This window comes from Rutidosis leptorrhynchoides, chromosome 3, assembly GCF_046630445.1.
Source record: "Rutidosis leptorrhynchoides isolate AG116_Rl617_1_P2 chromosome 3, CSIRO_AGI_Rlap_v1, whole genome shotgun sequence".
Taxonomy (NCBI): Eukaryota; Viridiplantae; Streptophyta; class Magnoliopsida; order Asterales; family Asteraceae; genus Rutidosis; species Rutidosis leptorrhynchoides.
The window spans coordinates 115066777-115138865 of NC_092335.1; the positions used below are offsets into that span (position 1 = coordinate 115066777).

The following is a 72089-nucleotide window of genomic DNA, read 5'->3' on the forward strand; positions in this document are numbered from 1 at the left end:
AGTCCAATATATATTCGACTCTTCGTTATTATTAGGTGAGTCAATGGGATTTGTGCTAGAGGTAGACATCTATCACACAATATCAAACATGTTAAGAGATTAATATATCACATAATATATACATGTTAATAATATATAGTTTCCAACAAAAATGTTAAGCAATCATTTTTAAAGAAAACACGGTCGAAGTCCAGACTCACTAATGCATCCTAACAAACTCGATAAGACACACTAATACAAATTTTCTGGTTCTCTAAGACCAACGCTCGGATACCAACTGAAATGTCCCGTTCTTATTGATTAAAACCGTTCCATTTTAATTGATTTCGTTGCGAGGTTTTGACCTCTATATGAGACATTTTTCAAAGACTGCATTCATTTTAAAATAAACCATAACCTTTATTTCATAAATAAAGGTTTAAAAAGCTTTACGTAGATTATCAAATAATGATAATCTAAAATATCCTGTTTACACACGACCATTACATAATGGTTTACAATACAAATATGTTACATCGAAATCAATTTCTTGAATGCAGTTTTTACACAATATCATACAAACATGGACTCCAAATCTTGTCCTTATTTTAGTATGCAACAGCGGAAGCTCTTAGTATTCACCTGAGAATAAACATGCTTTAAACGTCAACAAAAATGTTGGTGAGTTATAGGTTTAACCTATATATATCAAATCATAACAATAGACCACAAGATTTCATATTTCAATACACATCCCATACATAGAGATAAAAATCATTCATATGGTGAACACCTGGTAACCGACATTAACAAGATGCATATATAAGAATATCCCCATCATTCCGGGACACCCTTCGGATATGATATAAATTTCGAAGTACTAAAGCATCCGGTACTTTGGATGGGGTTTGTTAGGCCCAATAGATCTATCTTTAGGATTCGCGTCAATTAGGGTGTCTGTTCCCTAATTCTTAGATTACCAGACTTAATAAAAAGGGGCATATTCGATTTCGATAATTCAACCATAGAATGTAGTTTCACGTACTTGTGTCTATTTTGTAAATCATTTATAAAACCTGCATGTATTCTCATCCCAAAAATATTAGATTTTAAAAGTGGGACTATAACTCACTTTCACATATTTTTACTTCGTCGGGAAGTAAGACTTGGCCACTGGTTGATTCACGAACCTATAACAATATATACATATATATCAAAGTATGTTCAAAATATATTTACAATACTTTTAATATATTTTGATGTTTTAAGTTTATTAAGTCAGCTGTCCTCGTTAGTAACCTACAACTAGTTGTCCACAGTTAGATGTACAGAAATAAATCGATAAATATTATCTTGAATCAATACACAACCCAATGTATACGTATCTCAGTATTGATCACAACTCAAACTATATATATTTTGGAATCAACCTCAACCCTGTATAGCTAACTCCAACATTCACATATAGAGTGTCTATGGTTGTTCCGAAATATATATAGATGTGTCGACATGATAGGTCGAAACATTGTATACGTGTCTATGGTATCTCAAGATTACATAATATACAATACAAGTTGATTAAGTTATGATTGGAATAGATTTGTTACCAATTTTCACGTAGCTAAAATGAGAAAAATTATCCAATCTTGTTTTACCCATAACTTCTTCATTTTAAATCCGTTTTGAGTGAATCAAATTGCTATGGTTTCATATTGAACTCTATTTTATGAATCTAAACAGAAAAAGTATAGGTTTATAGTCGGAAAAATAAGTTACAAGCCGTTTTTGTAAAGGTAGTCATTTCAGTCGAAAGAACGACGTCTAGATGACCATTTTAGAAAACATACTTCCACTTTGAGTTTAACCATAATTTTTGGATATAGTTTCATGTTCATAATAAAAATCATTTTCCCAGAATAACAACTTTTAAATCAAAGTTTATCATAGTTTTTAATTAACTAACCCAAAACAGCCCGCGGTGTTACTACGACGGCGTAAATCCGATTTTACGGTGTTTTTCGTGTTTCCAGGTTTTAAATCATTAAGTTAGCATATCATATAGATATAGAACATGTGTTTAGTTGATTTTAAAAGTCAAGTTAGAAGTATTAACTTTTATTTGCGAACAAGTTTAGAATTAACTAAACTATGTTCTAGTGATTACAAGTTTAAACCTTCGAATAAGATAGCTTTATATGTATGAATCGAATGATGTTATGAACATCATTACTACCTCAAGTTCCTTGGATAAACCTATTGGAAATGAGAAAAATAGATCTAGCTTCAAAGGATCCTTGGATGGCTTGAAAGTTCTTGAAGCAGAATCATGACACGAAAACAATTTCAAGTAAGATTTCCACTCGAAATAAGATTGTTATAGTTATAGAAATTGAATTAAAGTTTGAATATGATTATTACCTTGTATTAGAAAGATAACCTACTGTAAGTAACAAAGGTTTCTTGATCTTGGATGATTACTTGGAATGGATTTAGAAAACTTGGAAGTAAACTTGCAATCTTGGAAGTATTCTTGATTTTATGAAACTATAACTTTTGGAATTTATGAAGAACACTTAGAACTTGAAGATAGAACTTGAGAGAGATCAATTAGATGAAGAAAATTGAAGAATGAAAGTGTTTGTAGGTGTTTTTGGTCGTTGGTGTATGGATTAGATATAAAGGATATGTAATTTTGTTTTCATGTAAATAAGTCATGAATGATTACTCATATTTTTGTAATTTTATGAGATATTTCATGCTAGTTGCCAAATGATGGTTCCCACATGTGTTAGGTGACTCACATGGGCTGCTAAGAGCTGATCATTGGAGTGTATATACCAATAGTACATACATCTAAAAGCTGTGTATTGTACGAGTACGAATACGGGTGCATACGAGTAGAATTGTTGATGAAACTGAACGAGGATGTAATTGTAAGCATTTTTGTTAAGTAGAAGTATTTTGATAAGTGTCTTGAAGTCTTTCAAAAGTGTATGAATACATATTAAAACACTACATGTATATACATTTTAACTGAGTCGTTAAGTCATCGTTAGTCGTTACATGTAAATGTTGTTTTGAAACCTTTAGGTTAACGATCTTGTTGAATGTTGTTAACCCATTGTTTATTATAACAAATGAGATGTTAAATTGTTATATTATCATGATATTATGATATATAATATATCTTAGTATGATATATATACAGTTAAATGTCGTTACAACGATAATCGTTACATATATGTCTCGTTTCGAAATCATTAAGTTAGTAGTCTTATTTTTACATATGTATTTCATTGTTAATACACTTAATAATATATTTACTTATCATTTAACATAATTAACCAAGTGTATCAATATCTTAATATGATTCATATGTACCTAGTAAGACGTTGTTATAACGATAATCGTTATATATATCGTTTTCGAGTTTCTTAAATTAATAGTCTCATTTTTATGTATATAACTCATTGTTAAAATACCTAATGAGATACATACTTATAATAAAATCATGTTAACTATATATATAACCATATATATGTCATCGTATAGTTTTTACAAGTTTTAACGTTCGTGAATCACCGGTCAACTTGGGTGGTCAATTGTCTATATGAAACCTATTTCAATTAATCAAGTCTTAACAAGTTTGATTGCTTAACATGTTGGAAACACTTAATCATGTAAATAACAATTTCATTTAATATATATATAAACATGGAAAAGTTCGGGTCACTACACCGCGGAGAATCGGGGTCGCGCCGCGACCATACTGGCGATCTGATTCGTTTTTCTGATTTAAAAAGGGGTGGCCTAAGGGTATTTTCGTCTTTTCGCGTATGGATCAGATTGTGGCTCAAATACCATCCACTTATCTCATTTCTTCATTTTCTTTTCTCTTTTCTTTCTCTATTTTCTCTCAAAACACAAAACCCATTTAGATTCAAAGTGAGATTTGAGGGTGAAGATTTGTGATTCGATCTTAGGAGCAAGAAGAAAAATTGTTCTCCTCGTTCTTAGCTACGATTTGATAGTGTTGGTAAGTCTTAACTCCGTGTTTTGAGTTTTAGTTGATTTATGGCTAGGGTTTGTTCATTTGAGACTTGTAAGACCCATTTGGGGTGTTAAATGGGTGAATTTGAGTTAAATTGATGTAAGGAAACCCTAATAGCTATAATCTAGGGTTTGGTCATGTAAATTGAGGTTTGTAAGTGTTAATTGTGTTGTTAGTCACTAATACACTTGTAAAATGATGAAAGATTTGTAAATGGGTTAAGTTTGACCAAAATTGTAAGTATAAGTGTTAAAATGGGTCAAATGGGCAATTGTTGACCTAGTTGGGTAGGATGGGTATGAAATACCCATAATTTGTGTTAGTTGGTGTTAGTAGACTTTAATCACTAGCTTTTGGTGATTGATGATGAGTCTTGGCCTTTAATGGGCGGTTTTGGTGTAAATTGGTCATTTAATGCATTGGGTCATTAAATGCTCAAGAGTTAAGTGTTAGTGGTTGGTTCCACTAGTTTGTTTATTGATTTGGGTACTTAATGTATTAGGTACTTCGTTTGAAGCTTTCGAAAGTGTTTAATCACCACCGACGTGATAAAGTGAGTGGAATAATTATATGCGTGCATATATAATGTATTTATTTGTGTAGCATGAGTTGTGAAGTGTCGACGTGTTAAGACACCACATCTCACGTGGCGAGTGAAGTGTCGACATGTTAAGACACCACTCGGGGGTGAAGTATCGACGTGTTAAGATGCCACTCCAAGAGATATAATGGATGAAGTTTCGACGTGTTAAGACACCACCAGGGGTGAAGTATCGACGTGTTAAGATGCCACCCGTGGGGTTAGTGTACGACGTGTTAAGTACCCTAACGGTTGTTATGAACACCGATGGGAAATTCGAGTACCATTCCTTTGTACTATTGGTTAACCATGGTTGGGCGTTGTAATGTAGCATATTATATTGTTCGAGTTATATGCTATTGTTATGCTAGCTTGTGTGGTCGAAGGTTTAGCATTATACTTATGATGGTATGATTAATTGTATTGCTAGCATGTATGCGGTAAATGTGTAAGTGATTGCAGGTAAGTAGGTTATATATGTAAACATATAATTATTGCATTCACTAAGCATTAGCTTACCCCTCTCGTTGTTTACTTTTTAGATGCAGGTGCGGAGAAAGGGAAAGGGGTTGTTGGGCACTAGTTTCCCCTTGTTGGATGCTTGTTGAAGCTTTTGGAAGCCGACCTAGCGTTTTGGGTAGTTTAGCCCCAAACCATGCTCGGGTGTCGTTTGGATTAAAACTATCATGTTAATAGGTCGAACTTACATTACATTTGATTTAGGGCCTTCGTGCCTTCTTTGTAAACATTAAACTTGTTGTATTGTTTTGAACGTGTTGTATGGAACGGTTTACATTATGTAACCATTTAATTGGGCGTTAATGGTTTATTAATTTAAAAAAAAAAATTTGTCGTGTTGAATACGGGTTGGGTTGTTTCAAGTGGTATCAGAGCATGGTCTAAGGGATTTAGGCGACTTGAGATAGGTTCCTAGACTTAGACTTTATTGTGTGTGCGCTTATGCGGGACTTGTAGGACTTCGGGTTGGATCGGGATTTGTTAGTGCTTAGGTTTATGTGAACTAACCTTGCGCTAATTGTTTTGTGTTGTGGTTGTAATCATCAAGCGAGATAGACGTTGTACTAGCAAGTTAATGCGACGTGCTCGCGTAACAATGACTAGCTACCATTGTTACGGGTTCAAGTCGTGTCAAACAAGCGATGTACGACGAGTATTGAGCAAGATGGGACAGTGTGATAAATATGTGTCGTTTCTTTTCGTTTCGTTGTTTAACCTATTTCGTTTTATAGAATGAAGACAAGAAACGGACCCGATAACGAAAATGGGGGCACGAGTGAGGACCCCGAGTTTACGGCCAAGGTTGAGGCCATTATGCAAAGGCGTCATGCGGCCTTTTTAGAGGATGTTAAGAAGATGTTCTTAGATTCGATTGACGAGCAAGTAGTCAATCTAGTCAAGGAACAAATTAAGGTTGTCCTTCATGAGGATAATGTTGGAAGACGAGACTTTTTCTACAAGAATTTCAAAGATGCTCAATCTCCCACTTTTGAGGGCGAATGGGACCCACTTAAGAGTGCCCGTTGGATCTCCGATATGGAGGGGGCCTTTCGTACTTGTGAATGCCCTCTCGATAAGAAGACAAGTTATGGTCGTAGCATGTTAAGGGGTGATGCCAAGTTGTGGTGGGAAGCGAAAATCCAACTTTATGGTGAAGAGCAATGTATGGAATTCACGTGGGATGAATTCAAGGCGGAATTTTTCAAAGAGTACCGAACTTCGGCCGATCTTTCAAGGCTTAAAGACGAGTTGCGTACTTTGAGGCAAGGGTCGATGGACTTGAACAGGTCCACTTTCTTGGCAAAGACCCAATTTTGCCCGGAGTATGTCGGTAATGATCATATGTTGAAGGAGGACTTTTATCGAACCTTGAACGATAGCTATCAAGAGAAGATTAGTGTAAACGTGGTGAAAAGTTTTGATGAGTTGTTCGACATGGCCAAGGGTTTTGAGTCGCTCGTTTTGAGAAAGAGTGGCTTTACTTTTGGCAAAAGAAAGTTTGAAGCTACTAGTCATTCAAACAAAAAGAGTAAAGGTGCAACCGAGAGTGTTGGTAGTGTGAAGAAAGATGCTTCCGAAGGTTTTACTTATACGTGCTACAATTGTGGACAAAAGGGTCATATGGCTCGTGATTGCCCGAAACCATCATCTACAACCAATCTCACTTGTTTTAATTGTGGTAAAGATAGACACCGAAGGACGGAGTGTCCCGAGTTGCGGGGTGATCATGTTAAGAAGTTGGAGAAAGCGGCGGGTACGGCTCGGGGGCGAAATTATTTAATGACCAATGATGAGGCCAAGCAATCCAATGAAGTCCTCTCAGGTACTTTCATGGTTAACTCTAATCCGGCAAGGATATTATTTGATAGCGGTGCTAATTTGTCTTTTGTGTCGCCTCGATTTGTGTCTAAGCTTAACAAACCGCTAGCTAAGTCATCCGGTAGAAGTCGAAATAGCGGATGGCAAGACGGTGCTAGGGGTTGATGTGTGTGAGGATTATAATGTTGTGTTTAGTACCGAAACGTTTAAAATTGATCTCATTCCGATGACTTTGGGTGAGTTTGATATTGTTGTTGGTACGGATTGGCTCGATCGTTATAGGGTCGATATTGCATGCCACGAAAAGTTCATTCGCGTAAAGACCCCAAGTGGGGGAGAGTTGATTATTCATGGCGATAAGCGAAGAAGACTCGTACCATTATGCACTTATTCACGGGCGCAACGTTTTCTTAAGAGTGGTGGTATGGTTTTTCTTGCCCATGTGTTGATACTCGTGATGAGCCACCATCCATTCGTGAAATTCTGGTGGTTAATGAATTTGAAGATGTTTATCCGGATGAGTTACCGGGTGATCCGGCGGAAAGACAAGTTGAATTTTGCATTGAGTTGGTTCCGGGAGCTACTCCCATTGCTAACACTCCTTATCATTTAGCACCGACGGAAATGCAAGAGTTGTTAAATCAAACCCAAGAGTTGCTTGAAAAGGGTTTTATCCGACCGAGTGCTTCGCCTTGGGGAACTCCGGTTTTATTTGTGAAGAAGAAAGATGGTAGTATGCGGATGTGCATCGATTATCGGGAGTTGAACAAAGTGACGATCAAGAATCGTTATCCATTGCCTCGGATTGACGATTTGTTTGACCAACTCCAAGGTGCAACGTATTTTTCTAAGATTGACTTACGGTCCGGCTATCACCAAGTGCGGGTCCGTGAGGAAGACATAGAGTAAACGACTTTTCGAACACGTTACGGGCATTTTTAGTTTGTGGTTATGCCTTTTGGTCTTACGAATGCACCGGCGGCATTCATGGATCTCATGAACCGAGTGTGCCAACCTATGTTGGACAAGTTGTGATGCCCTGTACAAAACCATCGTGTACGGATCATCAACAACAGGTCCATTACAAGGTTACAACACTATATGCTGTTTTAAAACAAGTTTGCATTCATGGAAGGATAACGTTTTACAAAAGATAGCGTGCTTCTATGAATAGAAAGCGTTAACACAAGTACGTGACAATAAGGTCATTACAAGCCATTGTTCAAATGTAACATAAGTTTGAATACAAAGTAAAAAGTTTCGTAATTGAGACATCTCTAAGCATAGCAGCGGAAATCTAACACTGAGAGTCTAGTACTGCGGAAGCAACATACGTCTAAGCACCTAAGACATAACATGCTAAAAAGTCAACACAAATGTTGGTGAGCTATAGTTTAATTGTAACAGTAATGTAATGTAGGCCACGAGATTTCGTATTCAAAACAGTATGAAAAGTATATGTTTAACCGTAGGCACTTGGTAAATAACTTAACGTAAATATCACCCCCTAAAAGTACACTTGACGAGTGCGTATGTTTACGAAGTATTAAACACCCGTTAAATGCTAGCGCGACTAGCCCGAGTGGGGATGTCAAACCCTATGGATCCATATCTAAGATTCGCGTTCACCGGTTCAAAAATCAATGACTAAACGTTACCGAGCTAAGGGGAAAGTTTATGCCGTTATATAACCCACACATATAAAAGTTTAAGTACTCGTGCCTAGTAAGTAAAACATAAAAAGCGCATGTATTCTCAGTCTCAAAAATAGTTGAAGTAAAAAGGGAGCTATAACTCACAGTGGTAAATGCAGTAAAAGTCGATACGAGATAAGTAAGCAAGTAAGTCAATCTGAAAGGTCCTCAACCTAAGTCAAAAGCTACTAAGTTCCCAAAGGTTTGAAAGTACGTAAATTAAGTCTTAAGTATCATCATCATCAACATCATACGTAAAAAGTAAAGTAAGTTTTCAATCAAGAATAGAGACCAAAACAAAGGCTGACTTCGTTCAGCTTCTACGACCTCTATACAAACTAAAATGACGTGAGGCTAGTGGCCATGGCTCCGTATGTGAGTCCTCTAACGGCTGACCAATTTTCAGAACCTAACTCGTCTTCGTTTGACCGTGGCGACGGTTTAAGTGCGAGTAGGTCAGAATTTTCAGCACAACGTTACAAGGGCGTAGTGACTTTCGGAAGGCTATAAATCCTAAACCGTAAATCGGATTAAAACGAGTCTTAAACGAAAAGTCATCTACTAGAACCGAAATATCTGGAAATCAACTTTTCCAGTAGCCCAGGGTCATGATCAGACCTTGAAAACAGTAAACAAGTGCTCCGGTGGAATTCTTGGTGCTTGATGCTCATCACGGTTCTCATCCTTGATGCTTGTAACTTCAAGTGTACAACTCATTGATGTGTTAGCATCACTTTGACCAAGGTTTTACCATCAACACACAAGAGTCAAGACTAAGAATTTAAAACACAACTCATGTGAGAGTTTGAGCAAGGTGATGAACCAAAGTTACATCAATTTTCTTAGTTTCAACTCAAATGCAAGTCTTATTAAGCTATAAACTTAGAATCAAACTAAATAAGCAAGACCTTAAGCTAGAGAGCTTAGATCTTAACTAAGTATTAAAGATCTTAGACTAAAAAGTCTAGATCTCATGTTCTTGGTGAAACCCTAAGTCAAAACACTTAGACTTTCAACTTTACACTACCATAAGTTATGAAACTTAGATTTTCTAAAGTAAAGTGAACACAAATTAATGAACTCTTGTTTTAACAAGTTAGATGACCATAAGTTATAAAACTTAGATCAATATTTGATGAGTGAAAGTTATAAATTAGTAAGCTTAAACTTTCTTGTTCTTGAACTTTCAAAGTTAGACTTTGGTTACAAGATTTATGAGATCAAAGTTAACAAGTAATCTTTGACCAAGTAACTTATATAAATCGAATTCTATATACATAAATGATAAATTTAAAGTTAAAAATAAACAAGTTCAAGTTTTGATCCTTTATACAAAAAGATATCAAGTCACAAGCTTGAATCTTCATGAAATGAACTTTAAAGTTTCAATACTTGAACATAAAGAGGATCTTAAAGTATTTGATCCTTAGATTTGTTACAAGTTTCATGTAGAACCAAAAGCTACAAAGCTTTGATCCTTGTTCTTGCTTCTTTATCATAAAAGTGATTAAAGATTGCAAGATAACATGAGGATTTGAGTTATAAGAACCAAAATCCAAAAATAAATGAAGATGATGATGATTATTACGGTTTTGAAAGAAGAAAAAGAAGAGGGAAAAGTGTTTAAACCTTCAAGTTCTTCAAGAAAAGTTGAGAGAAAAGTTAGAGAGAAATTTGAGAGAAAAGAAGTGTGTGTTTTTGAAATGAAATGAGAGTGTTTGAAATGAAATGGTGGTGTGGTGGGTGCCCTTGTAGGCCGACGGTTTCATGGGGTGGTGGGGGGGACCATTTGCTTGCTATTGGGTGGTAGTACATGGTGGTGGATGTACATGTTGGGTGGCATGGAACAAAATGCTAAAACATGTAAGTAGTAGTACCAAGCATGCCTAACTTTGTCTTACACTCTAATTGGGTTTGTCTTATGCTTCATGGGCTAATTTAGTCCATTAACTAGTCCATTTAGTGAGTCCATCAAGTAAGTAGGTTGGGCCTTGGAAGTCCACTAAGGTATAGTCCATTAAGGTAACTAGTAAGCATTAGTAACCACTAAGCATAATTAAATAAGCCCTTAAGCTAAGTAATTGTTATAATAAATAACAATTAAGTTTACGTAGTCATAATATCCCAATTATGACAAAAGTTTACCGTGTACCAAGTACGTTTTAAACGATAAGTGGCACTAACGGTCGTAAACGCATTCAAGGATCACGTTAAGCAACTAAATACTTAAAAGCACGTTGTAAGGCATTAACGAAGGTAATTAACATAATTAATAATCCCAGAATAAAATCTAAATTAGTACGCACAAATACGCAGTTTTGTGAAAGTAATAAATATAAATAAAAGTTGAAAAGGTCGGGTCGTTACATTACCCACCTGTTAAAGAAAATTTCGTCCCAAAATTTAAGCTGAGGTAGATGGTGGAGTCGGGAAAAGGTGAGGATACTTCTACATCATTTGATCCTCTCGTTCCAAAGTAAACTCAGGTCCTCATTTTGCATTCCATCAGACTCGGACGATTGGAATCTTGTTACATTTCAAGGTCTTGACCTCACGGTCCATAATTTTAACGGGTTCTTCCACGAAGTGGAGTTTGTCATCAATCGTAAGCTCGTCAAGAGGGATGACAAGTTCTGGTTCAGCAAGACACTTCTTCATTTTTGACACATGAAAAGTAGGATGAACGGAACTCAATTGTGTCGGAAGATCCAAACGGTACGCGACGGGTCCAATACGCTCCAAGATTTCAAAAGGACCAATGTATCGCGGATTTAACTTTCCACGCTTTCCGAAATGGATTACACCTTTCCAAGGTGCTACTTTCAACATTACGCAGTCACCCACTTGGAATTCGAAATCTTTACGTTTAAGGTCGGCATAGCTCTTTTTTCGATCACAGGCCGTCTTGAGCCTCACTTGAATTTGGACAATCTTCTCAGTTGTTTCATGGACGAGTTCAGGTCCGGTGATTTGCTTTTCGCCTACTTCGGCCCAACAAATAGGAGAACTGCACTTACGGCCATACAATGCTTCGAAAGGTGCGGCATTAATACTCGAATGATAGCTGTTGTTGTAAGAAAATTCGGCTAGCGGTAAATGCTTCTCCCAAGCTTTCCCGAAATCAATAACACAAGCACTCAACATGTCCTCCAAAGTTTGAATCATGCGTTCGCTTTGTCCCTCGGTCTGCGGGTGATGTGCAGTACTCATGTCGAGACGTGTTCCCAAGGCTTCTTGCAAGGATCGCCAAAATCTAGAAGCGAAACGGGCATCTCGGTCTGAAATAATCGATAAGGGCACACCATGACGAGATACAATTTCCTTTATGTATAGTTGAGCGAGTTTTTCCATCGTATCCGTTTCTATCATGGCTAGGAAGTGAGCAGATTTGGTAAAACGGTCAATGATAACCCAGATGGTATCGTATCCGCCTACCGTGATGAAGTCCATCGTTATCCTTTCCCATTTCCATTGCGGGATTTCTGGTTGCTGAAGTAACCCTGATGGCCTTTGATGTTCGGCCTTAACTTTTGAACAAGTCAAACACTTCCAAACATAAGTAGCAACGTCCTTCTTAAGATTAGGCCACCAATACTGTTCCTTGAGATCGTGGTACATCTTACCGGCTCCTGGATGAATCGAATATCTTGACTTGTGGGCTTCGTCCAGAATAAGACTTCGTAAATCCCCATAACTAGGCACCCAAATCCTTCCGGCAAAATATCGGAGTCCAGTCTCCTTAACCTCGAATCAAGAGACGAGAATGTTCAAGTGTTCATGAGAAATATTCTCCTCTTTGAGAGCCTCATCTTGGGCTACTTGGATTTGGCTATTGAGATTCGAATGGATGGTGATGTTCAAGGCTCGGACACGAAGCGGTACCATTCTTTCCTTTCGGCTCAAAGCATCGGCTACAACATTTGCCTTGCCAGGATGGTAACGAAGTTCACAATCATAGTCGTTCAGCGTCTCGATCCACCGTCGCTGTCTCATGTTCAGTTGTTTCTGATCGAATATGTGTTGGAGGCTCTTGTGATCGGTGAAGATAGTACTTTTGGTTCCATAAAGATAGTGTCTCCACAGTTTGAGCGCAAAGACGACAGCACCAAGTTCGAGATCGTGAGTAGTGTAGTTTCGCTCGTGAATCTTCAGTTGGCGGGAGGCGAAGCAATAACCTTTGTTCGTTGCATCAACACACAACCAAAACCATGTTTCGAGGCATCGCAGTACACAATGAAGTCATCACTGCCTTCGGGAAGTGATAAGATAGGTGCGGATGTTAACTTTTGCTTCAGGGTTTGAAATGCAGACTCTTGTTCTATTGCCCAAAAGAACTTCTTCCCTTTGTGAGTCAATGCAGTTAATGGACGTGCAATCAGAGAGAAACCTTCAATGAATCTGCGGTAATAACCGGCGAGACCTAAAAATTGACGAATATGAGTAGGAGTAGTGGGGGTTTCCCACTTGCTGATGGCTTCGATCTTTGCGGGATCGACCTTGATACCTTGATCACTTACGACATGACCAAGAAATTGGACTTCCTTCAACCAAAATTCACACTTGGAGAATTTGGCATAGAGTTGCTCTTGTCTCAAGAGTTCAAGCATGAGTCGGAGATATTGTTCGTGTTCTTCTTCGCTTTTAGAGTAGATGAGGATATCATCTATGAAGACAATAACGAACTTGTCCAGGTACGGCTTGCATACGCGATTCATGAGATCCATAAACACGGCAGGTGCGTTGGTTAAACCGAATGGCATCACGAGAAACTCATAATGACCATAACAAGTTCGGAATGTAGTCTTAAATGCATCGCTCTCCTTCACCCTCAACTGATGATAACCTGATCGCAAATCGATCTTAGAGTAAACGCTGGATCCTTGCAGCTGATCGAAAAGATCGTCAATTCTGCGAAGGGGATACCGATTCTTGATCGTCAACTTGTTCAGTTCACGGTAATCAATACACATGCGGAAAGATCTGTCCTTCTTCTTTACAAATAACACAGGTGCGCCCCAAGGCGAAGAGCTTGGTTGGATGAATCCACGGTCTAGCAGTTCTTGCAGTTGACTCTGCAACTCTTGCGTTTCGGAAGGTGCAAGTCAATAAGGTGCGCGGGCTACAGGTGCAGCTCCTGGTACTAGATCAATCTGAAACTCTACTGATCTCGGTGGGGGGTAATTTTGGCAATTCTTCTGGAAAGACATCGGGAAATTCGTTCACTATTCGTACATCATCTACGCTTTTCTCCTCCGTTTCTAACTTCTTTACATGCGCCAGAACAGCAAAACGCCCCTTTCTCATAATCTTTTGTGCCTTCATGCAACTGATAAGGTTCAACTTTGGGCTACATCTCTCTCCGTATACAATTAATGGCACACCGTCTTCGCGTGGTATACGAATAATCTTTTCTCCACAGATGACTTCTGCTTGTACTTTGGACAACCAGTCCATGCCAACTATCACATCAAAGCTTCCCAACTTAATGGGTATCAAATCTATCTCAAATTCCGCTCCAGCTAAGTTTATAATACCTCCTCGGCTAATTTGGTCAACTTTCTCAAGTTTCCCATTGGCTACTTCAACGAGCATACTCTCCTTCAAAGGTACTAACGACCAATCTATCTTAGAGCAAAAATGTCTATCTACATAACTCCTATAGGCACCAGTATCAAACAAGACAAAAGCTAATAGTTTATTAATAGTGGATGTACCTGTGACCAAGTCAGGATCCTCACGGGCATCCATGGCATTCAAGTTGAAGACTCTCCCACGTGCTGGCCCGCCATCCTTCTTCTTGTTCGGACAATCATTCTTAAAGTGGCCCTGTTGGCCGCATTCAAACATTTCTTTGGCCCATTCGGAGTTATCCTCACAGCTGAGGGGTTAATCTTGCAATCCTTGCCGATATGTCTAGTCCGCTTACACTTTTCACATACCACGTTGCAGTACCCAGTATGATGCTTGTAGCATCTCTTGCACTGCGGAAGGCTACCTTTGTAGTTAGGGTTCGAGCTAAGGTTCGGGTTAGGATTCTTCCAGTCGTTGTTTCCCTTGAAGTTCTCATACCTCTTAGCTGGGTTTAGATCAAAGACCTTTTTCCTTGTTTCCGTCCCACTTACGTTTCCCATTACTAGTTCCCAACTCCGATTTCACCTTTTCTGGCTCTTTCTGGGTAATTTGATTCATCAGGGTGTGCACCATGCGCATAGCTTCCGGGACATCTGCTGGTTTCGAAGAGGTGACATTTCCCTGAATGGTCTTGGGGAGTCCCCACAAATACTGTTCCATTCGCTTAAATTCAGGAGTAACCATCGTGGGGCACATCAAAGTTAACTCCAAGGACCTTCGGTTATAGCCATCAAGATCAGTTCCTACAACTTTCAGTTCCCAAAACTCCGCTTCCATCTTCTGAAGTTCGGTTCTGGGACAGTACTCCTCGATCATAGCACTCTTAAACTCCTCCCGTGGTGTAGCAAAAGCCCCGTCAATTCCCTTAGCCTGGGCGAGTGTGTTCTACCAGGTTAAAGCGCCATCCGACAGCGTGCAGGAGGCGTACTTAGTTTTGTTTGCTTCGGAACAGTTGCTCACGCGGAAAACAGCTTCCAACTTTTCAAACCATCTAGTCAGCTCAACTGGCAGTACCACTGAAATTGTGGGGCTTGCAGCTCTGGAATTCCTTATAAGTGCACCCGTAATGAACGTTCTGGGTAGCCGGTGGAGCTTGGGGGTTGATATCCGCCATAGCTGCGGCTACTCGAGCAGCTATCATCTCCTCAATCTGTGCCGCTGTGGACGTTTCCCTTGGAACTCTTCCGTTTTCCATTGATCTTCTAAACAAAATTTCGACTTAAGTCAAAATCCAGCACCCAATATAAATATTATAGTATAAGGTAATCAACATGGAAACATCATAATACACGTTAACTAAGCAGGGCAAACAGCAGCAGATAGCACATAAGCCAACATGCAACATCTTAAATAAACATCGTATAATAATTAAACAACATTAAGTTCCATTCATTAATAAGAAGGTTGCATACATCTCCATAAGGTTCGTACAATACATGAATAAAACATGAAACTACTAACGGTATTACATAATGAAACCTAATACAATAGCCCTATGGTGATGGTGGGTAAATGATGTCCATCAGGTGGGTCATCTGGTCCTCGAGCTCAGTTACCCGAGCACGGAGGGTATGCACTTCCCTCGTCAGCTCCTCGACGGTGGGAGATGCTGGTAGGACAGGTGGTGCGGATGGTGCAGGTGGCGCCGGTGGTGCAGATGGTGCAGTGCCAGAAGTAGAAGGCGCATAACGAGTGACCTTACGCACGAATGGATCAGCAGGATATGGTACAACCCGCTTACGGGCGGTGACCCTAACCAACAATCCACGTGCGTTCATGAACTGCTTACCTCCATTAACCCCTGGAATAACAGTACCATCAAAGCGGTACCGCTTCTTCGGCGGGGTAGAGGGTGGCTGCACGGGCTCCTCCTCGGAGTCCTCCTCAGAATCCTCCTCGGGATCCTCCTCGCTGGTGTCATCGGATGATGAATCATCTGAATCATCTGAGGGTGGATGTGCCTGGCCGGTGGTCATAAGTCGATATCTGCCAGGTGGAATTGGCACGACACGTCCGTCAGCGGTGCGTCTGACCCAATGTCCACTCTCATTACGGAAAGGACCGTCTCCGTCTCCCCCAGGGATCACACTACCACCGGATTGGTGCTGTGGCTCCGGGAGTCTAAGGCTGGGTGGAGCTGGAATCTCCGCGGGATCCTCGTCTCCATCTGAGACGTCAATCAGGTCAAGCACGAGTCCACTGGAAGGTGAATCGCCAGAGTCGTCGGAGGGTAGCGGTGACGGGATCTGTGAGTCAGCAACAATGGTAGGTGATGCAGCAGACGAATCTGAGTCACTCTCCAAATCAACGATAATGGGCGGTATGTTCGACATCTGAACAAGGAAAAATAACTTTTTCCATGTCAGTAAGACATATAGCAAGCACGTAATTAGGCACTACAGCATCCTGGCAGTACATAGCATGGCAATATGAACAGTATTAAACAAAAGTAACATGCAATCAAAGGTAGATAGTAGCATGCAGTAGTGAAAATAAACAGTAGCATACAATAAGTCCACATGGCAGTAAAAGTAAGCAGTAGCATGCAGCAAGTTCCGCAGAAACAAGTAAACAAGCAAGTTGTAGATTAGTCCTATTAGCGAATCCTACTCGGCTCGGTCAAGACTCCCTAATGCAACCTAATTCCCTACAACCATTGCTCTGATACCAAATGTGATGCCCCATACAAAATCATCGTGTACGGATCTTCAACAACAGGTCCATTACAAGGTTACAACACTATATGCTATTTTAAAACAAGTTTGCATTCATGGAAGGATAACGTTTTATAAAAGATAGCGTGCTTCTACGAATAGAAAGCGTTAACACAAGTACGTGACACTAAGGTCATTACAAGCCATTGTTCAAATGTAACATAAGTTTGAATGCAAAGTAAAAAGTTTCGTAATTGAGACATCTTTAAGCATAGCAGCGAAAATCTAACACCGAGAGTCTAGTACAGCGGAATCAACATACGTCTAAGCACCTGAGAAATAACATGCTTAAAAGTCAACACAAATGTTGGTGAGAAATAGTTTAATTGTAACAGTAATGTAATGTAGGCCACGAGATTTCGTATTCAAAACAGTATGAAAAGTATATGCTTAACTGTGGGCACTTGGTAACTAACTTAACGTAAATATCACCCCCTAAAAGTACACTTGGCGAGTGCGTATGTTTACGAAGTATTAAACACCCGTTAAATGCTAGTGCGACTAGCCCGAGTGGGGATGTCAAACCCTATGGATCCATATCTAAGATTCGCGTTCACCGGTTCAAAAACCAATGACTAAACGTTACCGAGCTAAGGGGAAAGTTTATGCCGTTATATAACCCAAACATATAAAAGTTTAAGTACTCGTGCCTAGTAAGTAAAACATAAAAAGCGCATGTATTCTCAGTCCTAAAAATAGTTGAAGTAAAAAAGGGAGCTATAACTCACAGTGGTAAATGCAGTAAAAGTCGATACGAGATAAGTAAGCAAGTAAGTCAGTCCGAAAGGTCCTCAACCTAAGTCAAAAGTTACTAAGTTAGTAAGTCGTTCCCAAAGGTTTGAAAGTGCGTAAATTAAGTCTTAAGTATCATCATCATCAACATCATACGTAAAAAGTAAAGTAAGTTTTCAATCAAGAATAGAGACCGAAACAAAAGTTGACTTCGTTCAGCTTCTACGACCACTATACAAACTGAAATGAAGTGAGGCCAGTGGCCATGGCTCCGTATGTGAGTCCTCTAACTGCTGACCAATTTTCATAACCTAATTCGTCTTCGTTTGACCGTGGAGATGGTTTAAGTGCGAGTAGGTCAGAATTTTCAGCACAACGTTACAAGGGCGTAGTGACTTTCGGAAGGCTATAAATCCTAAACCGTATATCGGATTAAGACGAGTCTTAAACGAAAAGTCATCTAATCGAACCGAACTATCTGGAAATCAACTTTTACAGTAGCCCAGGGGCCTGATCAGACCCTGAAAACAGTAAACAAGTGCTCCGGTGGAATTCTTGGTGCTTGATGCTCATCACGGTTCTCATCCTTGATGCTTGTAGCTTCAAGTGTACAACTCATTGATGTGTTAGCATCACTTTGACCAAGGTTTTACCATCAACACACAAGAGTCAAGACTAAGAATTTAAAACACAACTCATGTGAGAGTTTGAGCAAGGTGATGAACCAAAGTTACATCAATTTTCTTAGTTTCAACTCAAATGCAAGTCTTATTAAGCTATAAACTTCGAATCAAACTAAATAAGCAAGACCTTAAGCTAGAGAGATTAGATCTTAACTAAGTATTAAAGATCGTAGACTAAAAAGTCTAGATCTCATGTTCTTGGTGAAACCCTAAGTCAAAACACTTAGACTTTCAACTTTACACTTCTATAAGTTATGAAACTTAGATTTTGTAAAGTAAAGTGAACACAAATTAATGAACTCTTATTTTAACAAGTTAGATGACCATAAGTTATGAAACTTAGATCAATCTTAGATGAGTGAAAGTTATAAACTAGTAAGCTTAAACTTTCTTGTTCTTGAACTTTCAAAGTTAGACTTTGGTTACAAGATTTATGAGATCAAAGTTAACAAGTAATCTTTGACCAAGTAACTTATATAAATCGAATTCTATATACATAAATGATAAATTTAAAGTTAAAAAAAACAAGTTCAAGTTTGGATCCTTTATACAAAAAGATATCAAGTCAAAAGCTTGAATCTTCATGAAATGAACTTTAAAGTTCCAATACTTGAACATATAGAGGATCTTAAAGTATTTGATCCTTAGATTTGTTACAAGTTTCATGTAGAACCAAAAGCTACAAAGCTTTGATCCTTGTTCTTGCTTCTTTATCATAAAAGTGATTAAAGATTGCAAGATAACATGAGGATTTGAGTTATAAGAACCAAAATCCAAAAATAAATGAAGATGATGATGATTACGGTTTTGAAAGAAGAAAAAGAAGAGAGAAAAGTGTTTAAACCTTCAAGTTCTTCAAGAAAAGTTGAGAGAAAAGTTAGAGAGAAATTTGAGAGAAAAGAAGTGTGTGTTTTTAAAATGAAATGAGAGTGTTTGAAATGAAATGGTGGTGTGGTGGGTGCCCTTGTAGGCGACGGTTTCATGGGGTGGTGGGGGGACCATTTGCTTGCTATTGGGTGGTAGTACATGGTGGTGGATGTACATGTTGGGTGGCATGGAACAAAATATTAAAACATGTAAGTAGTAGTACCAAGCATGCCTAACTTTGTCTTACACTCTAATTGGGTTTTATCTTATGCTTCATGGACTAATTTAGTCCATTAACTAGTCCATTTAGTGAGTCCATCAAGTAAGTAGGTCGGGCCTTGAAAGTCCACTAAGGTATAGTCCATTAAGGTAACTAGTAAGCATTAGTAACCACTAAGCATAATTAAATAAGCCCTTAAGCCAAGTAATTTTTATAATAAATAACAATTAAGTTTACGTAGTCATAATATCCCAATTATGATAAAAGTTTTCCGTGTACCAAGTACGTATCTCGTTTTAAACGATAAGTGACACTAACGGTCGTAAATGCATTCAAGGATTACGTTAAGCAACTAAATACTTAAAAGCACGTTGTAAGGCATTAACGAAGGTAATTAACATAATTAATGATCCCAGAATAAAATCTAAATTAGTACGCACAAATACGCAGTTTCGTGAAAGTAATATATATAAATAAAAGTTGAAAAGGTCGGGTCGTTACACAAGTCGGTAATTGTGTTCATTGACGACATACTTGTTTATTCTAAGAGTATGAAGGAACATGAACACCATTTGCGTGAAGTGTTGAAGACATTGCAGAAGGAGAAGTTGTATGCTAAATTCTCCAAATGTGAATTTGGCTAAGGGAAGTGCAATTCCTTGGCCATATTGTAAATAAAGATGGTATTCAAGTAGATCCGGAGAAAATAGAGACGGTGAAGAATTGGGAAAAACCGACTACGCCTACAGAAATTTGAAGTTTTCTCGGATTGGCCGGTTATTATCGTCGGTTTATCAAGACTTTTCTAAGATCGCTTCTCCTTTGACGAAATTGACAAGAAAGAACGTAAGGTTTAATTGGGATAATGAGCAAGAAATTGCTTTCCAATGGTTAAAGGAGAAATTGTGTCAAGCTCCGGTGTTGGTATTACCGGAGGGAATTGAAGATATGACGGTTTATTGTGATGCCTCATTAAATGGGATCGGGTGTGTTCTAATGCAAAGAGGTAAAGTCATCGCTTACGCCTCTTGACAATTAAAGGAACACGAAAGGAGATACCTGACTCATAATCTTGAATTGGCGGCGGTGGTTCATGCATTGAAAATTTGGCGCAACTATTTGTATGGTGTCAAGTGTACGATTTATTCGGATCATAAGAGATTGAAACATCTCTTTAATCAATGAGATTTGAATTATCGTCAATGTAGGTGGATGGATGTGTTGAAGGATTATGATTGTGAGATACTTTATCATCCGGGTAAGGCGAATGTAGTCGCGGATGCGTTAAGTCGAAAGAGTCAACATCCGGCAATACGAGTAGGATCGTTACGCATGATTATTACTAACGATTTTCTTATGAAGCTCGGTGAGATTCAAATCGAAGCTTTTGTTAACAACAAACATGAGGAACGAATCATGGGACAAACGGAGTCCATTACCTTAGGCCCGTATGGTTTGTTGTCCTTTTAAGGTAGAGTATGGGTACCTAAGATGGGCGATTACCGAAAGGTGCTACTTGATGAAGCACATAAGTCAAAGTATTCCGTTCATCCGGGTGCAACAAAGATGTACCTTGATTTGAAGAAGGAGTATTGGTGGCCCAGCTTGAAAAGTGATGTTGTTAAGTATGTTGAACAATGCGTCACGTGTTTACAAGTTAAGGCCGAACACCAAAAGCCGTATGGTATGTTACAACCGTTGGAAGTTCCAAAATGGAAATGGGAGCACATTACCATGGACTTCATTACCAAGTTACCAAAGACGGCGAGAACCCAATTTGATACGATTTGGGTGATAGTAGATCGATTGACGAAGAGTGCCTTGTTTCTTCCCATTCGGGAAACGATATCATCGGAGATTTTGTCCAAGTTGTTTATCAAGGAGGTGATATCGAGGCATGGGGTTCCTATATCTATTGTTTCGGATCGAGATACTCGTTTCACGTCTCGGTTTTGGAATAAGTTTCATGAAGATATGGGTACTCAATTGAAGATGAGCACGGCGTATCATCCTCAAACGGACGGTCAAACCGAGCGTACGAATCAAACGTTGGAGGATATGTTAAGGGCGTGTGTTATTGATTTCGGTGGTAGTTGGGATGAGCACTTGCCTGTCATGACCCGTCCAAATCCATCCGGACGAAGTCCATATCGATTATAAACGATTCACAACAGTTAATTACATCGCGAGGTACTTGACCTCTATATGATACATTTTACAAACATTGCATTCGTTTTTGAAAAGACAATCTTTCATTACATCGAAAGTTGATGATATGCATACCATTTCATAATATATCTTACTATAATTGACTTAATAATAATCTTGATGAACTCAACGACTCGAATGCAACGTCTTTTGAAATATGTCATGAATGACTCCAAGTAATATCACTAAGATGAGCATAAGCACAGCGGAAGATTTCTTTCGTACCTGAGAATAAACATGCTTTAAAGTGTCAACCAAAAGGTTGGTGAGTTCATTAGGTTATCATAAATAATCATTTCATAATTTTTAATAGACCACAAGATTTCATATTTCCATTTCTCATAAACATACGTCCCGTGCATAGAGACAAAAGTATCATTCATATGGATTGAACACCTGGTAACCGACATTTACAATATGCATATAAGAATATCCCCATCATTCCGGGATCCTCCTTCGGACATGATATAAATTTCGAAGTACTAAAGCATCCGGTACTTTGGATGGGGCTTGTTGGGCCCGATAGATCTATCTTTAGGATTCGCGTCAATTAGGGTGTCTGTTCCCTAATTCTTAGATTACCAGACTAAAAAGAGTGATATTCGATTCGATAATCCAACCATAGAATGTAGTTTCGATTACTTGTGCCTATTTCGTAAAACATTTATAAAAGCAGCGCATGTATTCTCAGTCCCAAAAATATATATTGCAAAAGCATTTAAAAAGGGAGCAAATGAAACTCACCTAATGTATTCTGTAGTAAAAATACATATGACAACATTGAACAACTGAACAATACAGGGTTGGCCTCGGATTCACGAACCTATATCATTTATATAAATATTAAAACATATAATCGTAATCAAATAAGTTATATATATTTAGTTATATTTTAAGATTTACTATATATATATATATATATATATATATATATATATATATATATATATATATATATATATATGATATGATTCAATTTAAAATTTATTTATATATTATTTGTTACTTAATAATGATAACATTTCATTAAATAAAATAGTATCTAATATTGGTATAGATGTACAATATATTTTTTTACATAAATGTCCTTGTTTATTAAGTAATATTTTTAATAATAGTAATAATAGCAATAATAATCTTAACCTTAATATTAATGGTGATAATATTTATAATAATAATACTTATGATAATAATAATAATGATTTTAATAATAAAATGATATAAATTTTTTTTTTAATAAATGATAGTTTATTAAAAAATGATCATCTTAATAATAATATATCTTAATAATACTTATTAATAATGGCAATGATGCTATTCATATTATTTGTCATACAATACTTAAAATAATAATAATTTTAATAATTATAATAACATTAATAATAATAGAATAATAATAATAAATAGAATAATATAATATAATTGTAATAATAATAATTATAATTATAATTATATTTATACTTAATAAAGGAAATTGGGGTTTCCTTCGTCGGCTCAAAAACAGATCGAATAAGCAGGGTGCAACGTGGGAACGGGTTAGGGTTCCTCGATTCATCAATCGATCAAACGATCACCTATGTTCAGGGGTTTATTTGCTCATCATTAACCTCGTTCAAGCTTTAAGCAACACGAATCGCAGGTCGTCAATTCGCTATATCAGATTCATCGTCGTTCCTTCTTCATCAATTGATTATGTAATCGATTCTTTAATTGATCAAATAGGTAAACGATTAGGTGTTGTTTTTCTTAATTTCTCTAAATCCCTTCATAATTTAAGTATACATTTTATTTATTTATTTATTATTATTATTATTATTATTATTATTATTATTATTATTATTATTATTTTTATTTTTATTATTAGAACAATAGCAGCAATCGAAGATGTTCTTTAAATTATCGTGGTCCTCTTTATCATTCACAGTTCTTGATCTTTCTCTATCGAACTCACCAGAATTTCTATTGTTTAATTGAGAATTTGATATGTTATTTTCGATTGTTAAATTGTCAGAATTTATAAAGGTTAATTAAATTACTCTTTTGCTAATTGAAGATGATTATTATGGTATATACCTTCTCAAAGTGATTTGATTCGAGCTGTAGGAGTTTAAATGGTAACCTGAAACAGAAAGCAAAAACAGCAGCATCATAAAGATGTAGGTGGTGAAGTGGGTTCAAGAGGTTGATGGTTGTGGTGGTGTGTTGGTTTTCTTTGCAGGTTGAACAGAAAACATATAACCACAGCAGCCGGGGATGATCGTGCAGCAACACAGATGGTGGTTTGGTGTGTTAAGTGAAACAGAAAGCAGATGGTTTAAACTCTACTAGCAGGAACGAGTAAATTTTAGATTGATTATCGAAATGGGTTTGGGTTGAATATGGGTAACTGGTGTTCCTGGTCAAACAGGTTGCCTCTTTGGCCATTTTTGACTTGTTGTTCATTGTCAATGTAACAAATTATAAATGACTTTGTTTTGGTCTAGTATTTTATAGTTGTTGAGTGTGTTGGTACCTGACAGAAACATAGCAGCAAATAGCAACAACTGGACAGCAGTAGTAGCGAGCAGGTGCAGCAACTTATTTATGTTTTTGTGCAGTTTTGATGGTAAACAGAAGAGAAACGAAGTATAGCAGCAGCTGCAGGTATACGTGTGTGATTGTTGGGGTGTTTTTAACACAGAAAAATAGTAATTGGGTTTTGGATTATGTTTGGGCTACAGAGGGTAATTAGCAGCTGCACAGCAATCGATCAAGCATGTATATGTCTCGGTTAGTATAGAAGAGAAGGAAAATAATGAAGTTTCTAGGTGTGTATTGGTGTATGGTTTGTAGAAGTTAAATAAAAGAAGAGATTATGCATGTTTGATATCATCATATATGTATATGTATATTCATGTGAACAAAAAACAAAAACAAAAATATCATTGGAGCCCCTAGTCTTGACTAACAATATCAACTGCATGATTATAAATAAAGTTATATACAAGTGGTTGTTTGAAAAAGATAGTGAAAAGGAATTGAGATATTTTATTTAATACATGAATTGATCGATTACATAGTGTAGGTGGTATTAATTTCTCAATCAGACAACAAAGTAAAGAAAAATAAAAATAAAAGGTGATCTTGATAGGAAACAGAATTTTGGATATATATATATGTGTTGGATTTCGATTCTAATTGTAAAGTTATAGACAAGAAACACGTTTGCATACAGTTTGATAGATACCAACTCTGAATCAATTTCCTTTCCTTGATTTTTCCTTTTATAAAAGTAAAATTAATAATAACCACTCTATTAATAATACAAAATGATAATATTGAATATTATTATCAATAATAACATAATAATAGTCCAAGTAGTAATAATTATCCTAATATTAATATTAACTAAAATGATAATTTTTAATAAGTTCAAATACCAGTAATAACAATGATATTAATAGTCTTATAAATGATATTAATAATACTACTAGTTATAATAATAATATTAATATTATAATGATATTAATAATATAACAACTTATTCATATTAAATTTTATAAATATATATTTTATACTAGGCTTAATACTATAAATAATTGATATTAATATTAAAAATAATATTCATGAAAGTAATAATAATAATTTTAATATAATTTACTATAATACAATTTATTAATTATATCTTATTTCCAAACTATCATATATTGAATACGGAGTTAGCCGGGGCTTCTTCCTCGAGTCTTGTCATGATCGCGCACTCGACGAAAGAGCTTTACAAGCGGCATTGCCCTTCTTCACTCACGCGATATTGCTGGATCGGGCTTTCGCCCATTGTCCAAGATTCCCCACTGCTGCCCCCCGCGGGAGTCCGGGCCGTGTCTCAGTCCCAGTCTTTAATATCTATTAATTACAATATATATAACATTTCTTTTGTATAAAATTTATATATATTTACATACAATTGTTTGTGAATCACCTGGAATAGTCTAAGGTCAAATAGTTTCATGTAACCTGTTCTAAAAATTTAAAGACTCAACTTTACAGACTTTGCTTATCGTCTCGAAATCGTATAAAGATTAAGTTTAAATTTGGTCGGAAATTCCCGGGTCATCACATTGCCTTTGGTGGAATTCTCATACAATAATAGTTACCATGCTAGTATTGGAATGCCACCTTATGAAATGCTTTATGGGTGTAGGTGTCGAACTCCTATTTGTTGGGGTGAAGTGGGTCAACGAGAAATCGGGAGTACCGATTTGGTTTTAGAGATGAATAGTAAGATTGAGATGATTCGGGCTCGACTTAAGGCGGCGCAAGATAGACAAAAATCTTATGCCGATAAAGGAAGGCGACCGATTGAGTTTCAAGAAGGTGACATGGTGATGCTTAAGGTTTCGCCATGGAAGGGTGTTATTCGGTTTCGAAAACGAGGAAAGTTAGCTCCTCGGTTTATTGGTCCTTTCAAGGTTTTGGCTCGTGTTGGTGAGGTTGCTTATAGACTAGAGTTACCCGAAGAACTTGCGGAAATCCATAACACATTTCATGTTTCCCATCTCCGTAAGTGTCTTGCGGATGACTCGACTCGGGTGCCGTTAGATGAGATTGCTTTGAACAACAAATTAGAGTATGTTGAAGAGCCGATTGCAATCCTTGATGAAAAGGTTAAAATGTTGCGAAACAAGGAAGTTAGAACTTTCAAGGTGCAATGGCGACATCGAAAAGGTTCCGAGTTTACGTGGGAATCCGAAGAGTTTGTTTTGGTTTACCTTCCAGCTTGTCATGCGGTTTGGATCGCGAGGACGCGCTCCGATTCAAGTGGGGGAGAGTTGTAACATCCCGTTTTCTTCATACATGTCTTAAGGTACATATTTAATCGTTAGAACGTTATATTTCGTTTGTATATGTGATTAAATGATTTAAAGTTTTAGTTTGATGTACACGATATATATATATATATATATATATATATATATATATATATATATATATATATATATATATATATATATATATATATATACACTTGAGAATGTATGCATGTATAAGTATATGCATGGGGTTTGATGGTGTTAAGTCGAGTGAGGCTTTATGGTGAAGTTTAGATGTATATAAGAAGCGAGAACGAAGTGAACAAGTCGTGTAAATCAATAGTTGGTTTAAGTTGTCGAAATTGGTCAGATGGTGCCCTTTGTCGCGTCGCGGTGAGGAGGGGTCGCGCCGCGACGATGAACTAGAACCAAGATCAGGAGTGGATAAAAACAGCTCAAAAATTGTGTGATATGCCGCGCAGCGGAGAATCGGGGTCGCGCCGCGACCATACTGGCGATCTGATTCGTTTTTCTGATTTAAAAAGGGGTGGCCTAAGGGTATTTTCATCTTTTCGCGTATGGATCAGATTGTGGCTCAAATACCAGCCACTTATCTCATTTCTTCATTTTCTTCTCTTTTCTTTCTCTATTTTCTCTCAAAACACAAAACCCATTTAGATTCAAAGTGAGATTTGAGGGTGAAGATTTGTGATTCAATCTTAGGAGCAAGAAAGAAAATTGTTCTCCTCGTTCTTAGTTACGATTTGATAGTGTTGGTAAGTCTTAACTCCGTGTTTTGAGTTTTAGTTGATTTATGGCTAGGGTCTGTTCATTTGGGACTTGTAAGACCCATTTGGGGGTTAAATGGGTGAATTTGGGTTAAATTGATGTAAGGAAACACTAATAGCTATAATCTAGGGTTTGGTCATGTAAATTGAGGTTTGTAAGTGTTAATTGTGTTGTTAGTCACTAATACACTTGTAAAATGATGAAAGATTTGTAAATGGGTTAAGTTTGACTAAAATTGTAAGTATAAGTGTTAAAATGGGTCAAATGGGCAATTGTTGACCTATTTGGGTAGGATGGGTATGAAATACCCATAATTTGTGTTAGTTGGTGTTAGTAGCCTTTAATCACTAGCTTTTGGTGATTGATGATGAGTCTTGACCTTTAATGGGCCGTTTTGGTGTAAATGGGTCATTTAATGCATTGGTTCATTAAATGCTCAAGAGTTACGTGTTGGTGGTTGGTTCCACTAGTTTGTTTGCTGATTTGGTTACTTAATGTATTAGGTACTTCGCTTGAAGCTTTCGGAAGTGTTTAATCACCACCGACGTGATAAGGTAAGTGGAATAATTATATGCGTGCATATATAATGTATTTATTTGTGAAGCATGAGTTGTGAAGTGTCGACGTGTTAAGACACCACATCTCACGTGGCGAGTGAAGTGTCGACGTGTTAAGACACCACTCGGGGGTGAAGTATCGACGTGTTAAGATGCCACTCCAAGAGATGTAATGGGTAAAGTGTCGACGTGTTAAGACACCACCCGGGGTGAAGTATCGACGTGTTAAGATGCCACACGTGGGGTTAGTGTACGACGTGTTAAGTACCCTAACGGTTGTTATGAACACCGATGGGAAATTCGAGTACCATTCCTTTGTACTATTGGTTAACCATGGTTGGGCGTTGTAATGTAGCATATTATATTGTTCGAGTTATATGCTATTGTTATGCTAGCTTGTGTGGTCGAAGGTTTAGCATTATACTTGTGATGGTATGATTAATTGTATTGCTAGCATGTATGCGGTAAATGTGTAAGTGATTGCATGTAAGTAGGTTATATATGTAAACGTATAATTATTGCATTCACTAAGCATTAGCTTATCCCTCTCGTTCTTTACTTTTTAGATGCAGGTATGGAGAAAGGGAAAGGGTTGTTGGGCACTAGTTTCCCCTTGTTGGATGCTTGTTGAAGCTTTTGGAAGTCGACCTAGGATTTTGGGTAGTTTAGCCTCAAACCATGCTCGGGTGTCGTTTGGATTAAAACTATCATGTTAATGGGTCGAACTTACATTACATTTGATTAAGGGCCTTCGTGCCTTCTTTGTAAACATTAAACTTGTTGTATTGTTTTGAACGTGTTGTATGGAACGGTTTACATAATGTTACCATTTAATTGGGCGGTTTATTAATTTTAAAAGAAAAAATTTGTCGTGTTGAATACGGGTTGGGTTGTTTCACATATTGGATCCATACTTTAATTAGGAATTAGCTGTTAGGACTTTTGTATATAAAGAAACACTTAGCCATGTAAGTTGAATCAATTCAAGTTTATAAAAACACAAACTGATCAATACAAATTACCATTACAATCTTTAATTCTTGAAAATAAACATGGTATCAGAGAGTACGGTGTAGATCGAGGGATCAATACAACCGTTTTTTTAGCTTCAATCATTTACCAGAAAAAATTCAAGCTGCCATGTCAAGAATTGACGGTAGCTCGATGAACATAGCTGCCATGTCAAATAATGAAGGTGGCTCAATTAATCAAACCAGCTGCAACGATTTCAACACACAAAGTATGAAATCCAAACAATCAAGGCTTATCAGAAACACTTACCTTAATGTTCTCTGTCATTCACCACCGGTTACCATCAAAACCGAAGAATTCATAGTCAACCAAGAAGGTAAAAAGTTGAAGACGTCTGAGATGGCGGCAACGGTGGGGACTGGAGAAACCGCCGAGACAATCGTGAGGCTACCGGAAACGGCACTTCAATAATCAACCAGAAAAATCACTATTTTTTAGCTCATATATCAACGAACGGTAAGTTGAACTTTAATCTCTCATCTCAAATACATAGAACAGCTAAAAGGGTGAAGATAAAACCCTCAAGCCCTAATTGTGCATATAAATTGCAAAAATCTGGTCGAATGGGTGAGAAAAATACCCTCAAACCATATTTATAAAGCCAAAACCCAACAATCGGTTGGAGCAAGATGGTTAAACCCGAATTACTCTTCTCAGATATTGATTGATGATGATGCAAGGATAAATCCTGATTGTTCATCTCAAAAAACGATCAGAGAGAGGGTTTAATCCCATTTTTAGCTCAAAATTTCTCCATACGGCCAAAAGGGAGAATAAACACTTGAACCCTAATTTTTCATATCCATGTTTTATGTCTAAAATGGTTAAACCCGGTTCATTTGTGAAATTAAATGAATCATCCACTTTACTGAACCAATGCAATTTGACTAAAGCCCAATGTTATGATAGAAAAATGAACCAAGGCCATATTAAAGTCCATAAAGCTTTTAAATGTCAAAAGGCCCAAAATCCCTTATTTTTTACGTCTTATCAAATTACATATTTGCCATGTAGTAGTCCTCAAAATATGAAGACAACCCCCAATATTTTACAATCTCATACAAATGACAGTAACTTTTCCAATAAAACTTTAAAATCTTATAATTTAGATACTCAAGCTTTTCAAGGAACGGCTAATATTGTTACAAGCGGAATTAAAAATAGTGATTGGATTTTTGATTGCGGTGCAACTCACACCATGAGTTTTGAAAAATCCGACTTTTGTTTCGAATCACAACCCCGGATTAATAAAATTCAAACTGTCAATGGGGGGATTGTACAAGTAGAAGGGGGTGGAAAAATCGAAATTACTCCGACTATGAAATTATCTAATTGTTTATATATTCCAACTCTGTCTCATAAACTATTATCTGTTAGCCACGTTACAAAAGAATTAAATTGTTCCGTGTTATTACACCTCACCTTCTGTATCCTTCAAGATATTAGAACTGGGGTGATTATTGGGTGTGGTACCGAACGAGGCGGGTTGTACTATGTGAACGAAGTAACCCAACAAGGTACCGTTATGCTTGCTCACGGAACACCTACGAGGGAAGCTTGGTTATCGCATAGGAGGTTGGGTCACCCATCTGCCGGATACTTACATGCTTTATTTCCAAGTCATTTTCCATCCAATGTTACTTTAAATTGTGTTGCATTTTGGCTAAAAACCACCGAAGTACTTTTAAACCTAGTACTACAAGGAAAGATGTACCTTTTGCTTTAATCCATTCGGATGTATGGGGTCCTGCACCGGTTATTGGGGGAAAAAATTTTCGATATTTTGTCCTATTTATTGATGACCATTCACGCATGACTTGGATTTACTTTTTGACTCACAAATCTGAAGTGTTTGAAAAGTTTTCCCATTTTTATAAAATGATACAAACCCAATTTAACAAGAATATACAAATTTTGAGATCCGATAATGGGGGTAAATATGTCATTACTTCAATGAAACAATTTTGCAAAGAAAACGGATTATTCACCAAACATCTTGCGCTCACACTCCTGAACAAAATGGAGTAGCCAAACGAAAAATCGACTACTCTTAGAAATGACAAGAACTTTATTAATTGAATCTAAAGTTCCGAAGAGTTTTTGACCCGAAGCTCTTGCTTCTGCTACCTATCTTATCAACCATTTACCTACTAAAGTTTTGGGCACAAAAACCCCTAAAGATACTCTTTCCCAATTCCATACCCTCCCGACTTCCATACTCTTTCCATGCCTTTCTACATGGTGAACTAAAAGAAGAAGTATATATGGAAGCTCCTCCGTGATTCTCCGGAAACTTCAAAAATGGGGAAGCTCCTCCATGATTCCACGGGCTTGGTTTGGGAGATTTACTTTATTTATGAAAAAATGTGATTTCAAACAAAGTAACTCGGATCATACTCTCTTTTTTAAATGAAAAGGAAATTTAATTACATGCTTAATCATTTATGTTGATGATATGATAATAACAGGAAATGATAAAGAGGAAATATCCAACTTAAAAATGAACTTATTTACGCTGCATTCTGGAGTTTTTCTTTTGACAGAAAGGAAAGAAAACGGACAGATTAAAAAATAATAGTGATTCTCGAGTTTTTATTTTAAGCGGAAAGGAGAAGAGAGTAGATGATTAGAAATGATAGTATAGTTATATTTTGTTAACAACACTCTCCACCCATTTTTGAGCGGATTAGGAAGGATAGTAAAACACTCTCATCCCCTTTCTTTTTCACTCCTTTCAGCTGAAAAAAGAACTCGAGAATACAGCCTTAAAGAATTTGAAATGAAAGACTTGGGCAGACTTAAATATTTTTTGAGGATTGAGGTATTGCGATCCCAACAGGGAATATTTATCTGTCAAAAGAAGTATATTCTTGATTTTCTTGCAGAGACATGTATGATTGATTGCAAACCAGCTGATACTCCAATGATTCCAAACCAAAAGCTATATATGGAAGATGAAGCTGATCTTGCTAATAAAGGGCAAACCAAAGGATGGTGGGAAAACTCATCTATCTTGCTCACACTCTACCAGATATACCACATGCAGTTGGAGTTGTAAGTCAATTCATGCATCAACCACAGGTTCACCATATGGAATCTGTAATGAGAATCATCAAATATTTAAAGAAAACAACATATCATGGAGTTGTTTTTAAAAGAAATGGACACCTGAAGACTCAGATATATACAGATGCGAGCTGGACTGAAGAAAAAGGAGATAGAAGATCTACATTCGGATTCTTCACACTTTTCGGGGGCAATCTAGTTTCATGGAGAAGTAAGAAATAAAAGGTTGTCTCACTCTCAAGTGCCAAGTCAGAATTTAGAGGGATAACAAAAGGAGTAGTCGAAGCCTTATGGATCAAGAAGTTGCTGACAGAGATCGGTTTTCCACCTCAAGAAGCTATTCAAATTTTCTGCGACAATGAAGCAGCAAGTGCCATTTCAGAAAAGCCCGTTCAAAATGACCGCACTAAACATGTTGAAATAGATAGACATTTTATCAAAGAAAAGTTAGATGGCGAAATTATTTCTCTTCCGTCAATCAGATCAGAAGATCAACTAGTCGACATCCTCACCAAGTCAGTAAATGGAAGACTCTTTAGCGAAGTTCTTGTCAAGTTGAATATCGGGAACCCCACTATTCAACTTGAGGGGGAATGTTAGAGAACATCAAATAAAATCAGCATACCTGAATTTCCTTTAAAGGAAACTTAACTTTGGATCAGAGAAAGTGTTCTCATCCTTTCCAAGTATAGAGGGTCACAAATGAACATAAAGCAACAGCCCAAGAAAAAAGTCAGCAGATTCAAACGGCTAACAACTCAGGCACAAAGACAACAATTTCCCTTAATGTAAAGTGGTTCCAAAAAGCATATTGGATCCATACTTTAATTAGGAATTAGCTGTTAGGACTTTTGTATATAAAGAAACACTTAGCCATGTAAATTGAATCAATTCAAGTTTATGAAAACACAAACTGATCAATACAAGTTACCATTACAATCTTTAATTCTTGAAATTTAACAGCAACTTCATGAGAAATATATTGCATCGTTCTTGCTCTGACACTTATCAAAAGTTGTTTGTTGTCAATGTCATTTTTAATCAAATGAATTTTACTATTTAATTGTATTTGTATATTGTATATATCAAGGCTAATTACAATGTTAGACGTTAACATTGATCATACCAACTTCAGTCATCGGTTTGTGTACAAGTGCACTTAGTCACTTAGTCACGTTGATGGTCGTTGATAGTGAACATCTTAACAGAAGTCAATTTCCGTTAACAATGACTATCGAATTCAACTATAATCTAAACCCGGACAGGTTGTCTTGCATAGTTTCTACAAAGAGAAACACTTTATCAGAGATAAAATATATGAGTTCTGACTGATTCCAATTGTTCTCCTAATGGAGGTCCAAGTCTTCTATTTATAGACAAAGTTCAAGGCTTGACCTCTTTATAATATACACCATGATCATGATCTGGTTGACCAGTCAAACTTTAAGACTCGAGTTAACTGCTCAATCTCTGAATATTCGGTTTCGTGGCATCTTTGATGGATGACGCGGTTCGTTATGTTAATTGGGGCTTACTCGTTAAACAATGTCTAACGGTGTGTACGCTATCTGGATTATAGCATGCTTACGGCCTAATAGCTTTTAATCACGTTTACGTTAAATGGTTTTACTCTTTAAAGGGCTTTTTGATACAATTGTATACACTGAACGGATGACGTATCATTAAACATATTTGCTTAAGTTAAACTAACAAATATTTTTTAAATAAGATCAACATGATGATATAATATTATCTACCATTTCATTATTTTCTAGTTAAGAGCATAAACCAAAGACTGCAACAAATGTAAATGATGAATAATTCGAATTTTAATGATGGAAATGAAGATTACAAATATATTACAAATATGTCGATGGAAATAGTGGACTTGATCGTAGACAAATCCGCAACAACCATCTAGACAATAATAAGAGACTGAGCAACTACAAAGACTTGAACATGAGCGAAATAAAGTTCTCCGTGAAGGTTCCATTAAAATCGTTATTATTGCTATAACCTTGGTCACGTACTTAGCTATCATACTTTATATTTTAAAAGTCGATAAACCAACCTTGAAAAGCGTAACCTTAAAATGAGAGCTTCAATTTTATACGGAGTAAAAAATAACTTGACATCTGTGTCATTTGGCGCCAAATTAAATATCTAATTTTGATTTTGGGGAGATAAAACATATGAAATATGAAAGCATATCCTGTCTCCAGACAGGATAGGAGTATACGTACAACTTAACAATGATTGCAATCAAGAACTATTCTATTTCGACATTTTCCAGTGGAGTTTACCGTATATCCCATTTTAATATTTTCGATGTAATCTTGAAAAGGTGAATATTCCTTATGTAATATGGATAGATGACTAATATTTGGTTTAATAAAAAGTGTACAAAGTTAAGTTTAATAATGTTAAGATACTGTGCACATACATGGAAATAGACTTAAAATTAAAACTAAATAGTATTCTACGTTAATTAGTGTAAAAAAAATAAGAAAAATGCTAACGACAACCCTAAAGGTTGTCATTAAGGTGCATAAAAGTCTGTACAATTTAATAACCGTCACATTAAAATCAAACGTAACCGCTATATACAAATTATTTATGCATCTTAACGACATCCCTAAGAGCTGTCATTAGTATTTTCCTAAAAATAATATATAGTATTCAATTTAACTTTATATAGACTATATGACTATGTTGATTGTATTTCATTTGAGTGAAATTTATTTATATATTATAACTGGATTTAATTCTTTAATCAATGATTAAATCAAATGAGCTATAAAACATATGAACTTTATTAATTGTAATTGTATCTGTATATATCAAGTCTAATATGGCGATATAACATTATCTACCATTTCATTATCTTCTAACCTCTGGAGCACCACCTGCAACTCCTTAGCCAATTTTAACTATCGTTCTCCATTCATACGTAGCAATGAACATGACAAATAATTCGTAATCAGCGAGTGTTATATTGACATTCAAATTATGTTAAATGTCGTTTTCCATATTATTCTTGTTCGTTGTTAACAAACTTATGATGTATTTTTCAAACTTCGTGATTATAATACAAGGGACGCTTACAAGATAAACTACAATAACAAGTAACTTACAAAAGGAAACAAAGCATAGAATAAGCTTGTAGAGGCTTTTAGAGTGCTTCTTCTTAACTGCAACTGCCACATGATATGCATACTCATTTTACTATACAAAAACTCAAGTTCATAAGCAATCTAGAAAAGAAAAATATATGTATCAGTTACTTAACTCACCCTGTGTGTTGTTGCAGTGTTTCAACAAATAATTTGTTGAAAAGATGGCGTTTCGCTGTACGTCTTGTTCAATTTAAGTAGGAGTGGGAACTCGGTCTGTTCCAAACAATGAAGAATGTTTACTACTCGGAATGATGAAACACAGTAATGAATAAAGGAACACAATTGAAAATGTCATAACATTAAAAAAAAAAAAAAAAAAAAGTAATCCTCTTTAAATAAGAAAATTCTGACATATACAATTGATAAAAAAAAAAAAAAAAAAAAAACTGATTAAGATAAAGTTCACATATTAGTAGATGATATTACCATATCAAGCTTGAAGCGGTAGATTGAGTTATATAATTGGGGTGCTAGATACAAGTCTGCCTGCAAGTAACCAATAAGATATATGTGACAAACGTAACTGATTTAATAGAAGAATATTCCAACTGATCATAAAATTAGTAAACAATTTTTATTTTATTTTATTTTTTTGAAAATAAGTAATCACAAAATCACTAAACACAGACCAGGTAAATTTCATCTCCAGTAGCATATTTTCCAGCATAGTTCACCAACAGTTTCTCAAGAGCTGCAAAAGTGATCACTTAGTTGGAACACATAGCCATGACTGCCATTAATTGGCTGTAAAAATTATACGATAGATTGCAGAAGGCACCCGATTGATTATTAAAATTTTAATTTTTACCTACAAACCCTTTCCTGATATGATGTTGAGCCCATGGAAGCTTCTCATCAGGACTAACACGTTCCCCAATATATTCCTGCAAAATTTCAAGCATCAAATTTCAACACGAAAAAGATACAGCCAAATTGATTGAGAAATAAGAACCAAAAATTATCAGAAGTTTATACTCACAACTAAACTTATATTCTGAAGAGGCTGAATACTGGAAGAAACGATACTTGCGACCTTACGACAGACAAGTGGTTAGTGTTTTAAATTAAAGATTTGCATAATCATAGCATATAAGTTAACATAATGCAACTAAATTACCTGGTAATTTATTGATTTTTTTATAAGATCTTGAGGTAACAAAGCGTGTTGCGGATATTTCTCTTCCAGATACTGTAAATGACATAAAAAATCCTATTAGATGCATTATACGAGAAGAAAGTTAAATATAAAATAAAATTATAATTATAATAATAATAATAATTGGCTCACTAATAGTATGGCATAAGAATCTGAAACTGCAGTAGTGCCATCCATCAGTGCAGGTACATAACCCATAGGATTGACCTCCAAAAATTCTACAAGATCATAAAGTTAGCCCCTAAATTTTTAAAGTTGTTCATGAAATAACCTCAGAACTCAGTTTTTATAGGATAAAGGCATTCTAGTCACAACACTAGATTATACTAGATTATTGATTTATTGGACTACAACAAATAATTTACATTTTACTACAAATGTTGTTCTTGTCGCGTTATATATTTGTGAGGTATCCTAGCACCTGAAAATCTTAGGTTCAAACCTCGATAAGTAAACATCTTTAAGATAGTCAGAAAAAAAGTCTAGTAAAAATCACATAAATACAGTTATACAGGTTAGGCCTTTTACACAAAAGAGTGTAAATGAGCCGAGCTCGAGCTCGGCTTGTTTTAAGCATAATATATTGAGCTCGAGGCCTCGACCTCAACTCCTTTGATGTTATATGAGCTCGAGCTCGTTTACTAGAAACGATCTCCAAAGTATGTGACGAGCTGATCTGGAGGGAGGTAATATTCTCTTTACCTGAAAAGTTTATTGATGCAATGAAATAATGCAATGAAAAGTTTATTAGTGTGTATATATATTCTCTTTACCTGGATCTTGGAGGGAGGTAATATTGATGCATTCATAATCAACAACAACAACAACAATACCCAATCCCACACTTGTAGGGTATGGGGGAGGTGAGACGTAGACAATCCTACCTCTACCCTAGGACAAAGAGAAGTCATTTCACCACCCCGAGTGAAACACTCACAAGGGTAGGGAAAGTCCTCCCTCTCTATGTTCGACGGATAAAGAGATTGCTTGCAACGGACCTCCGGCCAAAAAAAAAAAAAAAAAAAAAAAAAAAAAAAAAAAAATGCCAACGCCATGAAAATGGTGGAACGAATTTCCATGGGTTTTAAAATGTTGCCTGGAATTCGATTTAGGCTCTAAGCGACAGTCAAGTCGCCAATAATTAGACGCTTGCTGATGGCTCCCGAAACAGCGCCGTAAAAAAGAAAAAAGAAAAACGTACCTTAGAGTGTACTGCGGAGCACAGGACGAATAAAGTAAAGCTGCATTAAGTGAGAAATAAACATATATGTCCACATACAGATAAAAACACAACATAGCAAGCCATTCTATAAGAATTAACATACAAACATACATAAAACAGTATCTACCCAACAAGCATACATACGGGAAAACCAACATACGCATACATAGATATAAAACATACAAACATACGAATATACATACCAACATACGGATATACATACAAACATACGAATATACATACAACCAAACATATAACTATACATACATATAAACATACAACCATACATAAATACAAACATACATAAATACATAAATACAATCAAAGACAAGCAGAAAAGCAAAACAAGCGAACATACAAACAACCAAACATAAACTTGCGAACAAAGTTAAATACATACATACAAACACGAACATCCATACATACACATAGAAACCCACATGTCCAAACTTACACCATCGATGCATGGGTCTAGAGAAAAAAAAAAAAAAAAAAAAAAAACCAGCAAAGAGCAAAGAGCAGAGTGAAAGAAGATACCCACACAGACCCACAAAACCACAAACACACAAACAAAACCAAAAAACCTACTCGTCAATTCTAATTCTAGTCCTCCACGCAACCCTATCAGAGGTCATGTCCTCGGTCAATAAGAGCTCCTTCAAGTCTAGCTTTATCCTATCTTCCCACCTACGCGTAGGTCTACCCCTTCTTCTTACGCCGTCAACCGTAATTTTACATGAATACAGCAAAAAACTAAAATCAGTTACTACTTTTGTCTACTGTATTGTGCATACTACTGGAAATTAATTAAATAAATAAATATGTAGAAAATTTAAAAAAAAAAAAAAATGAATATACTAATATCTGAGTATATCATAAGTAATAAGTGGTTGAGAAACAACCTTTTAATTCGAGAGCAAGACGAACACGACGAGAGCAGGAACTAAAAGGATGAGAATACAGCTTCATCTTCTGCTCAATAACTTCCATCAGTTGACTTTATTTTGATCTAATATTTTTTCTTTTGTAGAAAAAAAAAAAAAAGAAATTAATAAGGTGAAAAATACAATGAAAATAAAACCGAACAAGCAACAAAATAATGAGTGTGCTAATTGAGTGATAACTCTACTACAAATCACATCCTAGCCATCCATCAAAAACTATCCTTAAATCACATCCATCCATCACCCCTCATCTTTGAAATCACGTGATAAGTCTTCCTAAGTCAATTAAAATCCCCTGTATACCCTTTTCCACACAAAACAATACGGAACAATCAGGGAAAATAGGGTCGTTGAAATTCAAATCGACAAATATACATAATCGTTACAGATGCAATCGGATTTCGTATCTGACACAAACCATCCATGTTAGGGCTCTGATCGTTTATTCGTGAGCGACACCAATGTGTCAGAATTCGTATCGCAGATATGCATAAACGCTATAGATGCAATTAGGGTTCTGATCATTGATTCGATAAACCCTAGATCGCCGTTAAATTGGTCTTTTGCCATCGATGATTCTGCTACAATCTTCAAGGTAACTAATTTACACTAAATGCTTGAATAAATGAAATTGCAGGATGATTTTCATCTTCTATTAAACAATTCAGTTGCAGTCAGGTGACTAAAACGTCCTTTTTATTTGTATTTCTATTTTTCTATGAATTTTGTTCGATGTGCTGTGTTGAGTACAATGTTGTTGTTCAATATTGAAAAAAGAAGAACCAAGAATGACTGATAATATTGAAAAAAGAAGAACTGATAAATTGACAATCTTCCAGTGGCTCGAAATTGAATATAAGTAAACAAGTGCACACCAATAAAGTGGATATAGGTGCTGATAAATATGAGTTTATATTTATGTTTCTATGAACTTAGATTATATAGGTGCTCCTTGGCATAAAAATTTGGGTAGCCACTTTAAAAGTGGGTTTCTATGTTCGATTACTGATAAGCAGACTCTTAAAATAATCGGCGATCTTGCCTGAAGCAGGAAATGGGATTGAAAGATGTGACAACACAGTGAGATAGTTAACAAAGAAAATGGGATTGAAAGACGAGGACAAGACATTGGCACTTGGAGCTTATTAAGTTACATGACTAAAATCTTGATATATTATCATTTTGTATCAATTATAACTAAAATCTTGATGTTCCTACAAATTGTGGTGCTTTTTGACTTATATGTCATGTTTCTAAAACTGTCAAAACATGATAGTTATGGCAGATTATAATGAAGTTGAGTTTACTAACATGGTAGGCACTGCATCATGCATTGATGGTAGGTCTATCTGCTTTCAATATCTTAGAGGTAAGATTGTGAATTCAAACAGCTCTGTGTGCCATGGAGTTCCTACACATTGGCCTGTTAGCAATTCATTTTGACCCATACCATAAATGTACACTTTGTCGCAACTCGCAAACATGTTTTACCCCTTAATAGGTTTATTTACTATAACAATGATTTCGATTGTTATCTAACATGTATAATCAGTTGTTTAATTTTTTATTTTTTTACCAATTTGCAGGCTTTAAAGAGTGAAACTTCGGGGTTAGCTGAACTTCTTCGTCTAATCATTAATCTTACACGACTGTATGTCAGCAACTACCTAAAAAAGTTAAAGGAACCTGTTGGTAAACACGTGCAAAATGGTAAAGGAACCTGTTTGGGTTAGAAACAATAATTATGCAATCAAGGGCCAGGAAGGATTCAACAGTGCAATATTTACATTTGTGTTTTCAAGGTATGGGATGAAGATGGTTGAAGAAGGGTTCACTAGGCTTTTAAGGTTTTGTATTTCTTTGAATTACAATATCTTTTAATTATAAACTGATACAATGGTTAAAAGTTCAATTAGGTATGTGAATTATCAAATTTATAATGTCATAAATCTAACTGACTTTGTTCGATTAAGACGTGGAATACCTTCAAATATTTTAATGTTTTTATTCTAATAAGTTTTTTTTCTTTTTTTGCAGCATATTAAAACTTCATGCAATTGTAACGTTCATATCTTTTTCATCCATTCTTAATCGTCTTATGTGTACTTCTCCTTTACCCAAGTTATTAAGGTAGTGTTCTTATCCTATGGTGAGTTTCGTTAAAGTAGTTGAGATATTGTTATCCTTTAAAAAAATAAGATGGACTTTTTATTAGCTAAATTTTTGTAGTATAAACTATATAGACACACTAAAGGGTGTAGTATTGTCTTGAATATTTATAACCAATGCTATGGAAAAACTGCCCCTTGCCAAGTGTCAAGTAAATTTAACCTGATGATCTTTCTGAAGGTTTATGGGTTTATCCCAACCTGGAGGTAAATGGTGAGATGCAGCCCTGGTAGAATGAGTTGCTATTCTTGCAGCTTCCATAAGAGACATTGACGACTCTTTGTAAATTGTTTTTGCATAACTTTTGATGGAATTAGGAACAATCTCGTGGTGTTTGGGCGAGTATTAACTGTTTTGGTACTTAATCTTAGGATGACCTTATTGTTTTTGGCGCCGTTTACGCAGAGTACGTGATGTGGATACGATGCGTGACTATGCATTTGTGGTATGTACTCACTATACTTATATTGTTTTTTCTTGATTCATGGGTATGGTTTTGCAATTCCGTTTCTCTCCTTTTTTTTTTTTGTATGAGTCTAAGAATTCAAGGACCCGAGAGATGCTGATGATGCTCGGTACAGCTTCAATGGCTGTGACGTGGATGGAAGCCGAATCATAGTTTAATTTGCCAAATGGGTATGCTATTCATTCTAATGTATTATTATTTATTTACTAGCCATCGACTTCATTCGGTACCCGTTGACATACATGTGCCACATGGCAGTGGTGGTTATGTGGGCGGGTCACGTGACTATCTTGGCAGAGGTCCTCCTCGTGGTGCGGGTCCCTACTTTAATTGTGGACTTGATGGTCACTGGGCTCGAGATTGTAAAGCTGATGACTGGAAGAACAAATCTTATCGTTGTGGTGATCGAGGCCATATAGAGAGACATTGTCAGAACAGCCCGAAGAAACTGTGAGTTTATTAAATATGTCTTTAAATTGTTTGCCATCATTTGTGAAGCCATGTTTCTGTGATTTAGTTTTTTGTTTTTGTTTTTTGTTGTTGTTTTATTTAGTGTTGAGAGAAGGCGTGGGCGAAGCTACTCGAGGACTCCTCCACCTCGACGAGGTAGAAGCCGCAGTCGTAGTTATAGCAAGAGCCGCAGCTACAGGTTACATACTTTTTCATTTTTTTATGATTGAACTTTAGTTGATAGTCGATCTTCAATTTGAAGGATAGAGTCAATATTTGCATGTGAAAGTTTATTTTCATTCTTCAAAAAAAAAAAAAAAAATCGTGATTATTATATTGCAGCTGAACCGTATACCATCACAACTCATATTGGAGCTGCGTCCACTCTGCATTCGGGAAAATCATCGGATGATTTAGTTTCTATCAGGATCTAAACATCTTTTTGTGGGAATTAGGTATGTATTTACTCTTTCAACTAATTTCCAATCTCAAGAATGTATATCTCCATCTGATTTGTATAACTGGACGGGGAACACGAGATTTGATAAGGTATGTATATTGTATGAATATTATCAAAATGATTTACTTAATGTACATTTATAAACTTTCATATCTTCTTATAAGCATCTCCCAGTAGTTGGAAATGGCGAAGTTATGCATTGTGCAAAATATGGAACTATATCTAAGAACGGAAAAAGCTTCTGGCTGGTGATATTAGCGGTAATTGTTAAAGATAAAGGTTGTTCCAATAGTCATGGTTATAAGATGGTAGCTCAAGTTGTATGGATAAAAAGTACGCTTTTATCGACTTACAACCTCTTCTAAACATTTGTATACCTTGGAGTTTACATTCATAACCGTAGGAGCTTCATTTGTCATATTTTTCTTTTGAAACTGCAGGCCAGGAGACGCAGAGGCCGTACACCTACTCCGGGAAGGTATCTTGGACTGACGACTGTCCGCAGTACTTATTTTCAAACCATTCATAATTATATCTTATTTTTATTAGTTCAATATCAGTAATGGTAGTAATACTTATTACTAATGGGTTGGATAGTGGTTAAACAAAATGTAGCATAAGTCGACCCATTTACTTATAAATGGGTCGACTTATGCTACATTTTGTTTTCAACAAATTATTATTGCATTAAGACATGGTATGTTAGGTCTCAAAATATGTGTGTGTATTTAAGTGTTGGGTAGTGATATTTCCCCACTCCATTTTGATAAATCCAACATTATTTGGTGTAACTTCCTAAATTGCCCTTATAGACTAAATATAAATTATTTTGTTTACAGTTCCCTTTGAATTCTTTCAACTGAGTTTTCTTCCTGCCTATCTACCTCTGCCCTAATTCCCATCCATTCCAAGCCAACTTTAATTACTCATGTCAATTGATATGTCGATTACAGTAAAAATGTTTCAAATCCGAACATTCTAGATTTTTCAATCACAATTTCATCATTAATTTAATGACCTTTATTAAAAAAAAAAAAAATTGACTGCGTTTTCGTTTTGTTGTCAATCAAAAACCCGATCTCATTTGAATTGGATTTACTTAACCGAAAAACATTAGTCAATGTTCTGATGTTCAATCTTTGGCAAAATAAAGTCAAACCCATTTAACTGAAGCCATTAATGTTTTAGATATGTTTAAATATTAACATTCATCACGAAGTGTCTTTTCTAAATGTTTTTATTTTCATCCAATCTATAATGTTCGTGAACAGTTTTTTCAAAAAACAAAATTTTTTATTTTTTTTGCTTCCCCCCGCTTACCCCCGATTGGTTACTTCCCCATTGATCTTGCCCCTATATATATAGTGGTAGGATCAAGAGGGAAGTAACCATTCGGGGGGAAGCAAAAACTTTTTTTTTTTCGTTTTTTGAAAAAACTTTGTTCACGAACATTATAGATGAGATGAAAATATGAACATTTAGTAGAGATACTTTGTGATAAATGTTTTTATTTTGGCGGGAAAACGCTCGAAGAAGTAATATATAACAATTATCGTGTTTTTTGAGCGTATTTTGAGGTTTTAGCTATTGGGGTTTAGATATTAGGGTTTAGAAATATAGGGTTTAGATTTAGGATTTAGATTCAGTTTTTAACACGAACGGTTTAGGGTTTAGGGTTTGGTGTTTTGGGTTTATGGAATAAACCCAAAACACCAAACCCTAAACTCTAAATCGGGCTAAATTTTACTTCACAAAACATGAAGAAAAAAAACGTTCATATTCTTCACTAACAATATTATCTTGAATGTTATTTTTGTCGATCGTTTTTCCGCCTAAATAATAACATTCATCACGAAGTGTCTCTTCTAAATGTTCATATTTTCGTGTGATCTTGATGCCGGAAAAAAAAAATCAAAAAAACGAAAAAAAAAATTTTGCTTCCCCCTGCTTCCCCCCGATTGGTTACTTCCCCATTGATCATGCATATATATATATATATATATATATATATATATATATATATATATATATATATATATATATATATATATATATATGACAATTAACACTACTACTTTAGTTTAATACATTCATTATAAACATTACTTTTGATTAAACTCTCACGAAGCCCTGCGAATTCGCGGGTCTTCATCTAGTTTATATAAAGCAAGAGACTTCAACAAAAATTGAAGCTTCGAAAAACGTACATCCAAAACGAAAATCGAGCTTAAAACAATACAAGAAAACAAACCAAGCTCGCGACAACTAAAAAATCTAGACAACAAAAATACACAAGCAATACAAAGACCAAAGAAGATCGACAAAAAAGAGGTTGACCAATCAAACGAATGACGAGCGATTAGCACCCATCTTCTCCCAAACCTCACTAAGCATCCTTGATAAATTCACCAAATTTCTCCATCTCAGCCCCTTTAACTCGACGTTTTCTTCTTGACTTCTTTCTCATAGTGTTCGATGCCCTCTTTGTGACAATGACATAGAATCGGTGGAACACTCCTTAATATTTTGTTCGCATGCACCAGAAGTTTGGATATGTGTTTTTAAATGGTGGAATCGGGGCAACTTCTCGGGGTTCACTATATTCGAACTAATTCATGCGAACCCGGATGGCGGATGTTGACGCTTTAATTTGGCAAGCAACTCATTTGGATTACTTGTTATATCATTTGGAAAAATCGGAACAACATAGTCTTTAACGGTAAATGTTGGAACACTCTGGTGAATCTTAGTGAAATTCAAGTAATTTCTTTTTATTGGATTCCGCGAAAAATAAAAGAGACTAATATCGACAGGGACATTTGGCTCACCAAGCCGGACACATATTTACCTTAAGCTTGTATATGAGGATGGGTTGCAATCTCGGCCTCTCCTTTCCTCCCACATAGTTCATGTTATTGTTTAGTTTTCGTGTATATTGAGGTCGACCTAACGCATTGTGGTAGGACGCATATATTAATAAAATACTTCACTTGCTTTTCAAAAAACAAAAATATATAGTGAAGGTGTTGGAGTGTCTTTTTAAGTTTACTATAAAGGTTAAAAGATGCCGTTTAAACTTACTTGGGTTAGTGGACTTGGGAATTAGTTGAGTTAAATATTTTGGGGAGTTTAACCCGATGAAGTTAGTGGTAACTGAGTGGGTCACGTTTGTGTCAATAGTTTTTTTCCGTTTCGCTTATAAGACCCGATTTTTTACCTTCACAATTTAGAAGATTCAAGGTATTAGCAATCTAAATCTTGTTGCTTTTACAATTTACTACGGCCCAAAAATTAACATTTCATCTCACTACCCTGTATCACAACTACACTTATAAGCTTCAGAACTAAAAAGTTGGGTTAAAAGCTCGATTGTATCGTCCCCGCAGCTTTGGCTCAGTGGACATGTGGTGGTGCCTAGCACCCCCGCCGGGCTAGAGGTCTCGGGTTCGAGCCTCGTCACCTACAAAGGATATTATTTGAAAGAAATTCCTTGAGGGTGGCCCAAAGGGAAGGTTTTACCGACCCGCTCCGGGACTAAGGTCCGGCCCGCCTGCCCCGTATGGGATGTTTAAGGGTCGGATCCCCTGAGTGTGGTTCGGGTTTCCTGCCCGAACGTGTGTGTGTGTGCAAATGATGACTAGGCTTCGGTCCGGACTGATGCAAACTTGCCGTTCAAAAAAAAAAAAAAAAAAAAAAAAGGGTCGATTGTATCTCCTTCACGATTCAGGTACGCTGCCCCATTTACCCCATTTTAGTTGTACAAATTGAAATACAATTAAATTGCTATTGTTATAAACCGTAGAAAGAGAATGAGACTTACAAATTTTGGAGAAACATGGGATGTAAAAGCGGGTTTGGGTTTGGGTTTGGGTTTGGGTTTGGGTTTGGGTTTGGGTTTCGGTGTGGACCGTGGACTGGAGCAAACATTACTTCTGTACAGGATATTTAGTTTTAGTTTTGATGGGCTGCCTTGGCCCATATGTATATGTATCTGTGCTTTCAACCATTAATAATCAACTTACATCATTTACAATTTTATTTTATTTTTTATGCGTTGATCACGCCTATCACTTATATTTTTATCATTGTAAGTTTAAAGTTCAGAATCAAATTTCTTTTCCAAAACATCAATAATATATCCATAAAAGATTATTTTTTAGCTCATAATATCCTCTTAAATCAAACATAATTTTTTTTCAAACATACAGGAAGGTGATTTGCAGATAATTTTTGTTTGTTGGTGGTCACGATGCAATTTGAATGTATATGTAGATAACATGTCTTTGCATTTGTGTTCCATTACCTGGTTACATTTTAAGAATAAAAAACAAACACTAGTAATGCAATGAGTATATTGATTCCGTATACCATTAACATTCACATTCTAAAAACAACTTTTATGACTTTTTATAACATATAAATAAAAACTATAAAATTTGATGACCAGAAAGTACAATTCAGCGTCAAGAACCTAGTTCCCAAAATTAACCCCAAACCCATATGTAACAAACACACTATCAACAAATGTAAACGATGAATAATTAGCATTTCAGTGATGGAAATTAAGATAAACTAGTGAAATGACCCGTGAAATCACGGGTTTGTTTAAATGAAACAGTTTAATGATATATTTTAGGTATTAAGTGAATTTAAATGCTAAATTCATTTAGTTTAATGACACGACAGATTCCGACTAAAAAACTTCTCGTTGTTTTTACAAACATATTGATGTAATTAACTTGGTAAGAATAAATGAACTACATTAATTCTCTCATCATCATCTCCACATTGATGTAATTAACCTTTTATTGAGACGTGTATTTCGCATACATATATAACGTAATTAATCTCGTAAAGATAACTCATATTTGAATTTGAATAATAATATAATAATAATTAATAAAATGAAAGTGAATTTTTTTCCGAAAAACATGAAATAAATAAATAAGTAGATTTAATTAATTAGTCATTAATTAGAATAATGACATCACTTTAAGGGCTTAGATTTTTTTAATTAGTTTCAGGACCCGTGGAAACACGGGTTTATAAAAGAACAATCGTTTAATGATATGTTATAGTTGATGAATTAAATTTGACAAAAAATGTGGATGCTATAAAATAACATAATTCGTTCAATTCGCCAAACATAGTAAACAACAATGTTTTAATGAAAACAACCACCAACAAAAACTATTATCCAAAATAATAGTCTGAAAATACAAAACCTTAATGTACAAAATGGAAAACAACCTTAAGAATTTAAAACCATGATCACAAACTCTTACTTTTTTATTTTTAAATAAAAACTTAAACAATAAAGTTTATCAAATGAACTTTTAATGATGCAAAGTTTGAAGAAATATTTACCTTGACAGTACTTAATAGGGTGAGAAATTCTTTTCTATCATCATCTTTATCATGAAAAGAATAACAGTTTATGAATCAAGAAAAGGGAGATGTAACCTAGTTTGTTAGTCATGAGGATTTGAAGCCAGTAGCAGAATCTTTCCAGACATCTGCAAACAGTATTGTATACATTAGTCAATGGACACAAATAATATGTTCATCTAGAGTTTTTGCATATAAACTGAAATTTTGATGTAATATCAAATATACACTGCAACCTTCCAATCAATTCCATATAAAAAGAAGTGATACAACATAAGAGTAAGAAGAATCACACTTCATACATATTCCTGATGTTGTGTTTTTTTTTTTTTTTAATATTTTATGTTCTTTTCATGAAATTTTTGCCCTTACGCGTACAACCAATCAAACAAAATTGATAAGTACTGGACTAAAAATGTGATGCCCCGTACAAAACCATCGTGTACGAATCATCAACAACAGGATCATTACAAGGTTAAGTACTATATGTTGTAACAAAAGAAGTTGCATTCACGATAAAAAGGTGATGTCATAACCGACATCAAATGTTTTACATTTCAAAAACATGCTCCACTAAGTAGAAGCAATTAATAAGTGTATGTGACGACAATGGTCGTTACAAGTCATAGTTCAAAAGTACGAATGTTTGAATGCAAAATAAAGTAGTTCATGCGATAGCAACTCTAAGCAGCGGGTGTCTACAGCACGACTAGTACACAGCGGAAGCTAACCTCAAGCACCTGAGAAAAACATGCTTAAAAACGTCAACACAAAGGTTGGTGAGCTATAGTTTAAGTATAACAGTAAGTAAGGTAGGCCACGAGATTTCAGTGCTACAAAGAGCGTTTCAAAACAGTATGATAAAGTATATGTTAACCGTGGGCACTTGGTAACTAACTTAACGTTTATACCCCCTGAAAGTACACTTGGCAAGTGCGTATTTCTACAAAGTATTAAACACTCGTTAAATGCTAGCGCGACTAGCCCGAATGGGGATGTCAAACCCTATGGATCCATATCTAAGATTCGCGTTCAAGGTTCAAAAACCAATGATTAAACGTTACCGAGCTAAAGGGAATGTTTATGCCGTTGTATAACCCACACATATATAAAGTTTAAGTACTCGTGCCTAGTATGTAAAACATAAAATCCGCATGTATTCTCAGTTCCCAAAATAAGTTAAAGTAAAAAGGGAATGCTATAACTCACAATGATATGTAGCGGTAAAGTAGTAGTCGGGAAAGGTGTGCAAGTAAACGGTCCGAAGTCCTCAACCTAAGTCAAATAGTACTAAGTCAGTAAATCGTCTTAATAGGTTTAAAAGTATGTAATTAAGGTCTTAAGGGTCATCATCATTCATCATTAAACAAAAGGCGTAAAGTAGGTTTCGTTTATGAAAGTAGTTTAAAACAAAGGCTGACTTCGATCAGTCACCACGGCCTCTAACCTTACTGAATTAAGGTGAGACCAGTGGCCATGGCTCCGTATATGAGTCCCTTAAGTGTGGTAAAATTTACAGAAGCAAACTCGTCTTCGTTTAACCGTGGTGACGGTTTAAGTGCGAGTAGGTCTGAAATTTCTGCACAACGTTAAAAGACATAGTGACGCTCGGAGGGCCATAAATCCTAAACCGTAACTCGGATTAAGACAAGTCCTATATGAAAAGTTATCTACTCGAAAAGATCTATCTAAAAATCATGGTTAGAACAGCCCATGTCTGCTGGTCTATTACAGAAACAGCAGGTCAGTAGGTTTTGGACAGAAACAGTAAGTTTAAGTGAGTTCCGGTGGTCTTGGTGCTTGATGTTCATCATGGTTCTCGTCCTTGATGCATATAGCTTCAAGTGTACAACTCATTGATGTGTCTACATCATCTTAACCAAGTCTTGACCATCATAACCCTAGTGCAAGTCTAAGACATGAAGCACAACTCACTTAAGAGTTGTATGAAGTTTGATGAACCAAAGTTACATCAAGGTCTTAGATCTAACACCTACATGAACTATAAAGCTAATAACAAGTTACAAACTTGAAAGTAAACTAACTAATCAAGATCTTAAGATGTAGAACATAGTTCCTTAGTTAGATCTTGAAGATCCAAGACCCAAAAGTCTAGATCAAGCATAAGTATACAAAGTTATTTTTAAAGAAAACTTATTTGTGTGTTCTTGAACTTTCAAAGTTAACTTTTAGTTCAAGATTAATGAGATCAAGGTTAACTAGTAACACTTGACCAATAATAACCAACAAACATCAAATTAAAGTGCAAGTAACTAAATAAACAAGTAAATTATTCATGGTTGTTCATACTTTAAAGATTCAAACCAAAGTTTGATCTTTAGAAAGTAAACTTTAAAGTTTACTTCATGAACTTCAAGTATGAGTTTAATCAACACATGAACTTGCAATCTTTTAAGAAAGTATATGTAGAATCATAACTAGTAAGCTATGTTCTTGAGTGTTCTTGTAATTACAAGATAAAAGAAGAATCTAACTAGAAAGTTGATTCTTGTAACAAGTATGTAACAACAACAAGTAAGTAAACAACTATAACTAACAAGTAATCAAACAACAAAGATAATGATGATTTAAGGTGTATAAATTCAGTTTTGTAAGAAAAGAAAAGGAAGAAAAGAAGTTCATAATGCTTACAATCTAGAGAGAAAAAGAGAGGAAAAGTTGAGAGGATTTTGTGTGTGTTTGAATGAGGGTAACAAGTGATCAAGTAGTAAGTAAAAAAAAGATTTGAATCCCTTCTATCCCCCTTGAAAGTCACGGCTGCAGCAGAAAGGAAGGGAGGGGAGCAAGTGTTTGATGGTTACAAGCATGTAGTTGTCCTTAAAGGTGGTTAAAATGGGTGCATGCATGGGAAGAACAACTAACTAGATTCTAATTGTTAAAACTAACTAGTTAATGTTTCAAGTAATACTTATAAGTGGAAGAGTGGGCTAACTGTAGTGACCCGAACTTTTCCATGTTTATATATATTAATTGAGATTGATATTTACATGATTAAATGTTTCCAACATGTTAAGCAATCAAACTTGTTAAGACTTGATTAATTGAAATAGGTTTCATATAGACAATTGACCACCCAAGTTGACCGGTGATTCACGAACGTTAAAACTTGTAAAAACTATATGATGACATATATATGGTTATATATATAGTTAACATGATATTATGATAAGTAAACATATCATTAATTATATTAACAATGAACTACATATGTAAAAACAAGACTACTAACTTAATGATTTTGAAACGAGACATATATGTAACGATTATCGTTGTAACGACATTTAATGTATATATATCATATTAAGAGATATTCGTACATCATAATATCATGATAATATAATAATTTAAAATCTCTTTTGATATTATAAACATTGGGTTAACAACATTTAACAAGATCGTTAACCTAAAGGTTTCAAAACAACATTTACATGTAACGACTAACGATGACTTAACGACTCAGTTAAAATGTATATACATGTAGTGTTTTAATATGTATTTATACACTTTTGAAAGACTTCAATACACTTATCAAAATACTTCTACTTAACAAAAATGCTTACAATTACATCCTCGTTCAGTTTCATCAACAATTCTACTCGTATGCACCCGTATTCGTACTCGTACAATACACAGCTTTTAGATGTATGTACTATTGGTATATACACTCCAATGATCAGCTCTTAGCAGCCCATGTGAGTCACCTAACACATGTGGGAACCATCATTTGGCAACTAGCATGAAATATCTCATAAAATTACAAAAATATGAGTAATCATTCATGACTTATTTACATGAAAACAAAATTACATATCCTTTATATCTAATCCATACACCAACGACCAAAAACACCTACAAACACTTTCATTCTTCAATTTTCTTCATCTAATTAATCTCTCTCAAGTTCTATCTTCAAGTTCTAAGTGTTCTTCATATATTCTACAAGTTCTAGTTACATAAAATCAAGAATACTTTCAAGTTTGCTAGCTCACTTCCAATCTTGTAAGGTGATCATCCAACCTCAAGAAATCTTTGTTTCTTACAGTAGGTTATCATTCTAATACAAGGTAATAATCATATTCAAACTTTGGTTCAATTTCTATAACTATAACAATCTTATTTCAAGTGATGATCTTACTTGAACTTGTTTTCGTGTCATGATTCTGCTTCAAGAACTTCGAGCCATCCAAGGATCCGTTGAAGCTAGATCCATTTTTCACTTTTCCAGTAGGTTTATCCAAGGAACTTAAGGTAGTAATGATGTTCATAACATCATTCGATTCATACATATAAAGCTATCTTATTCGAAGGTTTAAGCTTGTAATCACTAGAACATAGTTTAGTTAATTCTAAACTTGTTCGCAAACAAAAGTTAATCCTTCTAACTTGACTTTTAAAATCAACTAAACACATGTTCTATATCTATATGATATGCTAACTTAATGATTTAAAACCTGGAAACACGAAAAACACCGTAAAACCGGATTTACGCCGTCGTAGTAACACCGCGGGCTGTTTTGGGTTAGTTAATTAAAAACTATGATAAACTTTGATTTAAAAGTTGTTATTCTGAGAAAATGATTCTTATTATGAACATGAAACTATATCCAAAAATTATGGTTAAACTCAAAGTGGAAGTATGTTTTCTAAAATGGTCATCTAGACGTCGTTCTTTCGACTGAAATGACTACCTTTACAAAAACGACTTGTAACTTATTTTTCCGACTATAAACCTATACTTTTTCTGTTTAGATTCATAAAATAGAGTTCAATATGAAACCATAGCAATTTGATTCACTCAAAACGGATTTAAAATGAAGAAGTTATGGGTAAAACAAGATTGGATAATTTTTCTCATTTTAGCTACGTGAAAATTGGTAACAAATCTATTCCAACCATAACTTAATCAACTTGTATTGTATATTATGTAATCTTGAGATACCATAGACACGTATACAATGTTTCGACCTATCATGTCGACACATCTATATATATTTCGGAACAACCATAGACACTCTATATGTGAATGTTGGAGTTAGCTATACAGGGTTGAGGTTGATTCCAAAATATGTATAGTTTGAGTTGTGATCAATACTGAGATACGTATACACTGGGTCGTGGAATGATTCAAGATAATATTTATAGATTTATTTCTGTATATCTAACTGTGGACAACTAGTTGTAGGTTACTAACGAGGACAGCTGACTTAGTAAACTTAAAACATCAAAATATATTAAAAGTGTTGTAAATATATTTTGAACATACTTTGATATATATGTATATATTGTTATAGGTTCGTGAATCAACCAGTGGCCAAGTCTTACTTCCCGACGAAGTAAAAATCTGTGAAAGTGAGTTATAGTCCCACTTTTAAAATCTAATATTTTTGGAATGAGAATACATGCAGGTTTTATAAATGATTTACAAAATAGACACAAGTACGTGAAACTACATTCTATGGTTGAATTATCGAAATCGAATATGCCCCTTTTTATTAAGTCTGGTAATCTAAGAATTAGGGAACAGACACCCTAATTGACGCGAATCCTAAAGATAGATCTATTGGGCCTAACAAACCCCATCCAAAGTACCGGATGCTTTAGTACTTCGAAATTTATATCATATCCGAAGGGTGTCCCGGAATGATGGGGATATTCTTATATATGCATCTTGTTAATGTCGGTTACCAGGTGTTCACCATATGAATGATTTTTATCTCTATGTATGGGATGTGTATTGAAATATGAAATCTTGTGGTCTATTGTTACGATTTGATATATATAGGTTAAACCTATAACTCACCAACATTTTTGTTGACGTTTTAAGCATGTTTATTCTCAGGTGATTATTAAGAGCTTCCGCTGTCGCATACTTAAATAAGGACGAGATTTGGAGTCCATGTTTGTATGATATTGTGTAAAAACTGCATTCAAGAAACTTATTTTGTTTTAACATATTTGTATTGTAAACCATTATGTAATGGTCGTGTGTAAACAGGATATTTTAGATTATCATTATTTGATAATCTACGTAAAGCTTTTTAAACCTTTATTGATGAAATAAAGGTTATGGTTTGTTTTTAAAATGAATGCAGTCTTTGAAAAACGTCTCATATAGAGGTCAAAACCTCGCAACGAAATCAATTAATATGGAACGTTTTTAATCAATAAGAACGGGACATTTCAGTTGGTATCCGAGCGTTGGTCTTAGAGAACCAGAATTTTGCATTAGTGTGTCTTATCGAGTTTGTTAGGATGCGTTAGTGAGTCTGGACTTCGACCGTGTTTACTTGAAAAATGATTGCTTAACAAATTTTGTTGGAAACTATATATTTTTAACATGTGAATATTATGTGATATATTAATCTCTTAACGCGTTTGATATTATGTGATAGATGTCTACCTCTAGAACAAGTCCCATTGACTCACCTAATAATAATGAAGAGTCAAATGTAAATTGGAATGATTCGTGGACTGATTCACAAGTTCCCGAAGAGGAACCGGAAGAAGAGTCGGAACCGGAAGAAGAATCGGAACCGGAAGAAGAATCGGAACAGGATGAAGAAATAGAACCGGTGGGGGAAATAATAAAACGGTTAAGTAAAAGAAAATCCTCAACCAACCGACCAAGGTTAATTATGGTCAATGGTGTTTCCGCCAAGGAAGCAATATATTGGGAGGATTACCAATTCTCCGATGAATCGGATTCCGACGAGAATTCCGATGATGTTATAGAAATTACCCCAACTGAATTTAAAAAGGCAAAAGAAAATAATAAGGGAAAGGGCATAAAAATAGAGAAATCTAATTCCAACCCCGATGAACTTTATATGTATCGTCAGCCCCCGAAGTCCTTAAGTTGTAACAATGACCCGGGAACCTCTAAACCACCAGGTTTTTCTAAACCAATGTGGATAACGACGGCTCGTATTAGGGGAACATCATATATCCCTAGAAACTTGGCAAAACGAACCAAAACCGAAGAAGAAGAAACAAGCGAGTCGGAATAAGATAGTTGTATTCGTGTGGTGTAATATATGTAATATAGTGTGCTTATGCTTTATGATATATGTAAAAATTGCTTGTATTAATAAGTATTTTTTTATGAATCTAACTCTTGTCTATTTTACAGTATAAAAACACAAAATGGATAGACAACCCAATATTTTAAGAGACCTACTCGGAGACATGATTGATGAAATCTTGTCTAGAGTCGGCCAGAATTCCTCGGCACAACTATTTAAGGCGAGATCAGTTTGTAAGACATTCGAAGAACGTTCCAAGAATGTCTTGGTTTATAAGAGACTTTCATTTGAAAGATGGGGGATATCACATTGGGAAACCCATAAGTTACGATGTGTTTACTTTGACGCATATATTGTGGGGAACCCAAATGCTATTTTACGCAATGGGTTAAGAAATTATTTTGACTCAATATATCCGAATATTGGACTTCGTGATTTAGAAAAAGCGGCTAACATGCAACATAAAGAAGCATGTTATGCTTACGGATTAGTAATGTTCGCTTCTCACCAAAGTGAGAACAAGAACATCGGGCTACAACTATTAAACAAAACGTTTCCACAATTGACGGAGTCGGTAATTGGGGTAAGAAATGAGGTTTTTAGATTATTACGGGACTGTTGGACATTACGTAACCCTCGTCCCTTTGACGACGTTACAACACGCTGTCTTATCAACGGCCATAACGGTTATGTTCCACAAGACCAAGGATGGGAAGTAATCCTAGTAAAACCAGAATGCATGACTTGTTTCTGGACGTATGAATTACGTGTCTTTATTGCCTTTGCTGAACGACTTGTGTACTAGCTAGAATTATCTTCACAACCATCTTGTATCAAATTTATTGTGTGCTATATTTCATGCTATATGTAAAATAAGCGGTATTGTAAGTTTGTAAATTATTGTGTAAAGGTTTGAACGCGAAATATTATTATAATCAGTTTTTCATATAGAATTGTAGTAGTTGAATTGTATATTAGCTACTAAGTATGAACTTAACGGGTAGGTACTACCCGAATTTAAACTTATAAAATGCTAATATGAAGAAAAAGCTTTTATAAATGAGTTCATATTATGCTACGAAATACTATTAACTACTCTTAATATTCTGTATGATTAACTTGTTCCATTTGACTATTTTGAAGGAAATGGCACCGACTACTCGACACACCGTGAATATGAATGAAGAGGAATTCCGTACTTTTCTAGCTTCAAACATAGCCGCAGTACAGGCTGCGCTACATACCAACAATAACCTTGGATCTAGTAGTACAGGAAATCGTGTAGGATGCACCTACAAAGAATTCACTGCCTGCAAACCTTTGGAATTTGATGGAACCGAAGGACCGATCGGATTGAAACGGTGGACCGAGAAGGTCGACTCGGTGTTTGCCATAAGTAAGTGTACTGAAGAGGACAAAGTGAAGTACGCTACGCATACCTTCACAGGTTCTGCGTTAACATGGTGGAATACCTATCTAGAGCAAGTGGGACAAGACGATGCGTATGCACTACCGTGGTCAGCATTCAAGCACTTGATGAACGAGAAGTACCGTCCCAGAACCGAGGTCAATAAGCTCAAGACAGAACTTAGAGGGTTAAGAACCCAAGGATTTGATATTACCACGTACGAAAGACGATTCACAGAATTGTGCCTATTGTGTCCGGGAGCATTCGAAGATGAGGAAGAGAAGATCGACGCATTTGTGAAAGGATTACCGGAAAGAATCCAAGAAGATATAAGTTCACATGAGCCCGCTTCCATACAACAGGCATGTAGAATGGCTCACAAACTAGTTAACCAGATTGAAGAAAGAATTAAAGAACAGACTGCTGAAGAGGCCAATGTGAAGCAAGTCAAAAGAAAGTGGGAGGAAAACGGTGATAAGAATCACCAATACAACAACAACAACAACAACAACAATTACAACAATAATCGCAACAATTATCCCAACAATCGCAACATCAATCGCAACTACAACAAACGGCCCAACAACAACCACAACAACAACAACAACAACAACTACAACAATCATCCCAACAACAATAATAACCGCAATAACAACAACAATCAGAAGCAGCTATGCCAAAGGTGTGAAAAGTATCACTCGGGGTTCTGCACCAAATTTTGCAACAAGTGTAAAAGAAATGGTCATAGCGCGGCGAAGTGTGAGGTCTACGGACCAGGGGTTAATAGAACGAAAGGAACAAATGGTGTCGGAACGAGTAATGGCGGAGCAAGTAGTTTCGGAGCAAGTTATGCCAATGTAGTTTGTTATAAATGTGGAAAACCGGGCCACATTATTAGAAATTGCCCGAACCAGGAGAACACGAATGGACAAGGCCGCGGAAGAGTTTTCAATATTAATGCGGTAGAGGCACAAGAAGACCCGGAGCTTGTTACGGGTACGTTTCTTATTGACAATAAATCTGCTTACGTTTTATTTGATTCGGGTGCGGATAGAAGCTATATGAGTAGAGATTTTTGTGCTAAATTAAGTTGTCCATTGACACCTTTGGATAGTAAATTTTTACTCGAATTAGCAAATGGTAAATTAATTTCAGCAGATAATATATGTCGGAATCGAGAAATTAAACTGGTTAGCGAAACATTTAAGATTGACTTGATACCAGTAGAGTTAGGGAGTTTTGATGTGATAATCGGTATGGACTGGTTGAAAGAAGTGAAAGCAGAGATCGTTTGTTACAAAAATGCAATTCGCATTATACGAGAAAAAGGAAAACCCTTAATGGTGTACGGAGAAAAGGGCAACACGAAGCTACATCTTATTAGTAATTTGAAGGAACAAAAACTAATAAGAAAAGGTTGCTATGCTGTTCTAGCACATGTCGAGAAAGTACAAACTGAAGAAAAGAGCATCAATGATGTTCCCATTGCAAAAGAATTTCCCGATGTATTTCCGAAAGAATTACCGGGATTACCCCCACATCGATCCGTTGAATTTCAAATAGATCTTGTACCAGGAGCTGCACCAATAGCTCGTGCTCCTTACAGACTTGCACCCAGTGAGATGAAAGAACTGTAAAGCCAATTACAAGAACTTTTAGAGCGTGGTTTCATTCGACCAAGCACATCACCGTGGGGAGCTCCTGTTTTGTTTGTCAAGAAGAAAGATGGTACATTCAGGTTGTGTATCGACTACCGAGAGTTGAACAAACTTACCATCAAGAACCGCTACCCACTACCGAGAATCGATGACTTATTTGATCAACTACAAGGCTCGTCTGTTTATTCAAAGATTGACTTACGTTCCGGGTATCATCAAATGCGGGTGAAAGAAGATGATATTCCAAAGACTGCTTTCAGAACACGTTACGGTCATTACGAGTTTATGGTCATGCCGTTTGGTTTAACTAATGCACCAGCTGTGTTCATGGACCTTATGAACCGAGTGTGTGGACCATACCTTGACAAGTTTGTCATTGTTTTCATTGATGACATACTTATTTACTCAAAGAATGACCAAGAACACGGTGAACATTTGAGAAAGGTGTTAGAAGTATTGAGGAAGGAAGAATTGTACGCTAAGTTTTCAAAGTGTGCATTTTGGTTGGAAGAAGTTCAATTCCTCGGTCACATAGTGAACAAAGAAGGTATTAAGGTGGATCCGGCAAAGATAGAAACTGTTGAAAAGTGGGAAACCCCGAAAACTCCGAAACACATACGCCAGTTTTTAAGACTAGCTGGTTACTACAGAAGGTTCATCCAAGACTTTTCCAGAATAGCAAAACCCTTGACTGCATTAACGCATAAAGGGAAGAAATTTGAATGGAATGATGAACAAGAGAAAGCGTTTCAGTTATTGAAGAAAAAGCTAACTACGGCACCTATATTGTCATTGCCTGAAGGGAATGATGATTTTGTGATTTATTGTGATGCATCAAAGCAAGGTCTCGGTTGTGTATTAATGCAACGAATGAAGGTGATTGCTTATGCGTCTAGACAATTGAAGATTCACGAACAAAATTATACGACGCATGATTTGGAATTAGGCGCGGTTGTTTTTGCATTAAAGACTTGGAGGCACTACTTATATGGGGTTAAAAGTATTATATATACCGACCACAAAAGTCTTCAACACATATTTAATCAGAAACAACTGAATATGAGGCAGCGTAGGTGGATTGAATTGTTGAATGATTACGACTTTGAGATTCGTTACCACCCGGGGAAGGCAAATGTGGTAGCTGATGCCTTGAGCAGGAAGGACAGAGAACCCATTCGAGTAAAATCTATGAATATAATGATTCATAATAACCTTACTACTCAAATAAAGGAGGCGCAACAAGGAGTTTTAAAAGAGGGAAATTTAAAGGATGAAATACCCAAAGGATCGGAGAAGCATCTTAATATTCGGGAAGACGGAACCCGGTATAGGGCTGAAAGGATTTGGGTACCAAAATTTGGAGATATGAGAGAAATGGTACTTAGAGAAGCTCATAAAACCAGATACTCAATACATCCTGGAACGGGGAAGATGTACAAGGATCTCAAGAAACATTTTTGGTGGCCGGGTATGAAAGCTGATGTTGCTAAATACGTAGGAGAATTTTTGACGTGTTCTAAGGTCAAAGCTGAGCATCAGAAACCATCAGGTCTACTTCAACAACCCGAAATCCCAGAATGGAAATGGGAAAACATTACCATGGATTTCATCACTAAATTGCCAAGGACTGCAAGTGGTTTTGATACTATTTGGGTAATAGTTGATCGTCTCACCAAATCAGCACACTTCCTGACAATAAGAGAAGATGACAAGATGGAGAAGTTAGCACGACTGTATTTGAAGGAAGTCGTCTCCAGACATGGAATACCAATCTCTATTATCTCTGATAGGGATGCCAGATTTATTTCAAGATTCTGGCAGACATTACAGCAAGCATTAGGAACTCGTCTAGACATGAGTACTGCCTATCATCCACAAACTGATGGGCAGAGCGAAAGGACGATACAAACGCTTGAAGATATGCTACGAGCATGTGTTATTGATTTCGGAAACAGTTGGGATCGACATCTACCGTTAGCAGAATTTTCCTACAACAACAGCTACCATTCAAGCATTGAGATGGCGCCGTTTGAAGCACTTTATGGTAGAAAGTGCAGGTCTCCGATTTGTTGGAGTGAAGTGGGGGATAGACAGATTACGGGTCCGGAGATTATACAAGAAACTACCGAGAAGATCATCCAAATTCAACAACGGTTGAAAACCGCCCAAAGTCGACAAAAGAGCTACGCTGACATTAAAAGAAAAGATATAGAATTTGAAATTGGAGAGATGGTCATGCTTAAAGTTGCACCTTGGAAAGGCGTTGTTCGATTTGGTAAACGAGGGAAATTAAATCCAAGGTATATTGGACCATTCAAGATTATTGATCGTGTCGGACCAGTAGCTTACCGACTTGAGTTACCTCAACAACTCGCGGCTGTACATAACACTTTCCACGTCTCGAATTTGAAGAAATATTTTGCTAAAGAAGATCTCACTATTCCGTTATATGAAATTCAAATCAACGAAAAACTTCAATTCATCGAAGAACCCGTCGAAATAATGGATCGTGAGGTTAAAAGACTTAAGCAAAACAAGATACCAATTGTTAAGGTTCGATGGAATGCTTGTAGAGGACCCGAGTTCACCTGGGAGCGTGAAGATCAGATGAAAAAGAAATACCCGCATCTATTTCCAGAAGATTCGTCAACACCTTCAACAGCTTAAAATTTCGGGACGAAATTTATTTAACGGGTAGGTACTGTAGTGACCCGAACTTTTCCATGTTTATATATATTAATTGAGATTGATATTTACATGATTAAATGTTTCCAACATGTTAAGCAATCAAACTTGTTAAGACTTGATTAATTGAAATAGGTTTCATATAGACAATTGACCACCCAAGTTGACCGGTGATTCACGAACGTTAAAACTTGTAAAAACTATATGATGACATATATATGGTTATATATATAGTTAACATGATATTATGATAAGTAAACATATCATTAATTATATTAACAATGAACTACATATGTAAAAACAAGACTACTAACTTAATGATTTTGAAACGAGACATATATGTAACGATTGTCGTTGTAACGACATTTAATGTATATATATCATATTAAGAGATATTCGTACATCATAATATCATGATAATATAATAATTTAAAATCTCTTTTGATATTATAAACATTAGGTTAACAACATTTAACAAGATCGTTAACCTAAAGGTTTCAAAACAACATTTACATGTAACGACTAACGATGACTTAACGACTCAGTTAAAATGTATATACATGTAGTGTTTTAATATGTATTTATATACTTTTGAAAGACTTCAATACACTTATCAAAATACTTCTACTTAACAAAAATGCTTACAATTACATCCTCGTTCAGTTTCATCAACAATTCTACTCGTATGCACCCGTATTCGTACTCGTACAATACACAGCTTTTAGATGTATGTACTATTGGTATATACACTCCAATGATCAGCTCTTAGCAGCCCATGTGAGTCACCTAACACATGTGGGAACCATCATTTGGCAACTAGCATGAAATATCTCATAAAATTACAAAAATATGAGTAATCATTCATGACTTATTTACATGAAAACAAAATTACATATCCTTTATATCTAATCCATACACCAACGACCAAAAACACCTACAAACACTTTCATTCTTCAATTTTCTTCATCTAATTAATCTCTCTCAAGTTCTATCTTCAAGTTCTAAGTGTTCTTCATATATTCTACAAGTTCTAGTTACATAAAATCAAGAATACTTTCAAGTTTGCTAGCTCACTTCCAATCTTGTAAGGTGATCATCCAACCTCAAGAAATCTTTATTTCTTACAATAGGTTATCATTCTAATACAAGGTAATAATCATATTCAAACTTTGGTTCAATTTCTATAACTATAACAATCTTATTTCAAGTGATGATCTTACTTGAACTTGTTTTCGTGTCATGATTCTGCTTCAAGAACTTCGAGCCATCTAAGGATCCGTTGAAGCTAGATCCATTTTTCACTTTTCCAGTAGGTTTATCCAAGGAACTTAAGGTAGTAATGATGTTCATAACATCATTCGATTCATACATATAAAGCTATCTTATTCGAAGGTTTAAGCTTGTAATCACTAGAACATAGTTTAGTTAATTCTAAACTTGTTCGCAAACAAAAGTTAATCCTTCTAACTTGACTTTTAAAATCAACTAAACACATGTTCTATATCTATATGATATGCTAACTTAATGATTTAAAACCTGGAAACACGAAAAACACCGTAAAACCGGATTTACGCCGTCGTAGTAACACCGCGGGCTGTTTTGGGTTAGTTAATTAAAAACTATGATAAACTTTGATTTAAAAGTTGTTATTCTGAGAAAATGATTCTTATTATGAACATGAAACTATATCCAAAAATTATGGTTAAACTCAAAGTGGAAGTATGTTTTCTAAAATGGTCATCTAGACGTCGTTCTTTCGACTGAAATGACTACCTTTACAAAAACGACTTGTAACTTATTTTTCCGACTATAAACCTATACTTTTTCTGTTTAGATTCATAAAATAGAGTTCAATATGAAACCATAGCAATTTGATTCACTCAAAACGGATTTAAAATGAAGAAGTTATGGGTAAAACAAGATTGGATAATTTTTCTCATTTTAGCTACGTGAAAATTGGTAACAAATCTATTCCAACCATAACTTAATCAACTTGTATTGTATATTATGTAATCTTGAGATACCATAGACACGTATACAATGTTTCGACCTATCATGTCGACATATCTATATATATTTCGGAACAACCATAGACACTCTATATGTGAATGTTGGAGTTAGCTATACAGGGTTGAGGTTGATTCCAAAATATGTATAGTTTGAGTTGTGATCAATACTGAGATACGTATACACTGGGTCGTGGAATGATTCAAGATAATATTTATAGATTTATTTCTGTATATCTAACTGTGGACAACTAGTTGTAGGTTACTAACGAGGACAGCTGACTTAGTAAACTTAAAACATCAAAATATATTAAAAGTGTTGTAAATATATTTTGAACATACTTTGATATATATGTATATATTGTTATAGGTTCGTGAATCAACCAGTGGCCAAGTCTTACTTCCCGACGAAGTAAAAATCTGTGAAAGTGAGTTATAGTCCCACTTTTAAAATCTAATATTTTTGGAATGAGAATACATGCAGGTTTTATAAATGATTTACAAAATAGACACAAGTACGTGAAACTACATTCTATGGTTGAATTATCGAAATCGAATATGCCCCTTTTTATTAAGTCTGGTAATCTAAGAATTAGGGAACAGACACCCTAATTGACGCGAATCCTAAAGATAGATCTATTGGGCCTAACAAACCCCATCCAAAGTACCGGATGCTTTAGTACTTCGAAATTTATATCATATCCGAAGGGTGTCCCGGAATGATGGGGATATTCTTATATATGCATCTTGTTAATGTCGGTTACCAGGTGTTCACCATATGAATGATTTTTATCTCTATGTATGGGATGTGTATTGAAATATGAAATCTTGTGGTCTATTGTTACGATTTGATATATATAGGTTAAACCTATAACTCACCAACATTTTTGTTGACGTTTTAAGCATGTTTATTCTCAGGTGATTATTAAGAGCTTCCGCTGTCGCATACTTAAATAAGGACGAGATTTGGAGTCCATGCTTGTATGATATTGTGTAAAAACTGCATTCAAGAAACTTATTTTGTTTTAACATATTTGTATTGTAAACCATTATGTAATGGTCGTATGTAAACAAGATATTTTAGATTATCATTATTTGATAATCTACGTAAAGCTTTTTAAACCTTTATTGATGAAATAAAGGTTATGGTTTGTTTTAAAATGAATGCAGTCTTTGAAAAACGTCTCATATAGAGGTCAAAACCTCGCAACGAAATCAATTAATATGGAACGTTTTTAATCAATAAGAACGGGACATTTCACTAACTAAGTCCACTAATAATGTAGGGTGGGCTTGGAAGCCCAAAGTCATAAGTCCATTTCACTACTAAAGCCCAAGTTCACTTAATTAACAAATTAATCCATTTAAAGCCCAAGTAATTAACCAACAACTTTAGTTAATTAAAATGATTAATAAAACTAATCATGAATGTAAATAATACTTGAAAATATTATTCGTGCAAGTTTCGTGTGTCACAAAGACGTTTCGGGTACTTAAAAGTCAAGTTCGGGCAATCATGGCAACATGTAAATGTAATGACATACATTCGTTTTATCACACGTATTAATAATAATAATTATTAATAAATAAACGTTGGAAATTCCAGGGTCGTTACATTACCCACCTGTTAAAGAAAATTTCGTCCCGAAATTTAAGCTGAGGTAGATGGAGGAGTCGGGAAAAGGTGAGGATACTTTCGCATCATTTGATCCTCTCGCTCCCAAGTAAACTCAGGTCCTCGTTTGGCATTCCATCACACTCGGACGATCGGAATCTTGTTGCGTTTCAAAGTTTTGATCTCACGATCCATAATTTCAACAGGTTACTGCACAAAGTGGAGTTTGTCATCAATTGTAAGTTCTTCCAATGGTATGATAAGTTCTGGTGCAGCAAGTGTGACGATCGCTCCAAATCCATATGGACGAACACGTCATTCATCGATTTCATTGCGAGGTATTTGACCTCTATATGATACGTTTTGTAAACATTGCATTCTTTTGAAAAGGCATACCATAAATGAATATTTAAATCAAAGGTTTTTGACATCTGATGATTTCTACATATAGACAATCACTGTAAATAATAGTTTACAATAGTACTTCCGTTGACAATGCAGTCAAAATAAGATACATGGTGATGATTTGGTGAATGCAACGTTTCCTTGAAAAATATGGCATGTACGACTCCATGCACATAGCTTGTCTAACATATAAGCAAACAGCGGAAGACTTCTAGGAAACCTGAGAATAAACATGCTAACAAGTGTCAACACAAAGGTTGGTGAGTTCATAGTTTTAGTGTTTCGCATAATCTGTATATAAAAGTGGATCACAAGATTTCAGTTGTTTCATCCAGAAACATTTATCAAAAGTTTGTCAATAGATTCTACGTAATAGAGCACCCTGGTAACTAAGCTTTAACGTTATAATGATAAATACCCCATTCGTTTTAATACACGCAAACCAACGTGTCCTAAACTCAAATAACACACATCCGTTAAAAGGCTAGCGCTCTAGCTCGGATGGGGATGTCAAGCCCTATGGATCCATATACTGTTATTCGCGCCCACCAGTCCATATCCTATGTACTGGCAGCTACTAGTTACCAAAGCTAAGGGATTTTCGGTTCAAACTCAGTGTAGAATTAAGTATGTACTTGTATCCATTGCGTTTAAAATAAATTGCATGTATTCTCAGCCCAAAAATATATATTGCAAAAGCAATTAAAAAGGGATCAATGAAACTCACCTTAGCAGCATATATAGTCGTTCACCAAAATGTGACCGAAACTTGGATTACCAAATAACCGTAGATCTCAACGTATCAGTATTGAGATTCAATATTGTAGGAAAGTACGTAGACGTAACGGAGATGATAAACACTAGGTTTGATTCACAAATATACCCCCGAACATTACCCATAACCTCCTTGGTAATAACCCATAATTTCCTTAGCTTTATCCCGCTTGAAAACTCATTTTGAAAGTGACACGCTCATAACCTCGTCGTAGTATTTTATGTATAATACTACTAATAATAATAAGATTAATAATATTATTAATCTTAATAATAATAATAATAATAATAATAATAATAATAATAATAATAATAATAATAATAATAATAATAATAATAATAATAATAATAATAATAATAATAATAATAATAAATATAACTAATAATACGGAGGAAGAATGAAGAATAAATAAAAAAAAAAATCAGAGAAACGCTCGAATTTATAGATGTGGCCTGTCCCCCATAGCCATGCGATCGCATGTCTTTGATGGGTTATTCTCATGCGATCGCATGGGACCAATTTCCAGCTCACATATGTTTTGTACACTAGTTCGTCGACATATTATTATATTAATATAATATATTTAATTTATATAATTAATTATATATTATATTAAATTCACGTGCACAGTTGATTTGTAAATTTTGTTCCGATAAGTCGTACGTCATTACGTGACTTATGTCCCGGTTCCGATTTTTCGAGTGTCCCTTCATACGCTGAGAAAACTTGTAATTTACATTTTGGGACACGTACCTTTGTCAAAATATAGCCTTAAATTATCCCTAAATTATATCACTCAAAGTATATCTTAAACTTTCGAGTGTTTTGGTCATTTACTTCTATAAATTATCGCCTCGTTATATATACATATACATGTATACATTTTCATTTTAAATAGTGTTTTACTGTAGCAAAGTTACTGTAGCAAAGTCAATTTTTAATGTAGCAATTCACTGTAGCAAATAGTGATTTTTGAAAACACTGTAGCATTTTGGGTACTGTAGCAATTTGAAAATACTGCAGCAAATTAGTGTTTTACTGGTTCATCTTAAACGCTTTAGTTAACTTATCTAAATATCAATCGAATCAATAAATGAATGTTACTATCGTTTACTAAATAACTTGAAATTATATATATGTATATATCTTTTTAATATACATAAATCAGTTTTTAAATACACATTGAAAGTTATTTATAAATAAATTTTAATAATAAATATTTCAACTTATCATATATATTCAAATAGATATTTAAACCAATAAGTTTAATGTACGGTATCAAATAATTAATACATTGTTACCTTTTCAAGTTATTGTATATATGTATCTATTTACATATAATTGTTCGCGAATCGTCGAAAACAACTGAAGGGTATTTAAATATATAAAAGTAGTTCAAAAATTTTGAGATTCAGTTTTACAGACTTTGCTTATCGTATCGGAAATGTTAATCATACAAAGATTAAGTTTAAATTTGGTCAGAAATTTCCGGGTCATCACAGCAAGACACTTCTTCAAGTTTGACACATGGAAGGTAGGATGAACTGAGCTCAATTGTGCTGGTAGATCCAAACGGTAAGCAACGGGTCCAACACGTTCCAAGATTTCAAAAGGACCAATGTATCGTGGGTTCAACTTTCCACGTTTTCCAAAACGGATCACACCTTTCCAAGGTGCAACCTTTAACATTACACGATCACCAACCTTGAATTCAAAGTCTTTACGTTTAAGATCGGCATAACTCTTTTGGCGATCACGGGCAGTCTTAAGTCTAGCTTGAATCTGAGCAATCTTCTCCGTCGTTTCGTGGACTACCTCAGGTCCGGTGATTTGCTTTTCGCCTACTTCGGCCCAACAAATAGGAGATCGGCACTTACGGCCATACAATGCTTCAAAAGGTGCAGCATTAATGCTCGAGTGATAACTGTTGTTGTACGAGAATTCGGCGAGTGGCAAATGCCTTTCCCGGGCCTTTCCAAAATCAATGACACATGCACGCAGCATGTCCTCCAAGGTCTGAATTGTTCGTTCACTTTTCCCGTCAGTCTGAGGATGATAAGCAGTACTCATGTCGAGACGAGTTCCCATGGCTTCTTGCAAAGAACGCCAAAATCTAGAAGCAAAACGGGGATCGCGATCGGAGATGATCGATAAAGGTACACCATGACGAGATACTACCTCCTTAATGTATAATTGAGCAAGTCTTTCCATCGTATCTGTTTCCTTCATCTCTAGAAAGTGTGCAGATTTGGTAAGGCGGTCAACGATAACCCAAATAGTATCGTATCCGCCCACCGTCTTCGGCAGCTTGGTAATGAAATCCATTGTGATCCTTTCCCACTTCCATTGTGGGATCTCCGGCTGTTGGAGTAAACCAGAAGGTCTCTGATGCTCGGCTTTAACCTTTGAGCAAGTCAAACACTTACCAACATAAGTCGCAACGTCCTTCTTAAGATTCGGCCACCAATACTGTTCTTTAAGGTCGTGGTACATCTTGCTCGCACCGGGGTGAATCGAATATCTCGATTTGTGTGCTTCATCAAGTATCAGGTTTCGTAGATCTCCATAATAAGGTACCCAAATTCTTCCGGCATAACATCGGAGTCCAGACTCCCTAACCTCGAATCGAGAGACAAGTATGTTCAAATGTTCGTGAGATATGTTCTCCTCTTTGAGAGCCTCATCTTGGGCTACTTTGATCTGGCTGTTGAGGTTCGAATGGATGGTGATGTTCAGAGCCCTAACACGAAGGGGTGTCGTCCTCTCCTTTCGGCTTAAAGCGTCAGCTACAACATTGGCCTTGCCAGGGTGATAACGGAGTTCACAATCGTAGTCGTTGAGCGTCTCGATCCATTGACGTTGTCTCATATTCAGTTGCTTCTGATCAAAGATGTGCTGGAGACTCTTGTGATCGGTGAAGATAGTGCTCTTAGTTCCATACAAATAGTGTCTCCACAATTTAAGCGCAAAGACAACGGCTCCAAGTTCAAGATCATGTGTAGTGTAGTTCCGCTCGTGAATCTTCAATTGGCGGGAGGCATAGGCAATAACCTTTGATCGTTGCATCAGTACACAACCAAAACCACTCTTCGATGCATCAAAATAAACAACAAAGTCGTCACTGCCTTCAGGAAGTGATAGGATAGGTGCGGTGGTTAACTTCTTCTTCAAAGTTTGAAATGCTGATTCGTGTGCGGGTTCCCAAATGAACTTCTTGCCCTTGTGAGTCAGTGCAGTCAAAGGACGCGCAATCAGAGAAAATCCTTCGATGAATCTTCGGTAATAACCGGAGAGACCTAGGAATTGGTGAATATGCGTCGGAGTAGTGGGGGTCTCCCACTTGCTGATGGCTTCAATCTTGGCGGGATCAACTTTGATACCCTGGTCGCTTACAACATGACCCAAAAATTGTACTTCCTTCAACCAAAATTCACACTTGGAGAATTTGGCGTAAAGTTGCTCTTGTCTTAAGAGTTCAAGCACTAATCGGAGGTGTTGCTCATGTTCTTCTTCGCTCTTAGAGTAGATGAGGATATCATCTATGAAGACGATAACAAACTTGTCCAAGTAAGGCTTGCAAACACGATTCATGAGGTCCATGAACACGGCAGGTGCATTTGTCAAACCGAATGGCATCACGAGAAACTCATAATGACCATAACGGGTCCTGAATACAGTTTTCATCACATCACTTTCCTTCACCCTCAGCTGGTGATATCCGGATCGCAAATTGATCTTTGAATAAAAGCTCGATCCTTGTAGTTGATCAAAAAGATCGTCAATTCGTGGAAGAGGATACCGATTCTTGATAGTCAATTTGTTGAGTTCACGGTAGTTGATACACATACAGAAGGATCCATCCTTCTTCTTCACAAACAACACAGGTGCGCCCCAAGGCGAGAAACTTGGTTGGATAAATCCACGGTCGAACAGCTCTTGTAGTTGACTCTGTAATTCTTGCATCTCGGAAGGTGCGAGTCTATAAGGTGCGCGAGCTACAGGTGCAGCTCCTGGCACTAAGTCAATCTGAAACTCTACTGCTCTCTGCGGCGGTAATCCAGGCAATTCCTCTGGGAAGACATCGGAAAATTCGTTCACAATTCGAACGTCATTCACGCTCTTCACCTCAGTTTCTACCGCTTTCACATGTGCTAGGACAGCAAAACGTCCCTTCTTCATAATCTTTTACGCTTTCATGCAACTAATGAGGTTCAACTTCGAGGTACATCTTTCTCCATAGATAACCAGTGGTTCGCCATCTCCTTGTGGTATGCGAAGTGCTTTATCTCCGCAGATTATATCGGCCTTTATCTTGCTCAACCAATCCATACCGACGATCACGTCAAAACTTCCCAGTTTGATAGGTATCAAATCAATTTCGAAATCTGCACCAGCTATGTTGATAATAGCTCCACGACTAATATGGTCAACCTTTTCAAGTTTTCCATTTGCGACCTCGACAAGCATACTTTCTTTTAATGGGACTAATGACCAATTAATCTTATCGCAAAAATGTCTACATACATAAATTCTATCCGCACCAGTATCAAATAAGACAGAAGCTAAAAGATTGTTGATTGTGAATATACCTGTCATCAAGTCGGGGTTATCGCGTGCATCCCTTGCATTAACATTAAAAGCTCGTCCACGGGGTGGTCCGCCATCTTTTCGCTTGTTGGGGCCTGCGTTTCTGAAATGGCCCGTCTGCCCGCATTCGTAGCACTTCTTCGACCCATTGGTGTTTGGCTTCCCATTCAAAGTAGTGACCTTGCAGTCCTTCCCGATGTGCCCTGCCCGTTGGCACTTCTCACATACAACATTGCAATACCCAGTGTGGTGTTTGTAACATCGCTTGCATTGAGGTAAGGTTCCTTTGTAGTTCAGGTTGGTGTTGGTGTTGTTGTTGGGATTAGGGTTTCCACCGTTGTTGTGCCTCTTGGCGGGGGTTTGATCGTAGTTTCTCCCCCTGTTGTTGTTGTTGTTGTTGTTGTTGTTGTTGTGGTTGTTGTCCCATTTCCTCTTTTCGCTACTACCAGCCTCAAACTTAGCCTTCTCCGGCTCATCAATAAGAATCTGATTCATGAGAGTATGCGCCATGCGCATTGCTTCGGGAACAGTCGGTGGTTTGGATGAGGTGACATTCCCCTTGATGGACTTAGGAAGTCCCCAAAAGTATCGCTCCATTCGTTTGAATTCGGGGGTGACCATAGTTGGACACATCAGCGCTAACTCCAAAAACCTACGGTTGTAGCTGTCAAGATCGTTTCCTACGGCCTTATGTTGCATGAATTCAATCTCCATCTTTTGAACCTCGGTTCTCGGACAGTATTCCTCAATCATAGCACATTTAAACTCTTCCTAAGGCGTAGCATACGCCTCATCGATTCCTTGCGCTTGGGCCATGGTATTCCACCATGTAAGCGCGCCATCAGAAAGCGTGCAAGAAGCAAACTTGGTTTTATTATCCTCCGAACAGTTGCTAACTCGGAATACTGATTTAAGTTTCTCGAACCATCTGGTGAGACCAACCGGTCCCTCGGTGCCGCTGAAGTTATACGGTTTGCATATCTGGAATTCCTTGTAAGTACACCCATTTCGAACGGGTAGGATAACTGGTGGTGGTGGCGGTGGAACTTGAAGATTTCTTTCTGCTAGGGCTGCAGCGACCCGTTCGTTGATCATGTCCTCAATCTGGGCGGCGATAGGTGTGGATCTTCCGTTAGCCATGGTATTCTATACAAAAATTTTGACTCAAGTCAAAATCCAGTATGCAAGTAGTAATAATACAGTATATAGTGACCAACATGGAATCTAAACATCACATGTTATTAAATAATGCATCTAGGTACAAATACCACAGAATCATCGTACAGCAATGTAAATAGAACATCATGCAAGAATTAAATAATGCAAAGTTCCATTCATTAATAATAATAAGTTTCATACATCTGAATAAGTTCGTACAATACATATGAAATACATGAAACTATATCTAGATTACATCATGAAATCTAAATACAAGGTCCTACGGTGAAGGCGGGTGAACTGCCCCTCGAGCCAACTGCTCCTCGAGCTCAGTGACTCGAGCTCGGAGAGTCTCAATCTACCTCATCAGTTCCTCGTTAGAGGGAGCTGGTGGGGCAGGCGGTGCAGGTGGGGCGGGTGGTGCAGGTGGTGCTGATGTAGATGGTCCGGTTCCAGATGTAGACGGTACGTCCCTAGATGTAAGTGGTCCGTATCTAAATCTAGGTGGTACGGTTCCAGGAATAGTCAATACGTAACGGGGAACCTTACGTATCTGTGGGTCGGCAGGGTATGGCACAACTCGTTTACGAGCAGCAACCCTACGACGATGGCCAAATGCGTCAGTAAAAGCACGACCTCCATTCACCCCTAGAATGACGGTGCCGTCGAAACGGTACCGCTTCTTCGGCGGGGTGGAGGGTGCCTGAATAGGTCTATCAGCAGGATCCTCATCATCGCCGGAGTCGTCTGATGATGAAGAATCGACGGATGATGAGTCATCCGAATCGTGTAGGGGTGACACTGGTGGCTGAGCTGGTAATCCGAAGCGTCCGAAGGCGGCCAACATCTGTCTGTGTCTTCCTGGCGGAATCACGACTAAACGTCCGTCGGGAGTGCATCGGCAAGGCGTGCGCATGTGGTTACAAAACGGCCCTTCCCCGAACTCCGCGGGGATCTCAATACCACCAATGCGGGGCTGTGACCTCGAGGGTCCGGGAGCAGACACTGGGGCAGGTGCACTAGTACCAGCTCCGGAAGTAGAAGCGTCGGAATCACTAGTGGGTGTCGGGGCCGGTGTATCGGCAGTAGCAGCAGCAGGTGTAGCAGTAGGTAGGGCGACGGGGTCTGAGTCTGTACTGCCCGAAATGCCAGTAGGTGGAACATCCGACATCTGAACAAGGAAAAATAAATTTTCCATGTCAGTATGTCATAAAGCAAGCAATTAATAGGCCAACAGTTTAAATCATGTATAACAGTAACTAGCATGGCAATAACAGCAATTCGTATGAAAGTAGCATGCAATCAAAAGCAAGTAGCATCATGCAGTAGTGATATCATGTAGTAGCATACGGTATATAGCAGAAAAAGTAAGCATTAGCATGTAGTAA

The 72089-nt window shown here is 36.3% G+C and overlaps 1 protein-coding gene and 2 long non-coding RNA genes across 3 annotated transcripts; 1 reads left to right on the top strand and 2 right to left on the bottom strand.

The window, feature by feature from the left end:
* Positions 1–28799: 28799 nt before the first annotated feature.
* On the bottom strand, positions 28800–29637 carry LOC139896680 (uncharacterized). The gene is made up of 2 exons (XR_011776318.1): positions 29114–29637; positions 28800–29006 (listed from the first exon to the last, which is right to left on the bottom strand). It is a non-coding gene; the product is annotated as an uncharacterized lncRNA (long non-coding RNA).
* Positions 29638–34937: 5300 nt separating this feature from the next.
* LOC139896681 (glutathione S-transferase zeta class-like) lies at positions 34938–38546 on the bottom strand. The gene is made up of 10 exons (XM_071879316.1): positions 38386–38546; positions 37036–37079; positions 36395–36480; positions 36224–36295; positions 36086–36139; positions 35915–35990; positions 35736–35797; positions 35533–35592; positions 35224–35319; positions 34938–35127 (listed from the first exon to the last, which is right to left on the bottom strand). The coding sequence occupies exons 1-9, from the start codon at positions 38472–38474 to the stop codon at positions 35245–35247; spliced, it is 618 nt and encodes a 205-aa protein (XP_071735417.1). The 5' UTR covers positions 38475–38546; the 3' UTR covers positions 34938–35127; positions 35224–35244.
* Positions 38547–41326: 2780 nt separating this feature from the next.
* Positions 41327–42587, top strand: LOC139896682 (uncharacterized). Its single transcript, XR_011776319.1, has 4 exons — positions 41327–41513; positions 41617–41712; positions 41856–42306; positions 42414–42587. It is a non-coding gene; the product is annotated as an uncharacterized lncRNA (long non-coding RNA).
* Positions 42588–72089: the final 29502 nt, after the last annotated feature.

What these genes read in the sequence shown, in the direction of transcription:
- LOC139896681 (XM_071879316.1), bottom strand. Translation starts at nt 38,474, where the DNA reads ATGGAAGTTATTGAGCAGAAGATGAAGCTGTATTCTCATCCTTTTAGT. An exon ending in TACCTCCCTCCAAGATCCAG is followed by an intron (nt 36,481 to 37,035) that starts GTAAAGAGAATA and finishes ATGATCTTGTAG; the next exon opens with AATTTTTGGAGGTCAATCCT. An exon ending in AAAAATCAATAAATTACCAG is followed by an intron (nt 36,140 to 36,223) that starts GTAATTTAGTTG and finishes GTCTGTCGTAAG; the next exon opens with GTCGCAAGTATCGTTTCTTC.